At 27.2% G+C, this 72,089-nt stretch overlaps 3 protein-coding genes across 6 annotated transcripts in view; all 3 read right to left on the reverse strand.

Annotated features, from left to right (window-relative positions):
* LOC112692005 overlaps positions 1-28 on the reverse strand; it is a gene marked incomplete at its 3' end in the record, with an annotated part of 593 nt that extends 565 nt beyond the window's left edge. The window contains exon 1 of the mRNA XM_025566512.1: positions 1-28. This exon is cut by the window's left edge and continues 565 nt beyond it.
* A 1,270-nt stretch (positions 29-1,298) lies between these two features.
* Positions 1,299-2,294, reverse strand: LOC112692179 (zinc finger MYM-type protein 5-like). Its single transcript, XM_025566753.1, has 2 exons — positions 2,139-2,294; positions 1,299-1,751 (listed from the first exon to the last, which is right to left on the reverse strand). Exons 1-2 carry the CDS (start codon positions 2,292-2,294, stop codon positions 1,299-1,301), a joined length of 609 nt encoding a protein of 202 aa, XP_025422538.1.
* Positions 2,295-28,673: 26,379 nt separating this feature from the next.
* LOC112692467 lies at positions 28,674-34,939 on the reverse strand. 4 transcript variants are annotated; one of them, XM_025567153.1, is made up of 2 exons: positions 34,848-34,939; positions 28,674-29,508 (listed from the first exon to the last, which is right to left on the reverse strand). In XM_025567153.1, the coding sequence occupies exon 2, from the start codon at positions 29,493-29,495 to the stop codon at positions 28,710-28,712; it is 786 nt and encodes a 261-aa protein (XP_025422938.1). In that variant the 5' UTR covers positions 29,496-29,508; positions 34,848-34,939; the 3' UTR covers positions 28,674-28,709. The 4 variants fall into 4 exon arrangements, with proteins under 4 accessions (XP_025422938.1, XP_025422930.1, XP_025422939.1 ...); XM_025567145.1 differs by having other exon boundaries at positions 34,844-34,931; XM_025567154.1 differs by lacking the exon at positions 34,848-34,939 and adding an exon at positions 34,133-34,148.
* Between the last annotated feature and the right edge of the window lie 37,150 nt (positions 34,940-72,089).

Here is a 72,089-nt window from a genome sequence, read left to right on the forward strand (position 1 = left end):
AAACGAAATGATTTAAAATTAGCTTCAATGTCATTTTCTTCACAAATTTCTTTTGCTGTTACTATAAAGTTTTCAAACTCTATTTGTCTAAACAATCTTAAAAAAATTAAAAGACTTTCCAACATTTTATTATAAATGTCTATATCAATATTTCTACCTTGTAAACTTTTGCTAACAACATTCACTTCTATTAAAATACTATACCATATCACCAAACTGAGAACAAATTCAAATGTACTAATTTCATTAGCTAACGATTGAGCTTCACTCTTTGACATAGTATCACTTGCTTCTCTAGATACTTCTTCCAAAGCTTCTATGATATTTGGAAGTTGATAACGAAGGACTTTCACACTATTTACACGGCTCTCCCACCTTGTCTCTGACCACTTTTTTACTGTTAATAATTCACAATGCTTTTTAAAAATATGGCATCGACTTGTTGAAGCAGAAAATATTGTATAGACACGTTGAATAGTTCCAAAAAATGTCGAAGACTGAACTGAACTTTTCACAGAATCTCTAAGAACCAAATTCAAGTTGTGTGAAACACAAAGCGTGAAAAATGCTCTAGGATTTTGATTAATAATTCTAGTTTGAACTCCTTGATATTTCCCGACCATATTTGAACCATTATCATAGGCTTGACCTCTGCAATCCATAATATTAATATCCATCTTGTTCAAATTTTCTAAAAAAATATTAGAAAGATTTAATCCTGTAGTTGTGAAAACTGGAATAAAATCCAAAAAGTACTCTTCAATATCAGGAGATTTTGACTGATCATCATCATACATATTTACTACTCGGATCATGAGTGACAATTGTTCTGCAGGTGTGCAGTCCATGATTACTGTGTAATATTTAGCTTTTTTTATATAATCAACAATTTTTCTTCTGATATTATTTGACATTAAACTAATAAATTCATTCTGTATTTCATGACCTAAATAATGCACATGTGTTTCAAAATTTGTAATTCTTTTAACATGTTCTATAATGACGGGATCGAAATTGCTTAACATTTCAATTGCTCCTAAAAAATTCCCATTGTTTTTTGTAAATAATACATCTGATTGTCCTCTAAAGGCATTATTATTTTTTGCTAAGTAATGAATGACAGATACTATTCGTTTAATAACATCCCTCCAATGCATTTTTTTTCTCCATTAAAACCAAATTTGTTTTGTTGATAGTTGTATCAGTTGATATCCTTAATTTTAACTCGTTCCAGCGTTGTATAGATTTATAATGTATTATAGATCTTTCATGCGACTTCAATGTTTCCGAGAGGTGTTCTAATCATTAAAACCATTGTTTGCTAAACGGCAATCATAATTATTGTCATTAATAATTTCTTCACTAAAAAGCTTACAAGCAAAACAATTGACATAATATTTAGTCATAGAGTACACTAGCCATTGACGATCAACTACTTCATTATTGGGCAATTTACGGTAGTAATAATAAACACTGAACCTTCTTTTTGGATATCCTTCATTAGGTGGAAAGTCACAGTTTTTTATTTGCATAGGACCCAACTTAACAATTTCATATTTCATAATATGAGTTAATACATTAGGCCATGTAGAAAGATCACTCAAATCATAAACTTCGACGTTTTGACTATCATGATTTGTTGAAACAGAGTAATTTTCTTCTTCTATACTTGAAACTGAGAAAGTAGTTGGTCTATTATTGTCTGAACTTGTACTATTAGATTTGATTTGCATTTTAAGATTTTTTGTGATCTATAATAATTTAATGAAAGTACTAATATTTAATTATTTTTTATTTGATAATAATCATTACTTACTTAGACAAATGCTAATATATACTTCTAAATATTGAGAGTGATCTTATTTTTTTTTTTTACATCTTTATACAAATTATAGTATTTAAAAATAAGTTAAATGTATGTTAAATGTATTCTAATGTTTTTTTAACAAATAGCTTAATTTGATATGTATCTTTTTTTATGATTCAATAATTTTATTGTAACAAAATAATTCTCTTTTAATAATGAATTATTTAAATTGTTATATTAGTTATGCTTATGTGTATACATTATGTACACAAAATACTTAAATTTAGTAGGCACCTATATCTAGTATTTATAGTAGCACTAACATACTAACTTCATCATCATTTATATCAACCATAGGAGTATTTGATGAGTCAAAATATTTATTTAAAGATCCACGCTGTGTATTCAAAAATTCATCTTTTTTTTGTTTTTTGGCTCTTTTAAGATTACCAGACAAATATTTTCTGTACTTATCTTTGCTAGCCATTATGTATTAGTGATTCAAAATTGATAAAATTGAATATAAGTACTTATGTATTAATCACTTGAAGATTATTAAATATCTAAAACATAATTTGGAAATTAAAATTGTTATCCTATAAATAACTAAATGATTATTACTTCATTATATCATTATTCATTTATTAAAAAAATTATATTTACTTTTTTTGTTTAATTGTTATTTCCAAGTATATAAAAATGGATTCATTAATTCTTATGAAAAAAGAAAATTAAAAATCCCATCTAAATTGCAAGTAGGTTCGATAAGTCATATACCAACGTTAATAGAAAAAATTTTAATGAAGAATGATAAACAATCATTGATTTTATAGTACCTATGATATCAAACAAATAATATAAATATTTTTCAATAAATGCACGGTGGGAAGGAATAACGAGCTATGTAACACTTTTTCCGATTTCATATTTTTACGGAATCCCGTGGTGATGCTATGGAGCAACATCGATCTATTTTAAAAATCGTAAAATTCCTAAAATATTTTTATCATACACAATCACTGTGTACAAACTTCACTGTTTACAGTAAGTTGACACGACGCGTGACGTGCAGAAATCGCGATTGTGCAAAATACATTTGAAATAATTTTAACTTTCATTCATAAATGAATCAGTTCACAAATTAATATAATAACGGTCAAGTTATAAAAAAATGGTCCAATATGTAATAACGTGCTACATGCGTTCCAGATAACATTTAAATAAATTTGTACATACATTTTTCGTTTTTAGTCGTTCCTGTACAATTTATGAATTGCAACATAGCATCTTATTCACGCCCACCCTTCAAATAGTAATTAATCAAAACAAAATAATATAATAATTAGGTACCTCATAAATGCTTGAAGAACTTTTCGATTTTTTCTCTTTTGTTATCCCATACACGTCGATCAATATTCAATTTAACTATTATTGACAGCAGAATGCAGACTGCAAACATAAGTACTATGCACTATCACACGATTCACGAGCATAGTTTTAATGCACAACACGGAAAATATAATATATCAGCAATAACAATAATATCATGATAGATAACCATCACGACAATTTCGGGTTTATGTTTCTATTTTTAAACGTCAATGTACACAATATAGTATACCTATTATAGCCGATGACACGAAAATTTCCCTGACCACCATACCCGTGTACCATACCACTCACGGAAGCCATGGGTTCTCAAGCTAATTATTATTTATTACATTTTAGTTTTGATTGTTTTGTAAAAAAAATTAATTTTTTTTATTGTTGGTGTTTCTTTTTAAGCAGTATACATCCCGGGGTCCTACCAACCTCGGGGCCCCGGGCAAATGCCCGGAATGCCCCCCCCCCCTAGCGCCATCACTGGTTAGATGTTTAGATCAGATAGAAAGATCATTAGACTAGAAGCGATTTTAAAAGAGGAATATTAAACTTCAATTTTCATTAACAGATTTATATCAATCAAATCTTATTTAATTTACCATGACATTACAAAGTAAACCGTCCAGCACTGTCACTGAACTGCGTACGGTTTTTGATAATATGGTGTATGGATTTTAAAAAGTCATCAACAATGAAACCCCAACAGCCTTATTGTAAAAATAATATTATTTAGAAATGAATGTTAGACGGCGTTGTGTATAGGCAATCAAGAGACATAGGTACCGTTATAATTTTTATTTTATAACACACGTGCATGCGAAATGTGTATACACGCACCAACTTAAAATTCAATTTATATCTAATAAATATTTGTCGTTACTTCAAGGGAAATATAAAACGATTATTTGATTCTCACTCGTAATTACAAATATACCCCAAAATATATGACATTTTTATATGCATGCAATAACTGGTTTTAAATGAAAACATTTACGTTAACACTACAATGGAACCCAGTCGAAAATAATATTAATAAATTGTATATACTATAATATTATACACAGTTTCAAATATTTAAAAGTGTTGGTGAGCGCGTCCGATGTAGAACGCACAATCAAACATAATATGATAGAAACCAAATAACCAAGATGTCCTATAAAATAAGGGTGTTTATTATGGTGATAAACATAAGTACTTGCGCGAGTTACGTAAATTAATAAAATCGATACACAAAACACAATTGACAGAATTAATTGATTCTGGTGCACGGTCCATGGCGTGAGGTCATGGAAAATATAAAAAAAAATCAATATATTACATATTATATTCATTGAAATACCTTGAAGATAATCTGCAAACTCTAAAAAAAAAAGTTAAAAGGTGAATGCGATTAGATAAGATAAAGTTAAACGCAATATACAGACACAATAATATTGTACGGCGGTATTATTTCCTTACGATATATTAGTTTCACAATATTTTACCGACGATATTTTGTCAAAGTACCGTGAGTGAGTACCATTTTTTAGCCTATATTTTGGACCCTCGGTATATTGGTGCAAAATTAACCGAGGAGCAATTAGATAATACTATGAATTATGTAAGTGTGCACCATCAAGAAATTATGGCTGAAATCATCACTTTCCAAGCACAGGAATTTCCTTTTGAATCTTACCTGTTCAATGAAAATATTGTTTTAAAAATTAAACCACAAACATGGTGGACAGCATGGGAAACAACTTGACAAAGGAAATTAATGAAATGGTTAAGCAACTGTTCATATCATGTATTTCATCAGCTGGCATCGAGAGAATATTTTCAACTTATGGTATAGTTCAGTAGTGGCCAAACTTTTTTTTCCTCGGGCCATAAAAAACAACTTTTTTTTAATCGCGGGCCATAAAACAATTGAATTCTAAATTTTTTTTTACGTAAATGCAAAATATTACAGTTATACAAATAAGTACTGTAATATAGAAGATTTTCGCGGGCCAGATATTAAATGATGGCGGGCCGCAGTTGGCCCGCGGGCCGTAGTTTGGCCACCACTGGTATAGTTCATACAAATCTAAGAAACCAGTTAGGTATCGAGAAATCTTCTAAATTAGTCTCTGTATTTAAAAGTTTAAATATTTGTAACAAATAATTAATACTATTGTAATGTTTTAATATTATGTTACCTATCAAGTATATACCTATTAATTTATATGTTATTTATTCTTATGTAATTCTATACTGTTTACAAGATTTTTTATGAAATATTGTTTCAAGTGTAAATAATAATAAAATATATAAGACAGAATTGTCAATTCATCTGATATTTTTCTGTTTTTTTATGATGTTTAAATCATTTGTTTTAAATGTTTTAAAAAAAACCATGTTTGATTAATTTAGATGTTTTAAATTTATTTATTTATTTAATTTTGGTTTCATACAATGAAATACTAGGCCCCACTGAGAAGACTCGTGTGGGGGCCCAGGAGTTCTAATTTTATACATTATATATTTGAACAGTATAATATTACAATTATAAAATATACATTTAAACAGAAAATTGTATACAAATAAATAAGTATTATGTACAAACAGACATACCACTACAAAAATATACATAACTATAAATCATATCAAACTTATAATATTATAAATAATCATCTAAGTCTAATAACCAGTAAGAAATTCTTTTTTTAAATAGTTCAAAAGGAAGATTTAAAATTTCAGATGGTGTTTTATTTATTATTTTGGTACCAATTATTTGGAAATGCCTACCTGATGTTATTTTATTCGACCAAGTTATTGAAAAATTGTTATTAGTATATCTGGTATTAATGCCATGTGTTATGCAATTTAACATATTATTTTTTCTTAGCAATATAGCAATTGTCTTATAGTATAATTTTTTTTATGTTTAGTAATTTTAAATCTTTATTAAGAGTTTCAGAATGATATCTTAACGATTTATTAAAGGCTACTTTCAAAATTTATTTTGGCAGACTTGTATTTCCATTAAAACATTATTAAATGCATCACCCCGACCAACTATACCATAAGTAATAATCGACTATACTAAGGCTAAATATATGTGTCGTAGTTTAGTTGAATCTAATATATTCCGTAGATCTCTAAAAATGTAGATCATTTTTCTTATTTTTTTACTTAAAATATTTATTTGGTTTTTCCATTTCATATTATTACAAATTTCAATTCCTAAGTATTTAACCTATTTTAATATATTAATTGATTCACAAGAGCAAGTCAATGGTACATAGCAAGTTGTGTTATGTATTTTTATATTTTTTTTTTATTGGTAATGTATTTTCAGTTAAAGCGTGTAGGATAACAGAAGTTTTCTCAAAATTAAGGAATAGGTTATTTTCAAGTAACCATTGTTTTATTAATTGTAGGTCTCTATTAATTACTTTAAATATTTTTTCCCAAGAGTTATCATCTGCGTAACATATAATTTCACTTTGAAGGGGCAGTGAAAGTATTTCATTTATTTGTATGTTAAAAAAAATAAAAATAAATAACTGTACCTCGGGGGACACCACATTTAATTGTTTTTAAAGAGCTTATAGTTTTATTTATTTTAACACATTGTTTCCTATTTGACAAGTTACAAGTAAATAATTTTAAGTTATTACCAAAGATGCCTAATTGTTTTAATTTAATTATGAGAATGTCATGGTCAACAATATCAAAGGTTTTAGTAAGATCTAAGTATACTGTAGCACATTTTTTATTGTTATCTAGAGATTTGTATATAAATTGAGTTAAATTGGCTATAGCTTGATCTATTTTTTTGCCTTGGTGAAAACCGTATTGCGAATGGTGCAAAAGATTATTATATTCTAAGAATGAACTTAGTTGTTTTTTAATAATTTTTTCAACAATTTTTGCCAGATTAGAAATTACAGATATTGGTCGAAAGTTATTTATTAAATTTGAGTTTCCTTTTTTATGTATTGGTGTAACTATGAATATTTTAAATATATTAGGTATGATTGATTGAGAGAGAATTAAATTAAATATATATTTTAAAGGTAATACAAGAAATTATATATTTTTTTTTAATGTATTTACTGTAATATTATCAATTCCAGGAGAAGAGTCATTTTTTAATTTGAATACACAATCTATTATTTCTTGTTCATTAATACTATTAAGATTGTTGAAAATATGTTGTCTAGAAAAATTCATATTTTGTGTAACATGATTATTGTTTTTTTGTTTTTGGTTTTGACTAAGTTTTATTTGTTTTAATAAATCGGAAGCAATATTTATAAAATAGTCATTAAAATTATTAGAAATAATTTTACTATTTTCCTTTGGTATATAGTTTTATGTTATCTGACGTTATTAGATAATCAATTTTATTATTTTTTATATTTCTATTTGTAAATTCATTAATTACTTTCCAGCTAGTTTTCGGATTATTTTTATGTTTATCAAATTCTGTTTTATAGTATATGTTTTTCGCATCTTTGATAAGTTGGGTGACTATATTTCTAGTTTTTTTATAATATTGTTTTAAGTTATTATTATTATTATGTTTTTTTACTTGTAGATATAAGTGATTCCTATGCCTAATAGCTTTAATAAGATATGTGGTTGCTAAGGTTTAATTTTTTTTAGTGTGGATGATATTTTAATATCTGCAGAGGCTTTTGATATTAAGTTTTTTAGAATATTTATAAAGTTATCAGTTGCTTCATTCACATTTGTATTATCTATTACAGTTTTCCATGATTGGATGGCTATTAAGTTTGAAAGTTTAAGATTATTTATTTTTGATTTTGTTAGTGGATTTTGGAGATTGTTTCTGTTTGTTTTAAAGTTTCTGATGCCGAGAAATATTGAATAATGATCAGTTATTGTTATTGGAATAATAAAAGACTGAGAATTCAGTGGATTTACATTTTATAAATATATGATTTAGACATGTATTAGATGCATATCTAATCGTATTATTAATTATTTTGTAGTAGCCATATTCTGCCATTAGTGACAGATATTTGTTTTGATTTATTGTATCTGTTAACAGCTCTATATTTATATCTCCTATTATAGTTTTATAATCCGCTTTAAAAGTTTTTGCTTTAAGTAAAATAAGATTTTCTAGTTCATCAATAAATAAATCAATATTTCTATTTGGGGATCTATAAATTGCATAAATAATAAGCGTGGTATTCCATTTTTTTAATTTAATTTCTAAAGCAGTATGTGATTGAACGGGAATTTCTATACTAGAAGTTATGATTAATGAATTATGTATAAATATCATGACTCCATCGTTTTGGTTTTTGTTAATGTTAGAAAAATGAGAAAAAATTAGGGATTTGATAAGCATTTGCGTTTACGTTTTCATTGCCAAGCCAGGTTTCATATAATATTATTACATCAAATACTACTTCACTATTATCTAAAGTTATATATAATTCTTCAAAATGCTTTCTCACACTACAAATGTTAATTGCCATAATATTACAAGCATTATTTACGTATATTGAGGATTTTATTTTTCCTATAGGGCAAATATTTGTTTCAAATTCGTTAATATATTGTAAAATTGAATTTTCGTGTTCTATAATTGGCATCATTTTAAAAGGTATAAAGTTGATAAATTACAATACATAGATAAGAGTTATAGTTTGATAAAAGGTGGTACGTATATTTTAAATATCATCAATATAATTTCATTATTACTGATTAGAAGGTTATTAGATCTATTTGAGATAATGATGTAAAATATTTTATAATTTAAAATTAAAATACAGACTATACATTTTGGTAAGACTAACAATATATTATATATATAACAAATAAAATCTATATTAGTGGATGATAATTTATTAAGGTAATACATTTGTATAAAAAGGAATTAAGAGGGAAATTTATAAGAGACCATTTATTGTATAAATAGTAAAAATAATTAGTGAGTACTAATATTAATTTGAAGAGTTTAACGGATTACAGTTTACCTCTAGGTTTGAAATTATTTGTTCGTTTTCAACGAAAACAATTTTTGAAAATTCATTTTGTCTTAGAAATATGTTGCATTGGAAAACCAGACATATTTGTAGTTGAACTTTTTACGAAACTCCCGAGCCAGTTTGAATAAATTATTTCCATAAGATGTTAAGTTTTCGCGGATATAAATAGGTAAATCATCATTTCTGTTTAATTTTTTTGTTGAAAATGTTCTCATGACTTTTCTAGATTATAGAAAATCAATTTTTTCTTTGTGCCGAATAAATTTAACGATTATTCTTCTTGGAAATTTCTTATGATTTTTTGAGCCAAGTCGGTAACAATCATTTATAGAGTTTTCATTTAATTTAATATTGAGTCCAGAAGCAACTTTTTTCACTAATTCTGAAATATTTTCATTTTTTTCTTTGGGTATACCGTCTATTATTATTTCATTCAAAATTAATGTTTTTTCAAATTTTTCAAGTTTACTTTAAAGTAGACTTACTTCATTTTTAAGTAATGTATTTTCTAAGATAATTTCATCAAGATTATCTGATTTTTTATTTACTGTTTCTTTGAATTCAAAAAGATTAGACTTAAGTTTAATTATAAGAGTTTTGATATCATTTATATTTACTATATTTCCACTGTCATTATTATCCGAACATTTAATACAGTACCAAGACATATTTTGCTTATTTATGATATCAAATTCATCTTTTGAGATTTTTGCACATATAATATGATAAACTTTCAGGCAGTTGGAACAAGATATTGAAGGAGCCGATATTATTTTAGCTGAGCATAACACGCAGATAGACATTATAGATATTCGATTTATAAGTACTAAAAGACGATAACACAACTCACTAGACAACGTACTACGAATAACCGCACTGGACAAAGTCTAGATAAGAACTTTAAATAAGAGTTTAAAACAAAATGTTTAAAACATCTCAATTCTGGTATTTTTATAATAATTGCGTAATGCGATTAATCTATGACAAGGCTGTTTAAACTATTATATAGTCAATACACAATATTCTTAATTAATACAATCTATAAAAATATTTATATCATGTGATACTACATTATGAAATTACCTGTAATCACCGTGTTCATCATAAAAGGTCTAATTACATTGATTTGATATATTAAAAAATGATTCTTATAATGAAATATCACTGATATTTATAATGACTAGGGCCCGGATTTAAATGCAGTTGAAACCACACAATTACGGTCTAAAAATAGTCAAAAATTTCCTTAAAAATTCATTTTACCACAAAAATGACCTTAAAAATGAAAAAAATGACATATATTTTTTTTTTATTTTGGACACTATTTAATACATTAAAATCACAAACACAAATAATACGAGCAACGACTTGCGATGTACACGAACTGATTGGTTATTTGATATTTGACCGAACACTGGTGACATTCCACAGTCAATAATAAATTAATAAAATCCAATAAATCGACCTAAATATCAAAAAAATAATTTATCATTTGATTTTATATTGATTAGGCTAAATTTGTTAAATAGGGTTAGGAGGGGTAAGTGCGTTGATAAAAAAAAATTCAAATTATTTTATTTTTTCAAGCTTAACTTCTTGGTACATGATTTTGCTTTAAGTATCATATGTTTCTCAAGTTATAAGCTATCCATATTTTTTTATCAGAAATGCATTTGGTTTAATGTTAAATTTTTTAAATAATTTTTTTTTTTAATATTTCGAAAGACGCACTTTCCTCATATCTTTGGGTAAGTGCGTCATCTGGATATATTTCTTTAAATAAATGTATAGGAAAGTCTACAGGTTTAGGGCATCGAAATATAAAAAGCTCTGAATTTTTTTATTTTTTCAGAAGTAAAATAAATGTATTAATTTTCTCAAAATAAACATTTACATGCAAAAAAATGTAATGTAACTTTATAAAACAAATACAAAAATATGAAATGAATCAAAAATTAAATAGTTTTTCAAACAAAACTGCAAGATCACTTTTGATTACTAAAATTATTATTATTATTTACTAAACAGTTTACTTAACCTTATAAAACAAGTTTATCACCCATATATTTTTTATTATACCAAAAAATGTATGAGACTTTGATAGGGTATTTACATAAATTAGTTTAAAATTATGCAAAAAAGATTTTCTTAATGAAACTCATAAAGCTATTTAACAAAATTATTTAATTTTCATGAATATAAAAATTATAAAAAAAACATAGTACTATATCCTAGACCAGGGGTGGCGAAACTTTTTTGGTTTAATTGCCAAATTTTACAAATTAAGGATTTGAAAATCGTTCACGTGCCTAAAGAAAATGATATCTAAGAATAAAAATAAAATTACAGATATATTACATTATTTTTATTAAATTTTTCTCATTCCTAGTGAAACACAAGTAGCAATCGTTTCATTGGTCTAAAAATGTATTTCTTTCAATTTTATTTAATTCCTTATGGCTTTCACAAACATAAGTTGACGACAAATATGAAAACATAAGGAATATTGTCAATTTTAAAATATATAAAATATAATTAAATATATAAATAATATAAAAATATATATAATTTGTCTCTTTGAATTTCTTATAACCAACATTTTTTAAACAGTATAATTTTTTTTTTTTTTTTGTGTAAAACTTTTAATTTTTGTTCGTGCCATTGAAATTTGGTCAACGTGTCTAATAACATCGGTAGATCTAAAAGAATCGGTTTTCATTTCGACTCGCTTTACAGCTTTAATTAATGCAACAATAGGAATCGCCACCACTGCAATAGATGAAGCAAAATTAAAAGGCATTAAAAAGTTAGATGAACTAATAATTATCTTACAACATGGTCAGATAGATTCTACAAGTTCTTTTGGCTCTGTTTTTTCAAATTTAACCAACTTACCCAGCCACAAAAATATTGATCAACAACGTTTCCACTCTACAAAAAAAAAAAAAAAAACAGCAAACGTCTAATAGCAGGATATCAAAACCAACAAAACTGTAAAAAAATTTTATTATGAGTACAATGAATAATGAAGGGCAATCAAACGAAGTTATACATACCGACTTTGATCACGTTTATTATGATACCTCTTCGAAATCACAATAATGAGTGGCAACTAGAAGATTTATTTTATGTTTTATTTGTATTGTGTATTATTTATTATAAATACATTTGTAACACATTTTGCACCTATATACCTTTTCTAATAAACAACAACAATTTGCTTATGACTCGTATTAATAATTGATAAGATATTTAAAAATGATGCACGCCTGCGCGTGCGGAGCGTGAAATTAGTTGCAGTGATCCGCTCGTGCCCGAAGCATTGTTGTAGGGTTAACAAAGATATTCCTACGCTGAAAATAGAACTGAGTGTCAAACGTCAGAATGATCAAAAACAGAAAGAACAGTTTACATTTTATTTTTCAGAAAAATCCCTTAGAAAATCTATAAAATCCTTAAAGTCTTGAAAGTGAAGATTTATTTTTATTTTATTTTATTTTTTAGATAGAATTTTATAGTTTTTTTTTTTTTTTTTGAATAAATATTTTTGCTTGATTTTAAAATTTTTAAATGCTTATTTTATTGCTTATAATTATGTTTTTAAGCGCTTATTTTAATGATTTTAAGTGCTATAAGTCCCGAGCACTGGTTATATATATATAGCTGGTCGTTATGATGCAGTTTTTGCGCTTAAAATTAGATTTGTTGAAACTCAAAAAGCTTTAACAAAATGTATACTTTGCAGCTCGAAGTTAGATGAACGAAATGAAGCTGAAGGGATTAAAAAACAAATTGAAAATTATAATTTTACTTGCACTTTAGTTTTCAATGTAAAGTTTTTAAAATTATAAAAATAATATTACACTAAACATGTTTTTAATCGTTTGTAACTTTAAAGGGCAGAATTTTGTAAGTTGTTATTTTTTGTAGGCAATTCATCATAACTCTTTTTACCAAATTTGTAAAACTAAGGGCCTGTTGGATTATTTAGCCACGGGCATTAAAAGTTCTGGTTACGCCACTGAATGTCTGTTAAAATATATTTATCTGTTATTATATAAATTAAAATAACGCAGTTACCCCAATGACGCACTAACCACAACTAACTCTATATTGAACAAATATGCATTGAAAACCAAAAAAATGACTCAATAATACTAAAAATACTCTAAAAAGGAAAAAACGTAGAAATATGAAAAAAAAAAAATGCAAAATAAAATTTGTAGTTTTGAAACTCTCGTTACATGAAACGAATTCTGTTCTTAGAAAGCATTATGTATAATCATCTAAAAAAATATGCACTTTGCATTAAAATCCGGGCCGTAATAATGACTTTATACATTAGCGTTGTTTATTTCTGGAACATCATTATCGTGTTCTTGTATTTTCACACGTAAATTGGTTAAATTGTGTTTAACTTTTTTTGCTATAAAAAAAATTTAGGGCGTTTTTTGTTGCTGAAACGCCAAATACTCATTTTTGACGCAAAATACAAACATTTAAATCGAGTTTTTTTGATCAACATTCACTGATGGAATTACGTATTCAACATGTACACTGAATAGTAAGTTTTACTATCGAATTATACGTAACAAACCGAGCAAATCAAATATTTCGCGCCTTTTCCACAATTAATTTTATAATGATATAAAATGTATCTATCATAAAAATATATGTTATATACTAAATTTATCATCTAATCATTCATACCCATATTAAACCAGCTATTAAAGTTTATATCAATCGTAGTATTGATTGCTTAATTGATTTTAAATCGCCGCGCCCGGTGCCTACGATCTTTAGAAATCCGCAACTCACATACTCGCAGTAACAAGTCAATCGATTACAATGAAAAATGTTTTAATTTTACGCAGGCTATGAAAGAAGTCTAAAAAGAGGAAAAAAAGTTCATCTAGTAACAAAGGACGTATTTAAATTTTGAAAACGTATTTGAATTCCTTATTCTTTTATATAGGTTATGTAGGACATTAATCATCGATTTGATGTATCGATTATTTATTATAGTATCAAATAAATTTTTTATTTTTTTCAAAATGTATTTATACTGTAGGGTTATAAAAAACGAATAAATAAATACAATTATTTCCTATACACAAGAAAATAAAAAATTCAAATATGTATTTCAAAAATAAAATTGGGTTTTCATTACAAGGTAAATTTTTCTTCTAATTTTTGATCTAAATGCGCGAAAAAACAACCAGTTTTCAACAGCCTTAACTATATTATAATAATGAAAATGGTACATGCCATCTAACGGACGGCTTGACCGTAAATACTTTCAACTTCAATAACTGATGATAGATGGCGAACTCATACCGTTTTATTCGTAAACCTTATGATAGCAGCTAGGCCCGCATTTAAAAATTTGGCGCCCCCGGGCATTAATTTATGCCCCGCTCCAAATAAATAATAATAATATAACACTTATTATTTCGTCCATAATCGAGATTAAAATATAACTTATAAATGAAAATCATTAATACTTTTTATAATTAACAAATTATAATATAATAAAAATACAATTTTTTTTTTTTAACTTACAGATTATAACATAATAAAAAATACTATTTAATTTTTTTATTTTTTTTTTCATCAAGTACATCATTTTTAAAATTAATTTTGCTAAAACATTTTGCCACCCCTGAGACTTGACTTCCACAGGCAAGCGCCTACCCGTGCCCCCCCCCCCCATAAATACGAGCCTGATAGCAGTTCGAATATATAACATTTTATAATACTTAAAATCGTAGGCTACTACAACGGTCGGAATGTACTATTCGTATTGTCAAAAATGACACACTAAAACAAATTCATTATTAAAAATTACCTGTGCAATAAAAAAAAAAGAACGATATTGATTCAATTGTTGCACAACGTCGTATTAATACAAGTGCTTAAAATACATTAAATTTAATGTAATAATTTATGGCATATACAAAATTTTGAAATAAAAAAAATAATAATGATACGTAATAATTCTTTTTGTAAAATAAATAAAACTGCAAAAAATACCGTTTAATGTAAATTAATAATTCAAAATATTATAGGCAATTAATAAATAGACTATAAGTATTATTTATATATGTAGCAACCACATTTAGTGAAAACGATATTTTTATAAACATATTTTAAAAATCATACGGATTGCGTATTAGAATGAAATAAATGATTTGATTCTTGAGTTTCTGAGGTTTACAATTACAACATAAACTTAGTGTTTATTTAAAAGCGTAGTGATATAAATATATTTCAAAATTTGTTAAATTTTTCAATAAATATCTGCAAATTCAATAATTCTCGAGTCCACCTAATAAGTAATAAATGTAATAAAAGTAATAAAAGTAAAATAATAAAAAAAATGATGCTTATATAGTAATAATTTAGAAAGCAATAATAATAATACCAACCTAACCATTAAATTATAGTAACTTATGACAAGGATGTAATAACAATCAAACAAATAAAAAGAAATTGATCAATAATGGTGATAATTCTTCAGCCCTTTTGCTTTTGCTTTAATCTGCATGATATATTAAGTTATTTACTATTCAGTATAATTGTTAAATATTCTTATGCTAATCTTACTTTTAACAAATATCATGACATTCAATTACTATTATAGTACCTATTTGCTGGAAATAATAATTTATATTATGTAAAATTAATTTAAATAATGAAAAAACATATTTAAATTATAATTCTTAAATAAGAAGTATTTTAAATATACCTTTAATATTTATTTTATTTTTATTACTCTATTGCTTAAGCATTAACTACAATTTAAGATAGTACTTTCTTATTACTGAAGCTAATGTAAACATGTAACTAAATGCAGTTATTTTTAATGTTTTATGCCACAAATAAAGTTAATTTTTCTTTTTTCTTTTGATGTACTTATGCTATTTCAATTTACTGTAATGCTGAATTTTGCTTATTTTAATTAGATTAACCAAAATTGCGAAGTAAGTAATACTTCAGCTTTATCTGAAGTTACTGAACCTATTTCTTCAGTACTAAATTCTTCAAGTAATTTGTGCTTATTAGTTATTTAAATATACTAAATTTATGATTACAATTCAACATAAAATAAGTTATGATATTTATATTCTAGAATAGATATAAGTATGCTATCACTACAAAAAGATATATCACAATCGATAAATTCCAAATATGATATTGGTTTTTACGTGAATTATGTTGGTTCACTAACAAATGAAGCAAAGGTTTCAATTTTAAATAATGTATGGACACCTGATCCTAAATTCATTTTTCCAACTCAAAGTTGTACTAAATTTAAAAGACGATTTCGAATGAAATGGTTTAATACTTTTAACATTAGCATATTCTAAATGTAAAGAAGGCTCCCTTTTGTAAGTACTGAGTTCTATTTCTCAATAAAAGTTGAAAAAGGTTTTTATGAGTTTTTAAGTGGATTAGTTACCAGACCTTATACAAATCTAAAAATAGCATTGGAAACATTTATATGTCACGCTAATTATAGTTATCACCGTATTGCTGTATTAAATTCCGATAATATTATTGCAATTTTAAACTAAAAACAAGATACAGTTTTGGTTCAGTTAAATAATCAACTTAAAGCGGATATTTTACAAAACCGTAGCATACATAAACCTATCATTCAGACTATACGATTGTGTGGTAGACAACAATTTACTTTAAAGGGGCATGAAGATTCTGGTCGAATATTAATGAAAGAACCGATTGAAAATGACGGTAATTTTCGTTATCTTTTGAGACACCACACACAACATGGACATTATACACTAAAAAAATAATTAGAAACTAGAAGTTCCAATGCTATGTACACAAGTCCACTTATTTAGAATGAAATTATTAACATTTTTGGAGAACTTATTCAATCAGACATAATTAAAAAAATTTCAAAGTCAGAGTATTTTTTTCTGTTCTTGCAGACGAAAAGATAGATATTGCATAAATAGAACAATTTTCAATTTGTATACGGTATGTAGACGAAGAGTTGATAGTTATTCAAGAGAATTTTCTTACTTTTGTACCAATTTATGATGTAACTGGTCTTGGTTTGACAACCGTTTTACAAAATACATTGAAAGAACTTGGTTTGGACTTGGATACATTACGAGGACCAGGATACGACGGAGCTGCTACTATGTCTAGTAACTTTCATTGTGTTCAGGCAATTGTGAAAAAAAGTTATTCAAAAGATTTATACACTCACTGTATTTATCATTCCCTGAATCTGCAAAACACAAGCCATTCGTAATTAATTTAGTATTATTTCTGATAGCTGTGCTTTTTTTCCATTCCTTGGCAAAGAGAACAATTTAAAAAAATTAAATTAAAAAAATACTACCTAACGCTCAATCGTTGAAATTAAAGTCTTTATGCGAAACTCAGTGGATTTTACACCATGTAGCTGTAATACAGTTTAAGGAATCTTTAGAAACTATTTTAACTGGGCTTGAACAAATATAATGTGATTATTCAAACGGAACAACTAGTTTAATAAATAGTGTCTGTAATTTTGACTTTTTAGTTTTTGCTTGCGTATAATCTAAATTAATAAGTTTTACTTTTCATTTTTTCAGAATACTTGCAAAGTAAAAATATTGATTTGATTAATGCCCTTTATAGAGTAAATCAAGTAACAATATAATAAACAATTTTAAGAAATAATGCAACTGAAAAAATGTAATGATATTTATGAAGAAGTCAATTGCTTAGGAGGTGTATTAAATAAGGAAGAAAATATGCCTCAAATTTGTATTACTTAAAAGAATCACCAAAATGTTCCATGTCAAAGTACTCAAGAATTTTATAGGAGAATAGTTTTATACCTAATTAGATTATATATTTTCATCATTAAATTAACGTTTTTTTATCGTATCATTACATAATAAATTCTCTGTAATATGTTATACCAAACATGTTTGTTGATAAACCATATTCAAATCTTGAAATAGCAATCAAGTTTAAACAGGATAATTTAAAAAGGTATAATGCCAATATAGAAGCGGAATATCAATTATGACTTTCAAAATAAAACTTGGTTGAATCTCGACCATTGATGGCTATCAAAGAACTACAGGAATAAGATCTACTAATAAAAAAATGTTTATCTTTTTTTTATCCAGATAAATATTCTTTTATCTTTTATTTTTATCTGGATAAATTTTTTGTTAATTTTGCGCAACACTGTCTATTACAAACTATTAGTTTAGATATATGTATAGTATTTTTTAGACACTGACGATATCATCAAAAGTAATCACGACACTGATACCTAGTGAAGATGAAGTTATGGCAAATATGATTAGACCTTATTATTGTTGAAAATATTGATCTCCCATCATATGTTGGAAAAGATAGATATATTTGACATGCACCCACTAATGATTTGCATGGTCCGGTCTTAATACATTTTCATGCAAATGATAACGATACGACCACACCGCCGACCGTCGCCGCAACAGTGTGACGCACCGTTACGTCGCACGAAAATAATAACATAAAATAATACCATTAATTTTTACCGCGCAAACATGTATACATGTATATTAACAATTTACAACAGATCTTATTTAGCATTAACGATAATGAAAACGCAGAAAAATCCTATTAGACTCTAATCAGAGTAGAAAAATATACATTTCTTTTTTGGGATTGTTTTAAAACATTCAAATGTCAAATATATGGTAATTTATGTATCGTTTGTTTATATTCATTTTTCATACAAATCACATATGATAAATATACCAAATTTAAAAAAAGTATTCTTTTTAATGTTCAATAACAGTATGAAAACTGAAAATAATCACGGCAGCTGAAAGTGTAACAATAAAATTATACAGACCATAAATGTATACAGTTTGTACAAAAAATTAAAATAAACAAGGTTTTGCACCCAAATAATTTTTTCGGGTTTCGGGTGTTGAATATATTCAAGTGTTCAAACACCGCAATACAACATTTAAACAAACGTTTGGGTGTTAATAACTGTTATTATTTGGGTTAATATTGGTTAATACGGATGTTAAGTAGTCAAGGAAAAATATTATTTTTCATTGGTGGAGGGTGGTGGGAAGGCTAAGCCCCCCTCCACTAATGAAATATTTATATTTTTTGTTACCTACCTATGTAATAAAATATCATTTTTTTATACAACTGTGCAATAGTTTTTTAGACCAAACTGTCATTATGTTAATTTCAAACAATGGTGTAACTAAGATTTATGTTCGGGGAAGAGGGGGTTATATTAAATATGTATGAAGCTTATAAATTATAATATTTATTAAAATTAAAAATACTAACACTATGTCCTATCACCTAGTTAATGCGAGTGTATCGCATGCAACAAAAAACAAACTATTTTGTATTTTTCGTTAGTGTTTGAGGCATAAGCGGAAATCGAGGGGGGGGGCTTGAGGGAACTAAGCCCCCAGAAATATAAAGTACAGGTCTTAGCCTTCCTAGCCCTAAAAATTGTTAAGTGACTAAAAATACAATAATTATTGTAATTGTAAAATGCATTTTTAATAACTAAATTAAAAAAAAATATTCTGTGATAAAAATTAAATCAAATTCATAAGATTTTACAAACTTCTTGTCATGACATGGAACGATCGCAATTAATGTAATATTAATAATATGTAATAATACCCGTATAGGTTGTTTAATTTAATTAATTAATAATTTCTGTTTAGAACACCTACTCCAAAAATGTTTAAGATAAGGAACTAATTGTTTTTTTGTTTAAATTATTGATTAAAAATATCAAATAATCAAACTTCGTAAATTGCCTTGTTGAAATAAATAATTGCGCATAGTGGTATCTATAGGTGTAATAAGCAAATAATGCTCAGCCGACTCCCTCACAAATTTCCGCCTATGGTTTGTGGCGCGTGCACACTAGGGTGGTCCTTAGATTAGGAGTTCAAAAATGTTTTTATCTCACTCCCAAAAACAGTGTATATATGCACAATAATTAACCATACAGATATGGGTTCAGTCGGATAAACTTATTTGAACTTTTAAAATTTTTCGACATTTTCAAGATATTTGTTCTTGTGTCCTAAATCGTAAGTCAAATTGAAATTTATTATTGAAACTAAATTAAATTAAACTACATTTATGACATTTTTTGTTCTATAATTGTTTTAATATCTTCAACGGTTGGCGAGATTTATTAACTTTAGTGTTAAGAAACCGTATTTTCGTTATTTTTCAATATTATAACGTATATGTATATTACAATTTGTATTTTTTACTTATTTATAACTTTGTCTTTAATTTTTTATATCTCCAAAAGCTATTTTTATAAATCAAAACAACTTATATGGGTATTATTTATATCAGTTCTTTTCGTATTGCTGATAGTTGTCGTAAATAATAACATTAATTCTCTAGTCTAGATATTAGTTTGTGATCAGCCGTCAGACATCACTCGTTTTTAATAGTGTTTTTATTGAATTGTTTTTCCCTGAAATATTGTCGTGAATTTATAATATGATATATTCAAAAATAAGAAATAGGCAAAAGTGAAATAGCAAATTAGGTAAATTACATTTATTATTCGATAAGATATTTATATATAGATATTATATTTTCGTTCAATGTTTATAATAAAGATTCTAGTACACAGAACGCGGTATTCACTTTAAGGCACATTTAAAAAGTTTACAAAAGGAATAAAATTGTACCTAAAAGTGTTCAATGTATGTTAGCATTTATAAAAGAGAATAGTTTAGTTGAAGTATATCCTTGTATTGATATTTGTCTAAGGATGCTACTATGAATGTATACCTTCAAGTAATTGTTCAACGGAAAAATAATTTTCCACATTAAAAAGGGTCAAAACTTATTTAACATCAACAACGTGAGAAAATCGTCTTAATTAATTAACAACCCTCAACATTAAAGCTGATTTAACGAAAATTATTAATTTTAATGATATTATTAAACATTTTTCTTCTCAAAAGTCAAGAAAAAAATTATAAGCTATCGATTATTTTATTATATATAATTAATAATAAATATAATATATTTAATCTAATAAAAAACCATGTATTGTTAATCATTGTGCATATAATAAGTGTTAATTCCGTTTTCTATATTTAATATATATATATATATATTTTTAAGAAAGGAATATTCGCTTTGAAAAAAAAAATTAGGTTAACGTAAGGATATGTATTACTATAAAATTATCTAATACAATATCGTAAATCAACTGAATTATAATTTGTTTCATAAAATTAATTTTTTTATTGCTTAGCTTTGAATTTATTTATATATATATATATTTTTTTTTTTTTTTTTTTGTAAGGGGGAAGGGCGGAAAAATTATTTTGTCCCGGGGCGCGTATATTATAAATGCGCCACTGGGTACGGCAGGAAGAGGAGTAAAGATCATTGTTCAAATACATATTGATTAAATACAACAGTATTTTAACGAAAGACGAAGAACAGAAACAATATTTACTTCAAATTGTCAAAGATTATAAAATTAAGTATCCTGACAGTAACAAATCAACACTGCAGTAATATTTTGTTATTAAATATTATAATTATAAAAATTTATTTTATCAGTTAAAGCTTCATTATACAATTTTTATATACTACATTTTATTTTAGGTAACTATAATATTACATTTACATTTTTAATTTTTAAAATATTCACGGAAATGTCAAAAAAAAAAAATTATATCAAGTGTGGGATTTAAGTAATAAAAATCACTCACAATTTGGTTTAATTAAAATAGACACTATATTATATAAATATGTATGTACAAATATCGATACGCGTTACAATTGCGGAGGAATTGCCGAATATATCGCGGAGTGTAATTCACGGTGTGTCGCGGATTGTACTCACGGACTGACTGAATGAGCATCTGACCAGCCGGTATATATATATCAGCGTCGATTGTCTAGAACATTCTCGAAATTACCTTAACGAGATAATCATCGCATATTCTAGAACATAGGATTTCCCCTTATCCACTGACAATATTGTAAACAACTTGGACGATTCGCTGTGCGTTGTTTACGTCATCACATCACTCACCTACCAGTGACGGAGTCACGCATAACCTACTTGGAGACGGTCTGAAAAACGAACTCTTCTTCCGGAACGTGTTCTTTGATCCTCCTTTGTAATGGTATTCGGTGTAGATGTCTGAATTTCTCTCGAAATATCTTCCTTAGAATGGTCGTCTATTATGGTGTAGGCCGGTTTAAGTCTATCAATAGTTACTCTAACTTTTTTCTTCTTTATATAAATGACAAAAGTATTTTTATTTCGACTCATGAATCTATAGGGACCATCATAGGGCATTTGTAAGTTTTATATAGAAATAAAAAAGTAAGTTAAATTTTTATATAAACCAATCTTTCTAAGAGTTTTGTTTATCTAAGAAGTATTATTGTAATATGTAGATAATAGTGGTGTGAAATAAACCTGGATTGTCTGAAAATCCGAAAAATCCTGATTTCGGATTTTGAAATCCGAAATTTCGGGTTATAAAATTCCAATCAGAGTATTACATTTTTTTTTTTTTTTTTTATATAAGACCTAAACTATTTCATTTCCAAGTCTTACACAAACTACGCCTTTTATCTTTATATTTTTATCTTACTATATTAAGATTACACATGTACACATCGTCACCAGAGGCGTACTGGAATAAAAATGCCCGGGGTGCAAAAACATTCTTAAGGCCGTATTAATATTTTATAAAATAAAAAATGAATGCACTTTTTAAGTTATAATATAAAATTATTGTACAAATGCAATAATATTAATATTACCTATACTTGTTTATTGTAATAATGAATATAAGTGACGCAAAACGATTATCGGTGTTTATCGTGCATTACACCGAAAATGAAAAGAATATCGGTTGGCCACAAGTACTGCCGGAAACAATGGGTAAATGAACCAAAAGCAAATATCAACAACATTCTTAGCGAATAATAGTTGTTAGTTTTCCCGCGGGCACGCGATATGTGGTGCGGACAAGGATTACGGTGGTTGGGGCCCAGTCGGGAGTTGGAGTACGTGCTGGTCGTGCCGCCCGAGCGGGCCGCGACGCTCAAGGACGAGCTGTTGCGCTCGGGTGTGCCGGACGGCCAGATCAGGACGACGGAACCGCCGGGAGACCGGCCTTCGGTGGTGGACAAAACGGGCCGCGGCGGCCGTCCATCGCGCCGCGTCCGGTTCATGCCCGACCGAATCAGGCTGGATTCGTTCGCGGGTGGCTTGTACGACGTGTCGATGCGCAAGCGGACGGCGCCGGGATGTCGGGAAAGCGTGTGGATAACGATGGCCGCGGACCGCGTGACGCGCAAGAACCGACCGGCGGAGACGACGGACGACGGCAGCGGTGCCGGCGGTAAAACGGACGACGGTGTCTGCGGCACGTTGACGATACGGCGATGCGGCTGCAACGTTGCCGGGTGCAGCGATCGCATGAACGCCGTGCGCGAATGTCTTGCCGAAAAGGGCGACCCGGCCGCGTGCGTTTACCAGCGTATATCCGACGTGCTTTCCGCGCGTCACGGTCCGGTAGACGGGGCCTTGAGCAGCGAGAAGTGCACCGAACCAACCGGCGACGATGCGTCCGACAACGACAGCGTCCTTGACCGGATATCCGTCGGATCCGACCGAGAAACGTCGCCAATACCGTCGTCACCACCTGAAATCCTGCCTTTGGCGGATATAGCTGTGACCGCCGATACGTCCGATCTCGAACGAACACCGTCCGACGACCAACCCCCGACCGTGGTCCCATCTCCGGATCGTCCCGAGCGGCAGGTTTTGCCTAAACACGACCAACAAGTACAAATGCCGTTCGATAACCGTCCGTTTACGGTAAACGTTGCCGTGTGGACGGCGGACGCGACTCAAGGAGGCGACGGTGACCGCATGACTCGCGACACAGTTGCGGCTGGTGGTGGCCATCTTCTCGATGGTAACGTTCCGCTGCTGGTGACGGGATCCGCGAGACCGCCAACCCCTCGAGGAACGATGAAAATTAACAGGTTCGGCAGACTTAAGTTTTGGAGAAAAAACAGAACCCCGAAACCGCCTGCCGTTCAAAAACTACTAGGCCACACGTCCACTGAATTAGGTGATCCGGATCTTAAGGAAAGTTAACGATCGCCTTCAATGATAATATTTTATTCTTGCTTTACGTAAATTAATAAATGTTATATTATATAATTAATAAGAATTAGTTTATTAATCAATTGATAAATGTCGCATTGAAAGAATGCAAACGGTAGGTCTTGATAACATTTCACGTTTTCATTCAACTATTTAGTGAAATGTTTATACAAGAGGCAAAGATATACTCGAATTCACGAATTCCCTACTTACGGAATTATTTGTAGATATTAGATGTGTAGATGTTAGATTGTTTGTAGATTGTAAATTACCAGAATGAATTGTAATTTATTAGTAAAACATTATTTTATAATATTAAATTTTTTTTCTATATCTTTTTTCTTGGTATGTGTTGTGATAACTTCAAATGATAATCTCTGTATAAATTACATATATATTTTTAACTGGGTTTTCATGATTTTTGCTTTGGGAAAGGACAGTAGAAAAAATGTATAATACCTGTTCCAGTTCTTACAAGGAGGGAACATGGGTACATGTTGCGTTATATTACACAGATTATTTTACCAAATATAAAAAAGTTATCGAGAGACTGGCAATGGATGATACGCAAAGTTTTAGAAAAGTTCTCGATATAATTGAAAATAGTACTGTTGTCAATCGTTTATCATTTATATTCATTATTTTGATATTTTTAATGATAGTAATAAAAAAACTGGAAACTCAAAATATGAAGTTACATGAAAGCTTTTCAATAATTTATGTAACGAAAGAAAAAATTATTTATATTCCTGGATCGAAAGTTGCAACACCTACATCAAACGAGCTTTCCAATAAAAATAAAGGCCTGGAAGTTTTACGAAAAATGAATGTAGTACTCTTGGGTGAAAATGTTCAGCTTGAAGATATTTATTAAGACTTGATAATACTAAGTTGCTTCAAATATGTCCCAAAAATTACGGTTGACGTCGATCGTTCGTTCTCAGTCTTTAAAAATATGCTAACCGATAAACGTCACAACTTCACTGAAGAAAAACTCGAACTACATATGATTATTTATTTTAATAATAAATAATATTTTAAAAATACATTGAGTTATTTAATTCGTAAATTTTAAACAAATAAAAATAAAGTTCTTGTATATTTGTTGCATATTTTCGTGATTTTTATTGCATATTATATGTCATATTTCGATACTTTTTGTGTGCATAAAAATCCGTATTCTACCTATTTTATAATATAATTTTAATAAATAACAACTAGAAATTTAACATTATTTCTGTGAAACCGAAACCATTGGTTTTCCGATAGTGACTGCCGCCAAACGGTGAGCACACACAAATGATTACATGTTAATAATAATAATATAGATAAAAACATACACTGGTACATAGTGTTTACGCCGTAACAATATGCAACAAGAAATTCATCATCAAATGAAGACATATTACACTAAAGCCGTGGTTTCCTACAATCACGCATCCGTGATTGCGTGATGCATGATCACGCAAAAGTTGAAACCATGAAAAATAGTATTGATGTTTATTAATAATTCACGTGCGCGATTGTCGAATCACGCACGTCAATCGCGCACCAGTCGCCACGAGGACAACTTTTACGTGAAACGTAGTGCGGGGTTAAATTATTTTATACATTATCAAAATATTTTTCTACATATTATTTATATTTTATTATATGTTTTATTTAATTTTTATTACTAATTGAAGTACTGAAACATCCCTCCCTGCTCCGTTGACTAAACATTTCATGATTTTCATTACGGAAATTATTCGCATATTCGCAAGTAGCAATAGTTCTTCATCTGCTTCATACTCCAAAATTGTATAAAGCATAACCACGTCCATTTTGATGTACTACTAAACATCAACTGACTAAAATTTTCTACTCCAAACCACGCATCGTAACAAAACACTTCCATTACGCATCGCGCATCACACAATCACGGATGCGTGGTTGTAGAAAACCACGGCTTAACTACACGACTATTGAGATGGACTGAGCGAGAGCGAGACTGAACAACATTAGAAAAAATCAGTTGCTTCAATGAGAACACTGCTCGCAACGGAATTTAAATTCGATTGCAACCTAAAGAATTGCACGATCAAGTTGCGGTTGCAAATTGCGTCGGTGAGAACAAGCGTTTGAAATGTGCAAGTGACTAATTAAATAGAACAAAATATTAATAATAAAAGCAGAAGTACCTTAATTTTTTTTTTTGGAATAATAAAAATCAATTATTTTTTAATCTTTATCAAAACACATAAATATAATATCAATATTAAAAATTGTAGTTCTTATCCTCCGAGCCATATAAATAATATAATTTCATTATCTTCATTATATTAAAAGATACATAGTGAGTATATCTTTGTATATTCCTATATGTGACTCAAGTTTATATAAATATATTTTGTTATTTGCCAGTAGTTAATTGACTAAAAGTTTAAAAAAAGTCAAAGGAGACCCAAAAATCCTACTTTTGAAATCACTCATCTACACAATAGACTTATAATAATTCCAGTAATTTCAACAAATATTATTGATATTCATTCTATGTATATATTTATTTTTCATTATTTTTTGTTTTCATTTAGTATTTTATGTAAAAAAAAAAATAATAAAACATCACAATATTGAAGACAAGTATTCCAAAATATTTATTAGTAACAAGATATATTTAAATAATTAATAAATACAAACTAAATAGCTTTTAATTTAGAGAAAGTATAACAAAATAATTAAATATACACGTACAAAATTATCTTACATTAATTAAATAACTTTTATGGATTACTAGAATTCAATTTTACTTAACATAACAAGAAAATAATTAAATAATCAAATTAAATAACAAATTTAATTTAATAACAAAATAAATTTAATTATTAAAACAGAATAATATTAGAATGATTTTATTTATAATATTAATCATTCATCATAATATTAAATATAAATTTAAATAAATGATACAAAATCATTTACAACATCTAAATAAATTTTTTTAATAAATAAATTAAATAATTATTGTGTAGAAAAATTAATATTATTGATACAAAAATAAACAAAATATTGTACATGGTGAAAACATTATACAAAATGGTTTTTTAATGTGAAAGCCTCATAATATAATTACAATAGCAAGTGTTTATGTTGTTTTATCGTTACATTCAATAATTCTTCATATATTATCAACAAGTATTGAACATTTTCAATATTAATACCTGTTATTTATATAAATAATATTATATAAGCCAGTCTTCCAAGATTCTTTTGAGATAAAAATTGTTCCAGAAAATCAAAAATGTGATTTATGATGTTGGTTCCCATATTACTAATTTATTATTACATAAATATGATATAATATATAAATATGATATAATACATGTATAAAATTCCTAAAACAAAATCAAAAATAATTTTATTACTAAAATATTAATTTAACTGTTAAAGACATTTAATAATTGATTCAATAAAAATAGTGTAACGGAGAATGATTTATGAATGTCTAATTTTTAACCACTCATTAAATTTGATCAAATATTTTTAAATATATTACAGCATAAAAATGATTGAAACATTTTGTTTGAAGAGCTTATTAGCACTATATTTTGTTTTATATTCTACATGGAGTTACAGTTAAATCTAATCTACAGAACATATTTTTAATGTAACGCATTGTAACTAATATTTTCTTTCTATATAAAAAAATTAATAAAAAGGAAATGCTTAGCCTGGGGTATAATATTATATTTTTAATGTACTACCGGTTTTAAATTAAAAATTCATCATCAGGTATATACAAAGTTAATAAAATCAGAACTCATTTCATTTTTTCTAATATTTTTTTTTTTATATTAATTTTATAGTCACGTTTTTATTGACTGTATATACCTGATGATGAAATTTTAATTCGAATCCGGTTATATATTACTAATATAATAATACTTCAGCCTAAGCATTTATTTATTTCTAAATACAAAATATTTATAAATTAATTTATGAGATAACCATTTACTAGTTTGTTTTTTCTGCAATGCTAAATTTTCAAATTAAATTTTAATCAAATAATAAGTTTTATTTAAATTAATTTAAAACCATTAAAGTTATTTATTTACTACTTAAGTATTTATAAATTTAATTTGTGAAAATTAAATCAATTATATATGAACGAGTGGTTTCCAATACGATTTTAAACTTTAAGTAGTAAGTATAGTCTTGAACTATTTAGTATAATCAAATGAAATGTCATATATTTTAATTTACGATTTTGATAGTAAATTTATTATTATAATATTGTTGCTATATATTTATATACTAACCTTGCTATATAATATATGTTATTATATATGATGTAACTATTTTAATAAATTGGTTCTCCATTTACTCTTGATGGAGGCTGTACAATATTACCAATATCAGCCAAAATTCTTCTATTTGAACGAGATGAATGTAATATTTTAAAATATCCAATGTTTTCTTTAACTGATTCCATGTATTTTAAATAAGATTCTTTTTTTTTTTTTGCTAATGGAGAATATTTTACTACATTATACCAAACCTTAGATACCGAAGAAATTTTTACAATATCTTTCCCATACAAAAATGAAAATATTTTTTCCGTCACAGGAAAAAAATGATGACGTTTTGCTAAATAATACATGAAATCAACTTTCTTCTGACCTTCGAGATTAATACGTTTATGGTAAACCATTTTTTGTAAATTTGAGTTCTTACTTTTTAAATGTTGGTGTGCATTATTTTTTAGGCTTGTATTTATTCGAGAAATTTGCATTTGTAAATGGGAATGTAAATCAGAAATTTTTTTACTTTTTTTTTGAGATTCTTGAAATGTGCATGGTAATGAAGTTAATACAATTGAATCTTCTGAAGTAGTAGTATCATTTAGTTTACCAGTTGTATAATCAAAGGTTAAGCTATTAGTAGTTGAAAATAATTGTAGAACACCAAGATCTAATGATTGATCAAATGAAATAGTTTCACCTGATGATAGATTATTAGAAGTGGAATGATAAATTAAAGTATTATTGTAGAAACTGTCATTTTTGGTCTTGCAAGATGTTGAAGTGGTAAAAAATGACTCATAATTACCAACACAAAAAGATTTTCTGTAAGTGTTATCAGCCATTATTTAAATGTATCTAAAAATTATAAAAATATATAAAATTACTAAAAACATAATTAAGTCATTTAATTACAGATTTGACTTAATATAAAATAAAAAAATAAAACAATTGATGAATCAGTTAGAAAATTAATTTCTTTTAAATAATAGATAATTTTTAAGTTTTTTCATTTTTTTAAGTAGATATTATTTGTTTTACAATATTTTTATATTTTTAATTTTGCAAATTTTTTTCGATTAATAAACTTAATTTATACTAAAATTGTTGTGACATATTCAATAAAGGAGCATTATTACGTAAGCATACTTGGTGGGAAGGGTTCGATAAATTTGACAGTACCTTACACGAGTGGAGGAGGGGAGGGCTAAATCTCAAATCCGATGTGAGCATCATATTTTTTAAAATTCGAAATTACGTGCGAAAAATACAAGTCGATGAACTACTGACAGCATCAAATATGTCTCATCTTATCATTATTATAAATATTTTTATTTTGACAGTCAAAAATATTAATTTTAAGATTAAGAATAAAAGAATTTAGAGATTTATGAAAAACGTTGACGTAAGATAGTAGGGGGTAGTCACTGCCGGACAAACACTGACATGGAGGAAGGGGATGACCAAAAATGTTAAAAAAATGTAGTGACATAATATTTGAAAGCTCCCTAAATAGTAAATTATAATCACATATTTTTCAATAATAAAAAAAAAAATAAGCACTTAAATAATATGTTATAATTATTTAAGCAATTATTAAAGACTAGAAGAATTATTTTAAAATTCTTCTTTTCTTTAAGTAGAAATGTAAAGCAACAGAAAGAGCAATTATTATTAAGAATTCGACTGAATTAAAAATAATTTTACCAACATTCATATTTAATTATATATTAATTACATGAGTGTAATTTATTGACGGTGCCTGAATAAAATTAATGGAAAGACTTTTGTGTATAACTAGGTACTAAATGAACTTTTTGAATTTTAATCTTTTAGAAGATAGTTAATTTAAATTACTAAGAAAATGTATAGTTTTTTATACAATATTACATGTACCATAATAAAAATTTTTAATCGAAAATGCGATAAATTTACAAGGCACCGCGCAAATATTGGTAATGAATAATTAATATATACGTGTTGCCTGGTCAGTTGCGTATACCAGATTTATGGTTTTCGCTATAGGTTGAACAGAGACCGATGGGGGCTTCACCCCCCCCCACCCCCTGCTTTATAGCTGAACTAGATAATATAACCAAATCTGGAGGGGTTAAAACCCTAGAACTCTACTCCTGTGTACACCATTGCACCTGACACTCTAAGGGGACTATAGTCTCCTGTATTCCCTAAGTACCCATTATCGTGATGATTCCCCCAAACTTCTTTTTTACCTTCTATTAATAAGAATTGAGACAGTGGTTCAGTTGTCTCAGACTAGGTTCACATGGACGCGCATCAGTGTTAATCGCGCGTATTTAGATATACAGGTTTCTCATACATCGTTTACGCGCGTCGATTGCGATTATGTTTGTACACGCGCGTCACCACGAATTGTAGTACTGTTATTACGATACGGATCGTTCAAGAGACACGCACATTACATTGTAGTTAGTTTACTTTACAGTCTATAATTTTTTGAAAAAAAAACATAGTCTATATAAATATAGAAATAAACATAATTTTAAGATTTAATAAATAAAAATAATTACCCTGGTGGCAATATTAAAATTAGGTTTAGGGGTGGCACAATATTGAAATCGTCAAAAACGTAAAATTCATTTGTAGCTCATTTTACCTAATGAGCATAATATAAAAATATAGTATAAAATACAATAAGATATAATAAGTATAATAAAAAATAACTATAATAATATAATTACACCAAAATAGATTTTGAAAGTACCTAATAAAGTTTTTATTCGTTATCAACTATAAAATGCTCCGGGCATATTTATGTTGTAAGCATATGATTCGTATTTAGTTCTACGATTCGTAAACTATGGAACATACATACTAAAAATAGAAAATATACAGTAATGGTATTAACATGATATAAGGAGCAAAATGAAAAAATTAGAAACAGCATACATGACAGTATTTTAAAGATATATTTTACTTACATTTAAAAATCTGTTGATATTGATATAAGCACAGTAGTTAGTTTGTACAATTCATTAATTGTTCAAACTTTACGATCAATGTTTGATGATTATGAAAAGTTGGCAAAAGCTATGTTTAAAAATGATGGCATAGTTCCTGATTATGAACACAAAAATAGAAAATATAAGAAACATAATAATGAATCTATTGAACCAGATTCTATTTTCAACGGAATCCAAAATTTCAAAATTAAAATCATTTATATTATTTGTGATAATTTAATAGAAGAACTAAAAAAAAGAAAAATTTCTTACGATGATATTATATTTAAATACTTATTTTTTTTTTTTTAAATATTAGTGAACAAAAAACCTCAGAAGTTTCTGATGGTGTAAAAAAATTATGAAAAAAATTCAAGAATTTGGATGAAACATTTGAAAACGAGTGTTGCTTGAAAAAATCAAAAACTTTCCAAGAAATATTATTAATATGTGTAAATTTATTAAAGAAAAAAACATAGAAGCTATTTTCCTTATGTTCATATTACTCTTCGAATGTTTCTATGTACTCCTGCTTCTAACTGTTCAACGGAAAGATAATTTTCCACTCTACGAAGAATTAAAACATATTTAAGATCAACCATGTCATCGGAAAGATTCGACACTTTAGCCATATTAAACATAGTCATCTATAACTAAAACGATTGATTACGATGATATTATTAAATCATTTGCATCAAAACAGTCTCGCAAAAAAAATGTAAGAAAAGTTATGAAGTTATAAATTAATTGAACATTTATATTTTTCAAGTTGTTTTATCATTTTAAAAATTGTTTTAAATAATATATTGGTTATTACTGAATTTTATTTTATATTAATGTAACTATTTACTACTAAAATTTTGTAATATCAATAGAAATATATTTTTATTTTTTTTTTGTGGGGGGGCGGCAAATTGTGTGTTGCCCCTGGTGGCAATATTTGTAAATATGGGCCTAAGCACCAACAAATAATTTCAATAATGTTATAAATAAAATTTTAAATATTTTCGAAAACAACTATGAAAACTATTTAAATAAAAAAAATTGATTTCAAGTAACTGAGCTTGTAAAAAATAATAAAACAATTATAAAATGGTTAGATGAATCGACGAAAAACTGTATAATGCATAAAATGTATATAATTGATCAAATTTTAATTTGTAAAATATTTAATAAAACAAAAATGTTTTCAACCCGATCAAAATTAGCTAAACTTTCAAAATTAAAAGTATTTAGTCACATTTGAATAATAATATTTCAAAATATAATTTATAATAAATATAATTTTAGTCGCCGAATACTACTATGCCATGAGCTGTTTATTCTATAATCAATGGTAATACCTAGTTCTATTAAATTACGTCAACAATATTTCAAGATTAAGATAATAATAACTTAATTTTGATGGAAACATTTTAGTCATTTCGACGACGGTCGCCGTTTCAGTGAAACTAACGTCTGACAGGTTCAATCGTAACACATAATGGTTTGGCTTGTTGGATGGAAGGGACCGGGAAGAATAATCCACGTATTATAGAATTGAATTAGTTTATATAAAAATTTACGATTAAATTAAGTTAAAAATATTAACTAAATATTAAATTAAGTATTAAGTATAATTAATTTTCCAATAAAAGGGATGTTCTTGTTGGTTGTTGTATGGAGTTTATGTTAATTAATTTAAGTCACCCCAGAATATTTACTACGAGCGGCTACTACTCCAATATACATCGGCGCGTGTAAATAGAACCACGCTTAAGCGCCATGTCCAACGTAAATCCGTCACGTCCGAATTAAGAAACAAACCGGCAAACATGACTTGTCCAATCTGGATGGTGTTTACGTCTGCACAGCGATCACTACACGTCCGACATCGTATCGGACGCATTCGTTGCACGATTTGAAAAACAAATATTTATTTTTTTCGACGCATCGGATGCAAAAACGGACGGACGTTAAATTTTAATTTATTTAATAATACATTTTTGATTAAATATGAATTATTAATTAGATTAAAAAGTTCATCTTCTTGTGGTGAAAATGCCGACGCGAGCAACGAGTCCTACCCTACACTGCTTTTCCAGCGGTATTGTCGCGCATTGAACACCATACCTTATTGTGCGTGTACGCGCATCCATGCGGAACTAACTTCGTCCGTTTCTCGACCATTATGACGTGATTTGTAATATTTCTAGTATTGCTATCGCGGCGTCCGTTTCGATTGCCAATTCCAAGAATAGCTCAGAACGTATGTTATATAATTAATACGTACATCGATTTGTTTGTACGAACATATGCATGCGCACAATGTTATTTGGACAAAAATATAGAAAAAATGTATTAAACGAGTCATGGTTCAAAATAATTTTTTTAAAAATTAAAACAAATTTTTATTTTGCCCTGTTAAAATTATTGGGAGACGCTATCTCAACATTTCCCCTGACGCACCGCGTCTGGTGTAGGTAGTTAAATATATTAATTATTACTTATTATATACTTACTTATAATCGACGTTAGTATATTCATTAATTATTAAATGATATTATAAAATATAATATATTATACTTATTAGAAGTAACGAAACGTCTACGAATAACGAAATATTAAAGAGATTATGTTATCTCTTATCACTTTATAATTAGGAATCAATCGTTTTTGTATGAATAACTAATTGGTATGGATTATTGAAAGCGGGGATATCCGATCTGTGTCTATCGAACGCGCAATGTTGGAGTTTAGATTTTTTTGTTTGCAATTTCGGTAGAATTCAGAATGTTTTTTTGGTACCATATAGCCGCTTTTAGAACCCTTCGAATTGGATGATATTAGATAACAAATTTATTGTTGACGAGAAAAACGGTGTTTTAGAAAAAAAAGAAAACCCACAGCAGACCGTGAACCAACAATTACTGTTCGCTATCACGGTGTCGGTTCATGCGTGTTTAAAAGTCTACGGTGATTGGTATTCATCATCCGTCTCTCTGTGCCCCGGCATCGCTTTCGGACGAAAATGCGTTTCCCCGTCGCAGTGGTCAGCCCATCGTCGCCTTGGCCCGAACTGCGACGTTTCGTCATCGTCAATGGCCGTTATTCGCGCGCACATTGTGTACATTCTACACGACGAACGTGTACGATCAGTGATAAAGGTTGGCGAAATGTGTCGCGCGCGCAGCCAATCGCAACCGACAAAATCGAACACAACATTTACATACCTACCGAACGCTTCGACCCAGTGATCGCGTCTTGCATAAACGTCTACGAGTGCCACGAACCGTCCGACTACCAACTAACGCAAACGGAAACACCGCGGCGATGCTAAATAGGGGCCCATAGATGATAAATCAATTAAATCGCAGATTACGTCAACGTTAGATTTTTTTATAAAAAAAACGTGATTTTCCGCGGGGCTGCGGTCTGTTTCGCGAAATATTGATGTTTATAGGAAACCACGATACAGGACCTTTTTCAATCGCACGTAAACTATCTAATAGATACCGCTGTTTCGATTAGATTCTAATTTTCAATTATTAGGTATGCCTCTGGGTTCCGATTTACATTATTTTATTAATAATGATTTCAGTTTCTCTTACTCGTCGAAATTCGTAATTATAAATATTATAAATATCTACTCTACTCTAACTAATCATGTACGAACACAACTTTTTTGTAGTTTACTCAAAATCATTTCTTAATATTTTTGAACATTTAGAAGTTATCACTACATTTGTGATAGGTTTTGATGTCCTATCATAGACATTTTATTAAAAAAAAAAAGTAAAAGGTCTATGTGTTTTATCTGTGCAGCTTGTACTATTAATATTGTTACCTATTTCATTTTTTTTAAATTCATTTTGTAACATTTTTACAATACGATAAATTATAATTTGTTAGTTGAATTTACTTTATAATCGTGTAGCCGATTATTTAAATATATCTATATTTAAGACTTAAATATATCTATTAAATTTTAAATTATATATCCCTCATTAAAATTTATAATTTGTAAATAGTTTTCAGATTTATTCCAGACAAAAGTATATTTTCAGTTTAAAAAATAATAACAGATTGATTACCTAATTATAATGTGCGATTTGATTAATAAAAAAAAAACTATTACTAAAAATTATTACTAATATTGTACAAAAAATTATAAACATATGGAAGGGGGTAGAGGAGGGCTCTGTATCATATAATTGTACATTAAAAAATGTATAGTACGAATTTTTATGAAAAGTAGGGGCTGTTTATATGTATGTAACTTATTAGTCCTACATTCATTCACATAAATTTAATTATTAAATTGTTAAAAAAATAAAATTGCAATTGACTTAAATTACTTTTGAAATATTAGTGCATACAACATAAAATTTGCTAATCCACCAATCGATTTAATTGTTTATATTAAATATGTTCATAAATATGTGAGCCAAGAGATACCCACCCTCTAGGTAGATTTCTTGGACTAAGCTACTGCATTAGGTAAATATCATTCACCATACCACTGGTGGTGGTAATTAATTTATATATCAACTTCGCTCCACCAAATAAAATACAAGTCTGTGCCACCGTATTTAGTTTTTAAAGTTCTTCCCACTTTATTCATCTTGAGGAACTAAAAATTGAATTTGAAATTAAATAGAGATTCCATACTTAGTAAAAATTGGACTTTTCAATTATTTGATTAAAACAAAGTTTGCAAATATAGGTATTACAAATAAAAAACAAATATATTTAAATTAAAATAATAATTGAATGTTGTTCATGAATTATACCTAAACAATTGACATAAGTCATATTATTGAGAGAAACTAGTAATAATTATTATACCAAAAATGTACCATTTAAATAAAAAAGTATAGGTACAACTTTTTTATTTAATTAGTAAAACTTATAGAATTGGTGTATAATACTATAATGACATTTATAAGAAGCGATAAGACATGAGTTACTTAAATTGAAGTTAATTTATGTTTACACAGTTTTCATAAATAACAAAAATGAAAAATATAATTATCTTATAATAACCCAATATAATATTTATCATATAAATTACATTTTTCAATCTTATATTTTCTTTCTACTTTTTAATGAATTAATGGTTAAAAACGTAAATTTAATTACTTAAATATTAAGTATAATCACAAAAAAATAAGAACAATTAATTTGACTTGCTTAAGGTTGGTTAATGTTAAAATCAAGAAATTTCTATGTTAGTGGTACTTTTGAACCAAATTTTAGATAAAATACTGGTAATACTATGGATAATATTGATGAAAAAATAGGGCAGGGGTTTTGAAACTATATACAAAATGGAAAAATTTGTTATATATTATTGAAAATGTTAATGTAACAATTAAAATGATTGAAATAAATTTCAAAATAATTAAAATGAAAACTACAATGTCTTCAAACTCTAATAATTAATAAAAAAAATTTAATTTATTTTGAATAATCTCCATATTATAAATGTATTGTGGCTTACAAAGTCTGTCAAGTCTTCAAAAATTAAAGTTCTCAATTCATATTCAAGTAGTTGAGACCAATGAATTTGGCTATTGTGGTATTAGAGTCCTTGAAAAGTAACTGCAGAGTTCTTAAACTTTTTCATTTTAAATCACTTAAATCATATACCTACTGTTTAAACACAAATAAATACAATGTAATTTTTTAATAAATAAATACAATGTAATTTTTAATAAATAAATGCTTAGTCTGGAGTATTATTATATTTGTAAAGTAATAATTATTAATAATAATTTTGTTTTATTAAATTTGAATGTAAAATAATTTTTACTATATTTTATACAGAATATGAAAAGTGAAGAGTATAAGTGAAAGTTTAAAGCTCACCTATTAAATACAAAAAAAATTAACCATGAAATAAAATACATAAAGCCAGAAAGAAGTTGTTTAAATACTGAAGGACTTGTTCAAGAATGGGTAGTTTTTGAACAAGAAACTAAAGAAAACAAGTGTTTTCTTTCTAACTACAAAGATATGTAAAGAAGGGTATGGGAAGGGATACTATATTATTGATGATTTATATGAAATTTTACAAGTTTATTTTTAATGGTTTAGAAGCTATAAAAAGTAATTATTTGATAAACATAATGTAGCAACACTAACTATCTATAAAGCAGATATTATTGAAATTATTTTCAAATATTTATTAATATAGTTTAATAATTTGAAAAATATTTTTTAGTCCACCAAGTATTCATTGTATACACATTTCTATGATTCAATATATTTAATTCAAATTTCAAGTTTCAACTCTGAAAAAAAATCAATGTTTAAAATATGGTTTTTTTCCTAGTTAATTTGTCAATATACCACTTAATATTTTACTAATTACACATTCATTACATTAATATTTATACTCAAATTTGATAGGTAACTGATGAGTACCTACCAAATTCAGTTGTTAGTGTATTTTCCAATATATTCAATCAAATAACCATGATGCTTGATTCATCACAATTCCATTTATATTTTATCAAACATAATGGAATATATATTATATAATTTAAATATCCTTAATTTCTTTGCAGAACGAATCGATTGATAAATTAATATTAAAATATAGTTAAATTTGTTAAGAATTTTGATATTTTATTATTAGAATATCAATTAAAAAAAAAAAATTAGTAAAATTGTTCAATGTAAAATAAAAAATACATATTTACAATGCATTAAAAAGTTTAAAATTAAAATTAAGTCAATATTGACTTAAGTAAATTATTTGTTATTATATTTTGGAACTAACTTTTAATTTAATAAATTAATTTTTTAATGTATACAACGTGTTAACTTCAAGTTAATTTTATACAGAATTAAAAAAATTAATTTTAATAAAATAAAAAAAAATTAAAATAAATAAAAATCAATTTTTATTTAAACCAATTATTCAAATATATTTTTTTTTTGTTTTATTGAACCTTCATTATAAATTTTTAGAAATTAAATATAAACAAAAGATTTAATTTAGGATAGAACATAGTTGTACACTTGTAAGTTAATTATATAATTATACTATACATACATTTATAAATAAATTATAGTTAGAAAATAATATATTTTAGTGTAGGTTTAAAAACTATAGGTCTCTAATTTAATATATTTTGTATAATAAATCGTGACTATAAACTAGAAAATACCTACTGAGTATTACTGTGTAACAAAATTAAGTACAATAATTTGGATAATAAAATATGATAAGATAATTGAAATAAAAATAATTAATTTGGGTATTTACTAAAGATTTTGGATTTATTTAATGAAAATTATTCTTAAATTATTCATAAAAACATTAGGTAGTGGGATTAAATAAATTTACTATGGATATATAATATACATATATATGATACGGTAAATCACGAAATTTAACAATTCACGTAATTTACCAATGAATATCGTAAATATCAATTTTTAATTTAAATGAGTAGATTTTTACATAAATTTCCGGGAATTTAATAATAATAATAATAATTATATATATTTATTTATTATATATAATATATTTATTTAGAAAATAAACAAACAAAAGATTTAAAACAAGTTTGCAAACTCATCCAATAAGCATAGATATGCTAGATGACGGATGAGCTGGGTTCGTGTTTTGAGTAAATATGTTTACAAAGAAAAATGTATACATTTAGAGTACTTAAAAAATTATCGTAAACAAAGTAGTGAAATTTACGTCTAGGTTACAATAAGGTTAATATGTATCTTATACTTGTTAAAATTATCAATTATAGTTAAATTAATATTATATTTACGAAGTAAATGAATTTCTTTCATTATTGGACTCTGTGTTCCAAAATTAGTTATTATGAGGTACAATTAAATAACAGTTGTTTGTTATTCTTGTATTATAACAATGCAATGGCTGAAATTTATTTATAATTTGTTATTATTTATTATTTTATTTATTTATTAAATAGGCGAGTTCAATTACAATGAAAATGTGGAACATATAGTATATATACATAAATAATGGTTGTTGTAGAAGTACAATATTATGTTAAGTGATTAAATTACTAAATTATTCAGATAAAATTTAAAAGAAGAAACTGAATTACAAATAAAAACATCAATATTAAATGTATTTACATGTTGCATGAATCTAATTATAGGGGCATTTTTGCTATGTACAGTACGTTGGAATGGCACATAATAAGTATCAGTCTGATTAGTCGTATGATCAGGAACTATAAAAAAAAAAATTTGACAATAGATCTGGACAGTAAATATAACCATTTAAAAGTTTATATAAAAAACAAATGTCATGTTTTACCCTTCTGATTTGAAGAGTATCAATGTTTAAGTATAATAATAATAGTTCATAGGAAGTGTGAGGCAACCGTTGAATATTACATTTAATACTTATAAGTCTCAAAAAACGATTTTGAATCACCTCTAGAGAGTGAATTTGACCAGATGTATAAGGAGACCAAATTATTGAATTATAATCTAAAATTGAACTAGCAAAAGCGCAGTATAGTGATTTAAGGGCCAGAGGATTATCAAAATTATTACAGTTTCGCATTATAAACCCTAGCATTGAAGACGCTCTATTTTGAATATGTATATAATGGTCATTGAATGAAAGGGAAAAGTCCAGATATACACCCAAAGTTTTCACAATTTTTTATATTTACTTTATACATATATAATAAAATCCCTTGTTTATAAACTTGAATAATAGTTTTAACTTTTAATTCTGAGTCAATTGAACAAATTGGATACAATTTTGGTTTAATCAAGTTTAATTTTAATCAATACCTAAGTTAATAGTATTAGATATGGCATTAATGTGTGTGGAATATGTACACCTCCATATTGAAATACCGTACGAGAAAACTGCTCAAGAGCTAAATAGATAACTCTAAGAGTTCTAATATCTCACATATTTTTGAGCAAATGAAACTTATATAATAACTTTCTAAGATTATTTATGTAATAAATATGTTCAATAAACTTTAATCTATGGTCAAATTTTATTCCAAGATATTTAATACAATAAACTCTATCCTAAGGTAAACACTCACAAAGATTGTTTATAATATATGAACTATTCGTGATATTAAAGACGATATATTTCGATTTAGATGAATTTATCTGTAAGTTATAACGGTCTGGTTGTGCACATTCGGACTGGGTCCGTGAAAAAGGTGTTCCTGGCTCTCTGCAACTACTCCTGACTGCTGGTGACTGATGATGACTGCCTCTTGTCTTCGCGCCCCTCGATATTTATGGCATGTTTCTAGGTCATCCTTCTTTGACATGGGACTGTCCCGGACATCACGTATCTCCTGTTGTCCTTGATTTCATATTTTATAATTCGACAATTCGTATTCCCGAGAGTAATATCTCGGAGTTTGACAATACTTTATATATTATTATTAATTCAAAAGACAACTTATCCTTCAGTTATTTGCTTTGGCATTATACACTTTTAAGACTAAGGTTACATTATTATACAAGCGTGACACTCTCTATAACTTTTGGTAAAGGCACGTCTTGTAACATCGTTAATTCAAATTTTTATATTTTATTTAATAATAAAAATAAATAATGCAAAAAATAATTTTTGCGGTAACCATCACTTAGACTTGAAATATTTTCAGTGTCTTCATCGCTGTTTTGAGTTTGTTGTAGGATTGATTCAATATCCTTATCAGTACACAAAGTTTCATTTTCATTTTTCGGAATACCAATCCCTATAAAATAAAAATCAATCATAATAATGTAGTTAATATTAAAAAACTAAAAATTAAAGATACCATAAATTGAAAATATAATACAGAAAATTAAAACAAATAAGAAATAAAATAAAAATATAAATACTGAATGAATAGCGTGATTATTTTAAATTGAATACATTTCAAAACATTTGGCCGGTCGTTTGTTTTATTTTGTGCTATCCAAGGGGCAAGCATATCTTCTATGTATTTGTATGCTCTTTTTATAGAACCTTTACTTTTGACCATTGATTAAAGAATTAATTCTATTTTATAATCAATGCTTTGACTATACCATAGACCTTTTACTCCTTTTACTTTTTAGTAAAATGTCTATAGACATGGAAAACTTCAGTATAGTCCATATACAGAGCCGGATTATAGTTTTTAGGGCCGTAAGCACATTCATATAAATGGCCTACACATAATTTTCATACACTTAAAAAAATTAATTTTATTTTCAATTATTTATTAGGTATCACAAATAAAATTAAAATAATTATAATTTACATTTGAATTTACATTTAAATTTTGAATTCTTATATTAATTTTCTTTATTGTTACATTATTTAATTATTAATTCTATATATATATATATTAAATATCATCATTATTATAATTTTGTTTATTTAATATTATTTTTAGGAAAAACCCGAGTCGCAATAGTATTAAACTAATAAACTTCTGAGTACTGATCATATCATAAAGGTAAATTAATATGTCACACATTTGTGTCCATCGGATATATAAAGGGGTCCCGAACAGGCCATTTGAGAGATGTGTTTTAGTCTTGTTAACACATGTACCTTCACGCCAGTTTGTTTTATAAATTAATTATTTGGACTTAAAAATATTTCAATAAAGTTAATATTTTAAAAGTCTTAAGTTATTTATTTAAATACTATCATTATTCTACATTGACTACGAAGCTGTACAGTTGAGTGTGATCATCTCTTGTTGCACTGTCCGGCAGTGGCGTAGCCAAGGGGGGAGGGGGGCTAAGGGGGCTATAGCCTCCCTCTATGAGCCGTGTTTATATGTATAGTGTATCTATGTACTAAACTAGTATACTACTATTTTTATTTAAGTATTTTAAACCTTTGGTATTGACTAAATGTTGACGATTAATGAATAAAAGGTATTTGTCTTTGGCGTAGATATTACAGATTACTAATACTTTTAGTTTCTACCATGATTATCACTATCTTTTTGATGGTTATCATGCAAGGTTGTGGCGAGTCACTATCAAATATTTAATGACGTTGTCAACATGGGAAAAAAGTGTTAATATTGAAATAAAAATGCCACGAGTATGTAACAGACAAACTCAAAGAGAAAACTTTATTTCTTAAAATACAGAAATATATTTTAAATGTTCTACTTTTATTCCTTTTCTTGACTATTTAATAGAATCAATGGATGCTCGTTTTAATCAAAGGCTTATTGATGTTATGCCACTTGAAGAACTTATTCCGGCCAATTTAAATATGTATGACGATGAAAATACTAAAAAAAGATGCTAAAATATATGCCCAAGATCTCCATGATAATACCTCATCTACAATCAGAGCTGAGCTGTTCATACGGAAGCAACAATGGAGTCAAAATACTATTCCAAAACCGAATTCTGCTGTAGATTCACTTACTCATTGCACCAATCTTCAACCTAACATTAAAATACTTTTACAATTATTCGCCACGTTACCAATTACCTTTTCCACTCCGGAAAGAACGTTTTCTGCACTTAATAGCTTAAAAAATTATTTAAGAAGCACCATGTCGGAAAACAGACTGAATGGATTAGCTATGGCTAATACAAATAAAAAAAGCAATTCGATGAAAGTGAAATAATAACTGAATTTGCCAGAAATTCGCCTAAGAGGATACAGCTATCAGAATAGAGTAAGTGACTGAACACTGAAACCAAAATTATTATTATTATAAATTATATATTAATAAATATTTTTAAAACTATACTAAAATGCTTGAATAAAATTTAAAAACTTGGTGGTAGATGGTGGGGAGGTTAAGGGTGAATTCTCATATCCTATCTTACTTTACTTATCCAAAAAAGTGATTAGCCCCTCCCATTTAAAAATTCTGGCTACGCCACTGCTGTCCGGTACCCATATACCGGCACATAACATATTCATCAAAAATAAAAACGTGCTTATAACGCAAAAACAAAAAGGTATTATATATAACCGAATTTTAATAATATACATAATATTTACCTACCAATTTATTAGGTAAAAATCGAAATTATCCAGTTAATTACGTGATTTCCATTTCATACGTCTAAATGTGGGCATAATTCCGAGCTCAAAATAATATTAAAATTTATATAATTTGTAGAAATACTATTTTTTACTATCGATGAGAAATTTTAATTGTTTTTAATCATTCATTTTTAATTTAAAAACATATATTAATTACATTTTAACTTAACTTAAATTTTCTTAAAATAACATAATAACTTTTGTGTCAAAAAATATGATTGGATACTCGTCAATTAGGTATCTACTTTAAATTACGACACTTATAATGGAAATTTCCTCCACTTTATTCCTCAAATAATAAATTCCAAAGAATATAATAAGTTTTCTAGAAATATTATTTTGGAAAAACGTTAATGGAATTTTGAAAGGTTGAACCAAGTTTTAAGTTGAACAATGTTAGGTAAACAGCTCTGTGTAGATTTATTTTTTGTATCCAATGATTCATTTTCACTTTGAAAAACCAAGATATTTAATCATTTTTAACTACTCTTAAACACTTATGTCATGCATCAGGATAGGTGTTTTGAGAAGGATATCGGCAATGTCACAAATACTTTAAGTATTATTTTAATCCTTCACATTAATGTTGGTAGTGCTGATAAATTAAAATATTTATCGAAGAAACAATATTATTATTATTATGTTGGCTATGCTACGTCATTGTTTACTGAAGTAAAACGATCAATGAAAGGGCGGCGACTATTAAGTATAGGTATAGCGATCGATGAACGACCACTAGAAGTGTAATAACTCTACAGAAAACTACATCAAGTGACATTTTAATCGAAATACTTTAAATTTTCCTTCAGTAAATAAATTTTATCATTATTATTATTGTTTTATAATAAAAAACAGTATCAAGGTACGTATTGTTTATTAGTTTTTTTTATCCTGTATCAGTAGAATAATTATAAAAAGATATATACCTAACCAATTATATTTATTGTCTAGTTGCATTTGGTAAGTGATCAATATATGATAAAACATGATTTAGTAAAGATTATTTTTAGCAATCACTTTATTTTTACATAGAGATCTACTTAAGTCAATGTGGATACCAAAAGATATTTAGTTTAAACTAAAAATGTTTGTGTTATTAAATATAATATATTTTAAAGTAAATGATAATAATTAAATTGAATAATAAAATATAATTCATAATTCCTATAATATTATAATTATCAATTAAAGAAAGTTTAGTACCTAGATCAAATGTATTATAATAAAAATGATTAGAATTTTAAATTACCACAATATTTTCATATTAAATTCGGTTATTATTATTTTATCCACACAAGATATGTGTTGACTTATCGTGAAATAATAATTTATAAGTATAAACTCCGATTTAATTAGGATTAGACTAATTTATAAAAAATAGGTAACACACGTGATCAGAGTACTAAATGTGTATACCTATATATTTAAGTAAATAGGTAATAAAAAGATTTTTTGGTTACTGCAGTATTTTTAATACACTTTCTGATTTAAGTTAGAGTTAAGAACAATTATTTTGGAGTTATTATTGGCAAATAGTTATTAGATTAATTGTTTTAATGTTCATTTGTAATAAAATATTTTTTAATTGTAGGATAAATGATTAAAATATTTCTAGTTCACAAAATGGAATATAAATTTATTTGTGCATAAGGACAATAATTAATTGCATACAAACTGCAAAATGAATTCTATATCTGCTATATTTTACAACTTAATCTAATAACAATTTTACTTTTTTTATTATTTATATTCTTCTTAAACTATTAATAATACATAATAATATCCAATAATTAATATAGAACCAATAAAAAACAACTAATATCAATAAACTATCAAATATTTATCAATAATTTTTAATATTTATTAATATACTATTATTATATTATTAATATTTTTAATTTTGTTTACTATCTATTTTATTTTATTAGGAAGTTAAAACAATGGCTAATAAGGCCTGCAAAGAAATCATTTGTGATGATCCTGATAATTTGCCTATAACCTCAACACCATCCAGAAATAATAATGACCATGATACTTCAAGTACCATTTCAATGAATGCACCTAATTGCAATCCAACAGCAGAACAAATTTTCTCCTTCGATAAACAGTTATCTAATATAAATTTATTACAAAATTCAGATTCAATGATTAATAATCCTACTATTGATACTATTGGTAAATCGAGCGAACAATATTCTGACGATATTAATAACAAATCATTAATAGCTTCAACCTCCTCTAAAATTATAAATCATCGTGGTGACAATAAAAAGAAAACTATTTTAACACTTTTATCTTGCCGTAATAAGAAGCCTGAATATTTTCTTGCCTTTGATGATGAGTCGTCTAGTATTGACAATGGTTTTCAGTCATCTACTAAAATTCTTCAAAATTATACTTTAAAACAAAATATTGACATAACAACTGGCCATAGTGTTTTTTCATACTCAAACATTACAAGAAAAAAACTCAAATCAACAAGTAAATGTTAATCGTACACATGTGTCAATGGAAGGTCAGGAAAAAATTGATTTTTTGAATCAATTTTCAAAAAATAAGAATATTAAAAATATTCAGGAAGAAATATTCTTATATTTATCTTATAAAGACATTATATCGATGATTTCCGTATCAAACATTTGGCAAAATGCAATTATCAATTCTACAGTAGCACAAAAAAAATTGGAAACTATATTTGTACAAGCTATATTATATTTTTGCCATGCTAAAGTAGATATATCTGATGAATTTAAGTGTTTAATACAAAATATTTTATTTGATTTGAAAAAACATCTGGAATTCATCGAACAAGACCCTTTACCTAATGATATTTAAGAAAATAAATATTTTTTTTTAATATAAGGTAGTATATTATATAATTTATTTAATCATAGATCAATGTCTTAGCCTGGCAAATTCAAAAATATATAAATATATGGTAAATTGGACTATTCTTTACCATTAAAATACCCATTAGGGGAATTATTCAACCATACAAACATATTGTAACATAAAGGTCTACTGTAACTATAATATTAATTAATTAATTTGTGTCTTTTATTATATAAGTATCCTATTTAATAATCTTACTACAATAAGAATTATAATTTATAGAACTCCGTATACCAGATCCGAGCTTAGCTCAGCTATGGTTAATGTATTCTTAATGAAATCATTTACTTTTGGTTATCATGTAATTGTAATTAACTTTTTGGCTGAAATAAAATAAATAAAATAAAAAAGAATTCCAAAAAAGTACTCTAGTATAAATAATCGTTTTTAAAAACATAATCCTCTTTTATAGATATTTTTTAATTAAATAGATTATAGTTGTTTTGATATGTTATATTATTTAAATACAATAAAAATAAATTATTTTTAATTTTACATTATATACCATTTATGTGTGTTAGTAATTTTCTATCATTGTATTGTTATATTTAGTCCATAGGCGCAATTAGGGGGGGCTGGAGAAGCTAAACATTGTCAAAAACATTCAAAGTCCCCCCCCCCCCCAAAAAAAAAACCATGCAGAACTTTATATTATTATATTGATAAATAAAATATATATATATGTAATTACTACTGAAAAAATGAAATATTTTTTTATTTTTAAGTTTTACTTGCCTTCCAATAAGCACATATTTCATAGAGGATGAAGGGTTGAAAAAAGATTTCTGAGAGGCAGTGATTGAAAAATATATGTCTAATTGCGCCTATAATTTAGTCTATAATTTGTGTAAATGATTATTTTTAATTGTTCACTCATATTATAAGCTACAAAGTAGGAAATACATAGAGTTGAGTACTTTGATAAGATTTTTGTTAAATATGTTATTGTTTTTTTTCTGTAAACATTAAAATAATAATAATAATTGTAGTAACTTAAAATTAAATGTTAACTAACAATTTTATAATTATTATTTATATTTATGAGTCAAAGACTTGAATGTAAAGAAATGTTTTTTTTTTTACTACTTGTTTATATGTAAAATACCTCAAATATCTAATAGAATAATTATTACAAGAGGTTAACTGATTATACATAAATATTTTTATGTACAATAGGACACCATTACTTTTAAATTAAAACATACCAACTTTAAATATCATACTTAACTCCCATATTTTAAAAATGTTGTTCATAAATATTAAACATATTATTTAAATAAATGTAATCAAATATCTAATATTATTTTTTTTCTGTTATAAAACAAAGTATTATACTCATATCTTATATTGAATTTGTGAAGTTACTCAAATATTTATTTGTGTATTTTGTTAAGTTTTCTTTTAATTTATTAAGTTTTTTTTAAATTAAATTAAATTAATTAAATTAATTTTAAAATTTTAATAATTTTTTTCAATATTTAAATAAATAAACAAATAATTTATACAGAAAAATCAATAAATAAATGCTTATATTAATTATTATATTTGTAATGTATGACCAGTTTTGAATTAAAAATTCATCATTAGGTATGTACAGTCAATTAAACGCGACTCTAGTCTACAGATTAAGCATTTGATTATTTATTTCTAAATATAAACTATTTGTTTATTTATTTATATATTAATTTATAAGTATTAACTATTAAATAATTTTTAATTATTTTTTTTATTATTTTCGTCACTGTACATTAAAAAAAAAAATTAAATTAAAACCATTAGTAATGAGATAGGAACCTCAAGTTGTATTAATTGTCGTGGAGTATAATTTAAATCAATTTTTTTACAAATCATAACATAGCATTTTTGAAATATCAAAAATAGTATAATATTAATGATTATAACACTCAAGAGAGTGAAATTCTGTATCAAATTTATATATTTATAATTTGTAATACAAAATTGAGTCAACAGTATATTGAAATAAATATGTTTTTTTCAGCGAGAAACAAGAACAACCTCAAGATTTGCTAGTTAATAAAATATAATGATATTTTATTAAAAAGCAAATAGTACCTAATTGTAATGGTTTATTTAATATACAGTATAAAATAACTTTACATAGTTTAGAATATAAATAAAAATATTTTTAAAAATTAAATCAGTTTTTTTTTTTTTAACCAATTAAATTGTATTTATTCAAATATCAAGTTAGAATTTTGTGGATTATACTATATTATACATGAATACTATATTAATATTATTTAGTGTTAATAAACTCTTCACATAAAATAAAATAATCTAAGAGCACTGGTAGTAGAAGATTGGAAAGATGTTATCCAGAATAGGAGAAGATGGAAGGCGTTGATGGTGGCGGCAAAGACTCTTGAAGAATTATAAAGCCAATAAGAAGATTAAAATAAAATGTTTATAATTCCAATGAAATATGAATGTTATTAATTTTAATATAATAAATATAATACTAATCAATAATATCAATATCTAATATTATTTTGATTAATAAAATATGTTTAAATTATACTTATTTATAATGATGTAATAAAAACGTAATAGTATATAATGAGTAACTGCATGATAATTTTTAAATTAAATTAATAAATAAAAAAATTTTATTGTTGATGAATATTCATTAAAAAATTGTTCTTCACTTATGAACAGCACAATACATTTCAAATTAATATACTTTATATACATTTATTTTTAGGAAATTTAAAAGGTGTATATCACTGTTCCATAATCAATGTAAGATTTCCTGTTAATACTAGTTAGGTTAAAATGAATATTTGAAAACAATTATTTGTTAGGAATAACATGGTAGTACAAAATATACTTAATATAACGGTAATAAGTTGTCACTGAAACTAACTTGAAAAAAATACACTGGTAAAAAAATATATAAAAAAAAATATATAGGCAAAAAAAATTATTCTTCTCCTTCGCCTTTCTTCCAACTATTTGGGGTTGGCCACCTTTGTCCTCTACTCATCTTGATTTTCTACATACCCTACACAACCAGCCGTTGGTGAAAGCCGTTCTCATATCATTCGTAATTGTATCCAACCATTTCTTTTTTGGTCTTCCTCTTCCTCTTTTCCCTTCAACATTCATTTTTATAACATTTCATACTGCATTTGTTTCCTCTCGTCTCATCACATGCCCAAACCATCTCAGTCTACTTTCTTTCATCTTGTCTACTATAAACACTACATCATTACTACTTTTAACATATTTGTTCCTTATTCTATCTTCTCTTATCGCTCCACTTATTCATCTAAGCATTCTCATTTCCACAACACTCATACTCTGTTCTATTCTCCAGTCAACCGCCCAACATTCTGAACCATATAGCATAGTTCATCTCGCTACACTTCTGTAAAATTTACCCTTCATCATCATTGAAATTATTATTAATATTAATTATACATTCATTAATCAATTTCACTAAACAACTACCTACTCTTTGAATATTTGTATGATACATCATTGGTATTTAACAATAATATGTAAGTATGTAAATAATCTATAATTATCAAATCAAATATTAATTTATATCTATCGATTTCATTCTTTAAAATGTCTTCACTCATTATATAATCGAATATTTAGAGTAATTTAATTAATGGTGCGATTTTAGCATTAACTTTTTAAAATATATAAGATCTATAAACATATTGACCTATTGACTACTATGAATTTGAGGTGAGATATTATTTATTATAATATTATCCGTTTTGAAGAGCAAAATGTAAGTTTTCGTAATTTCGTACTCACTTCGATACTATAGTTTTCAGAGTTTTATGATTTCTTTTAACGTAGCGGTATTCAAAGTTTAAATAAAAACAATATTTTAGATTTGTTAATTGCTGGTTTTTACATAATTTTAATATATACTTATCTATACGATTGTAATAACTATTTAATAAATTTAACGTATTCATAAATAGTAACGACTTATAATATGGTTTTCTATAAACATTTCACAATACGTTATTTTATCTCAATTCTATGCTTATCGGTAATTACTAATGATAATAATTAAGGAACGATAAGCATGATATTTAATGATACTTTCATGCATGAGCACTAGAGTGCTGTAGTGTAAATACTTTTGTACTCCCCATGAGTTTTGCGGCATTCGCCGAGTGATGGCCGTAAAGAACGACCATCAGTGCTGCCAAATGGTATGATCTAAATAAGGTAATACTATATTTTAGACAATAACGATCTCCTTCCAAACCCTTGATTAATACGACATTTTTAAAATAATTAAAAGTAGTATAATTATAATTTTTTTAAAAATTGTTCGGCATAGATAATAATAACCATGGACGACGGACAACATGAGTCTTGGATCAATTTAATAGTTAATATTATTATAAACAAATATCATATCATAGATCTATTATCACAGGTCCATATCTCGTTGTATACAATATATTATGTATAATACCACAAATTATTAAGTTCACAGTCGCTGTTAGCATATGAAATAATTTTGACGAGGTATATGTTTATGTTGTCAGACACGAATTTTTAGGTGTTTAATAGTTCAGTCCCTTCAAATCTCAAACGCTGTTACTTTATATTAAGGGTATATTTATTTTTTTGTACGATTTTTTTGATAAAAAAAAAATAAAAGGAATTTTCATCCGTTTTTCAGATTACCAAGTTTAGTAGCACTGAGAACGACCGACAACGTATACAGAGAACACATTGTCAATTACCAATGCTCGTTGAGCCGACGCACCGGTCAGGTGGCATTTTTCCATTCTCGTAACACAAAAGTTTTGTAAACTATTACGTCCATTACCCATCAGCCGAGTGACGGATCACGATCAATACGGTACGGATTAATAGTTTCAAATTTTCAGTTACAATATGGTAGTATTAATGGCGTATCTAGGATTTTGATGTCCCGATAATAAGGTGAGTCTGGGACCTTATTACCATTTAAGTATTCATAGTATATTATTTATTTATTTTTAATAGTGACTACTTACTATTTATTTATCATTAAACGCGCTACTCAACTTTATCGCGCTAAAAATACCCTCCAAGTTTACGTCTACGATTGTGCCTTCATTGAGTCTTAGGACTCCGATGTTAGACATCGCCATCCAACCGGATTGTTGCACTACTGGGTAGTATACACCCGCGACACTACGTCCTAATTTATCCGATTTCTGAATTTATATAATCTCCGCGAAAGAAGAATATATCTCGTCGCCCAGGCGGCAACCAATTCCTTATCTTAATTAGGCGTTGTCAGTATTGAATGCATATCAGTTACTGAGAAGTAACTTACTTATGCAATGTTATGCATGTTTATACCGATGAACAACAAAGTGTCTACAACACGGTGTATTCATAGGCGCAACTTGAGTCCAAATATTGGGGTTGCTGAAATTGCTGAAAATAAAATTAAATGGTATTTAACATACTATTTATTTAATTATAATTAAAAATTATAATTTAATAATGTATTAAATAATTTATTATATATTATATTTAAAAAAAAACTTATTAATAAATGTTGAAGTTCAATGATAATACTTGTACATACCTAGATTTTTCTATTTAAATTAAATTATTTAATAAAGTTATTTTATTATAAGAATAAATATAATATACAATTGTTATTAGTTTATTAGAAATATAAAATAGGAAATCTCACTTTAATATTGGGTTAATCTTGATCATAAAACAATTATTATTAATTTCATCAATGTTGATGCCTGGGCAAATAAATACAGTTGATGGCTTTACAAAATTATATTTAATCACAACTCTTACCAAAATGTAATATTTAACAGGCTTGAACATAAAAAATATAAAATAAAAATAATATTAAGAACAAATTGTATTGTTCATTAGGTAATACATATTAATAATATATTTACAATTGTCATTTTTATCATAGACCAATAATCAAATATTTTTCTTGAGAATTATTTTCTAATAATTAATATACAGTCATACTTATTGAGTTGTAACCTACTATCAATATTTAACAAAGTTAAAAATATAAAATTAGTTGTAAATAATTACAAAAATTATACCCTCTAAAATTTCACACTCTGGGATTAATCCTCATCTTCCACCCCCTAGTTCTGCCCCAAACTACGGTAAAATAGCTCTCCCGACGGCAATCAACCATTTATATGTTTCTGCGACGTCTGTCGTTCTTACCGATTTCACGACAAAATATTTACCTAATTTGACTTATAATTTACATTGAACGTAAAAATATTAATTTTTCATGTGTCTCCCATTATCTCGTTACGAAAGTGGAAGTCTGAAACGGTCGCAAACGATCGATGTGTACAGAAGGCGACGACCGTCGATTTTTCAGCACAACTCTTCGTTACCACTCTAATTTTTTGCCTATACATTTATTTTTGGGAACATTTTTAATATTAATAATATTATTATTTATTTATTTCGCTCACGGCTCTGCCGTTGGTTTTAAACGTTCGTTTGTATGCCTATGCGTTCGATTTTAGGTGTTGTTTTTGCCTGTGCTGTGAATTGCAATTAATATTTTTCGTTTAATCTCATACCAGTTATACCCTGTCCCGCTATATATATATATATATATACTATATTTGTATATACTGTCCCATCGTCAGATTTGTATAAGAGTAATAAATAAATAATTTAAGCCATTAAAAAGTTAATATGATAAGCTTTTCTTTAACATTTTAGGTAACAGGTATGTGGGGAAGACACTATTCCCCTTCACAATGATAGGGTTTGATTCAAAATTATTATACATTTGAATATTTCCATACGTATTCAAACGAACCGATAGTTATAGACTGTACAACGGGGTTATATTTGATGATACTAGTAAACAGTACCTAATTGATATGAAAAATTAGTGTGACAAGTTGAACTACAACTATTTTATAAACTTTATTTTTATATTTATCAATACGATAGAAGAATAATAATGCTATCGAACAAATATCAACTGAAAAAATATAATCGTATAACTCTCCACTAGAAACAATTATTTCTATTGAAAAGCAACAATATGATTTTTATCTGATCACATTACAACTGTGCACTCAATGTTGTCTATACAATTTCTTCTAAGGATGAAGTATAAAATTTGATATTGCATACATCAGTACAATATTATGTACATAACATAAACAATCGTTTTTTTTGTCTAAACATTCGTTATTTGGCGGTTATTATTTTTGTTATTTATTGAATTATTATTTATATCGCATTACTGTTGCACAACAAAGGTATTGATTTTATTGTGTTATTTTTCACTGACGTTGGTTATGGTAAATTTATATTATATAATGAAAATAACTCCTTACAAAACAAGTAGAAAATGATGTCTTGAATTAAATATAATATATGTTGATATTATTTTAAATTATATTGTTCAATTGTATAAAGTTTGTATAAATTAATTTTTCCATTTAATTCGAATATATTCCCAGTACCTAACACATACGCATGGAAAAAATGTGTTTCGAATTCGTCAATGTGCTAAAAAGTATTATCAAATATTTCGTTGAAAACACGAATATGTCATACTGTGACTTTGGAGTCGACGCAGGTATTGGTGGTAGGTGGCAACGACAAGTTAAAAAAAAAAAAATTTTTTCACGTACGTATTACAACCGAACGGCCGTGTTCGAAAAACATGGTGGATGGACCGAATTCGATGGTGATGAATCGTAAGAAGGGAAGTATTATATTGTTTTCAAATATCGTCACGTTGGTACGACCCGTTCCATAAAAAACGGCCAGAGGGATGCCGTGAGAACACTAATCGATAACAACAGCAGTTGACAGCTGGGGTTGAGACAGGGAGGCGAGGTGCGGCGACGATTTACCCGGGACAGCTCAGGTCGCCTGGGGATTTCGTTGCAAGACGCGAGTTTATGCCGCCGCCGTTGGCGCCTGTGCGTTGCGAGATTCAACGTTACCTTCAACCCCTCCTCTACCCATGATCGTGTCGTCGTCGTAAAATGATTGTTGCTGTCACCATCGACGCCCTCCCGTACATGCTTCGTTCAGATTCATAGCGTCCAGCTATAATTGGCCGAGCCGCTAGCGGCGTCCAATCGCCGCCCACCGTATCAACGGCAACGGCTACCGCTGGAGAATTCCGTCGTCATGATTGTTTTCGATCGAAACTGTAAATTTACGGGACGGTAAAAATTATAATTGAATCGTCGGCGATTCCGTAGCGCGTGTATAAGGACTTCTCTATCACTCTCTCTCTCTCTCACTCACTCTCTCACTCTCTCACTCTCTCTCTCTCTCAGTCTCTCTCTCTCAGTCTCTCTCTCTTTCTCTCTCCAACTCGACCGTTGAACATCTGAACATTGAGTAACGGTTAGCACACGCGCATGATATTACAAATATTTTTTACGACGCAGCACAGAGTTCAACAATTAATTTTGAATAGTCTATTAATCAACTGCACTACGGTTAATAATGATGATGAATAATAATGAATCGACATTGCCATTACTGTAATACAATAATTGTGAAATAGATTTAATTGATGCATAATGGTGATATTTACGATGGTATTGGTAATTCAACATGTGGTGATACAGAATATAGAATACAAAATCAAGGTCGAATTTGCTTTTTAAATAGTACACACGACATGAAATAACGTGTGATCGTTGTAATAATCATAGTATGGTGTAGCTAGTGAATTGTATATTATGCGACGGAAACTACGAGATTGTAAAATAAAAAAAATTTCAAATAAAATTATGTTTTCCCCATATATATATATATATATAAAAAATATTTAATAGTTAAAAATATATTTTTATTTTACTGTCCAATAAATTAATTAATAAGTAATAACCATACAGACCAAATTTTTGATTTTTAATTGTTTTATTGATATGAACATTCAATTAAAGGAGATTAAGACTTTTAAGTGGCTCATCAATTTAAATTTTAAGGCTAATAAATTTAGATCCTGGTTAAATTAAATAGCTATATCCGCCAATGGATACAATAAAGTTTTGTAGAGTCATATAGCTTGTCTAAACATATTTCAAAATAAAATGTATGTTACATTCTTATTATAAAGTATTACATAGTTTACAGCTTTAAATTTGTGTTCACTAATGACGACATTATATTTTAACTCCTATAATTAGTGTTAAATTACATAATTCGCTTATCAAGTAATGGTATGATTCGCGTCGAGTTTTCGGTGTAAAAAGAGCGCATCAATTTAGTCTGATACGTTTTTGTACGACGTATTGCAATTTTATGCAATACCCGAAAAGATAATTCAGATAAAATACCCAATTACACGATTAAACAAATCTAAATAAAATCTAATTAACTATGTTTTAAATTTTTTTAAAATTGATAAAATACGTGAGATTATTTTTATCTTTAACTTATATTAGTTGCAGTCTACATTCATTATTATCAATAATTATTATTGCGGTCTGTATTTCTAAATGTTATAAATGTTTTAACGTTTATGTATTATTTGAAAAAACAGAAGACATCCTTTTAACAAGATAATTCATCACATCTTTCATATCAATCATGGCATATTTTTTTCTCTTTCATTATATTTACATATTGTTCGACTGTGCGTACTTGCAATAAATTATGTAAGTAAAAAGTTTTAATCGAAAAAAAAAATAAATGGGATAAATAATTAAGATTTGTAAGAGCTACACAAAATATCTTGCTTGCTTATCGTTAGTTTCGACCTTTAACTCCAAGTGTCTCACAGTTTTACCGAAATCCAGTTTAATAGGAAATATTTTTTATTTTCGAGCGGTCGATTTCTAAAGTACAGAGATGCGATACTGGGGGGGGAGACCTGACGAAAAACATAATGCCATTCAAAAAATTCGAGACCAATAAATGTCAACCAGTCACCGTACAATAATTTAAGTGTAATTTAAAACTTATAATATAATAAAACTATTAAAATAAAAAATAAAAAAAAATGTTTGTTAACCTAACGAAATGTTTCCGTTAAATTATTGTACAAAAATTAAGCGACGGGTTCTGGGTTTCTGAACGCAGCCAATAGTCGTCGTCATGAAATACAAAAGAAAAAAATCAATATCGTCCGCAGCTGCTCGTCTGGATAACCGGTATTCGCCGACAACACCCGAAAACGTTGAGGGGGCCGCAGGAAAGACGGTGACGACGAGCGGTCGGGTCGTTGCTATGGCGGTGTGGTAGAATCCAGGGTATCGGTTGGGTCTGAGGAGGAGAGCAGTGTACCGCGAACACCGCTCTACCTATATGCGCGTCCGTAACGTCGTCCAATGTGCACACAATCGTCGGCGGCAGATGTGCTGTGGGTAGTCGTGTTAGCGGGCTAGTTGGGGTCATGGTAGGAGAACCACCGCGCCCGTTACCCTCTCAAGCGTTGCACGCTGTTCGTTCCATCGATTCCACAACCATTTCGGTTTAAACATTAAATACATTTGAAATTCAGCGCTATTACGTACGTATAATGTTCATACGTAAAGTATTCGTTTATGTTATCAACGATGACCTGACGTGGTAAAAAAAGAAAATAAAATCATTTGTTAACACGTATACGCGCAAATGCACGGGTAACACGTACGGCTTGGGATTTAACATTATAATTCCTAGTGTCCCGTGAATTTCGAACGCGATTTTTAAAAACGTTTTGACAACGAATCGCACTCGAATCGATTCATCGAAGAATTGTATCCGTTGATCACTAATGTTTCGCAGGTTTTAAAATATTTAAAATGAAAACGAAATAATAAAAATGGAATATATTAAAAATAGGACTAACACACGAGCAGGAAAAATTTAATTTTTTTAAGGTAGCCACACATTACCGTTTAATATGTCCATGTACGGTGTATGATGTAGTTCGAACATCGTCACCGATAGTTTTTTGTGCAATAAAACTGATGAAAAACACCGTACACCAGTGGCGTATACAAGTATAGGTTTTCATTTCGGAGAGGGCTGATTATGTATTTGATTTTTGGGTGGAAGGAAAGGAGAAAGCACATTATTACGAAAAAAATTGCTTTAACACTATAAGACTTCTCGACTATCTTTACACCATCAGAGAAATAAGAAACTCAATTTTTTTAATGATTTATTATTTTTTAAAAGTATAAAAACTACATTGTAATAAACAAATTTTTTATTAGAGTCACTCAAAATTCACCACATATTTTCTTAAAAGAACAAACATATTTTATAAATATACAATTTTAAATTATCGCATAAGCAACATTCTCAGTGTCGCAACAAATTTTCGGAAAACCCAACATTAAGACATATCCATGTTAAAAATCTTAACAATCTTTAACAATGGTGTTTTTAATTTCGGAGGGGGCTCGGGCCGTGTTGTTCGAACACCGTACAACGATTCAAAATGAATAATAGTCTCGTTCAATGGTATACGAGCTGCACTGTACACTGTACATGGACAAATAAAACCGTACAGGGTCACCTTTATACTAGATTTATTAGATCAATTTAACCTATTAACTATATACAACTTAATTCAAACAGAAACTACCGACATTTAATTTGTTTGCACTATCGGCTGTAGTGCAATCACGAATTTCAACAAATATAATAATATTTTAGGTATGAAAATATTTATTGAATTGTCTAACTCGCATTTATTTACACTAATATAGGCTAACGAAATTGAAAAAAAAAAAATTTAATGTGGCAATTATGTACAAATATAAAGTCTTTACATAATGATTTTTTGCCAATTAAGAGTATAAAATACTTACATTGAATTAATAACATTATCCATTTGTCATTTACATCTAAGCGACGTAACATCCACTAATAAAAATAGGAACGGGGAGATGGTCGTAATGTCATGTAGTGTACACTTACCAGTAATAATTTTATCACTAATTAAAGATATCAATTCTTATACAACAATAAACATTTTCAACTTAACACTTAACATTTGCATAATATAAAGTAGTTCTGAAGTTGTATATAATTATTTGATTATATTAATATTTAATAACTACAAAATATTTTAATATTTATGTTACTGTGTAATGACATTATTATGAAGTTACTTCAAATACCATTTTCCCGTCATAGTAAAAATAACAAACGTGAGATACTAAACAATGGTCGACTTGTAATTGCATTAGATAATTTAAATATTAAATATTCAAATACAAAAGTATATTCTCGTTCTTTTAAGGAATTTTGGTATGATTTTTACAAGTGAGATTTTATATACATTTTGAATATATTTGCTTCACCCCTGATTCGGTCGACAAGCCGCCACTGGTCTATACACGGCGTTTTCCGTCACGCTTAGTACGCTGCATTTTCCATGTTCGTCAATTACAATGATTTCAATTAAAGTAGATACGATTAGTACATACAGCAGTTAAAATCCGTCACGTTTTTATCCGTGATAGAAAACGTTGGCCAGCTTCTAAATGTTTTAATTTTGAGTAGATAATTTCTAGAGCAATAGCATATTTTTGTGTTTATTATCGTTTCAAGATAAATTAATCTACTACATACCATACGGGACGTGACAAACTGAACACATTATATAATATAAAAATAAATATTAACATTTCAAATACGTTTATTCAGAACAAATTTCGAAAAAATGTAACTTAATGTAACTTAAAAACAAAAAAAAAATTACCTAAAGTACCCTAAATAAGCATTAATATAAAAAAACGCAAAAAAAAGCAAAAAAAGTTGTCGTGTATTTTATTCTAAATTGAATAAATGAAATTTGGAGCTTCGTTTTAGAGCAATAGGAAAAAAAAGCAAATGTCTTCAAAATCCGTACTATAATTATAATATACTTGTAGACAGTACGACATACGTGTCGTGTCCCAAAGTATTTCATGCATTCGAATAGGAACCGTCATTTGAGATTAATGTCGATGTTTTCGTGAAAGAAATACGTTCTGAAAAGACGTCACACTAGTTGTTTCTATTTTTTCCTATACTGTACATATAATATATATTATTTGTATAATATTTTACGTTCAGCACGGTAATAAAATGTACAGGCGTCGAATCGACGAAGCAACACAATGATTCCGTCAAAAGAGGGAGTTATGGATTGTAGGACGGAGATACTAAATAATAGTAATAACTTTAACTGAGGAATTTTACCACCCACGATGGTAGTTTTTTGTTCAATATTTTGTTGTGTACACATCCATTCCCCGGGCGCACATGCGCGCTACGGGCGCAATAGGTATATGCGTAACGTATACGCAGCAAGATGCGCTAAATTACGTACACCGGCATAGGACGTGCGAGGAATCGATCCGATTTCTATCCCGCCCCGCTACTGCGACGCGCCCACACAATACTCGAAGATTACATATTATTATTACTGCTATACGAATAAATGATAAAAAAAAACCGAAAAATGTGCGCAGCGCGCAATATATTTATCATGGTTCGGATATTGTGGAACGAAGACGTACTGAAACATACGGTATTTATAATATAATATATTATATGCTCTAAAAACATGAAAAGATACCGTAAAATTATTGTTTCTGTGTATTTTTTCGTATAACAGTTTGAAAAAAAAAAATAAATACATTTATTTGTTATCATTGTATTTAATACATTTTAGAAAATTGAAATTCTATTCATATGCAGTGTAAAATTTTGAATTTGAAATCTTTGTTTACATGAAACAAATGTACGACTTACTCTACTAATTTTATCAGTATTCTGTCTAGGCGCGAATACAAAGAGGTGCCATTAAAGCGATGCCCCCCCCCCCAAAAATGTCACGAAACAAAATGAAAAAAAATTATAATATTATTAGTCAACTGTGCTCGACATGGCAAAATGAAAAAAGGGAAACTTTATTTACTTAAAAAAAAAAACGTTCCCAAAACTTGGTAAGCGTTATAATCATAACGTAATAATGGTAGGGGGTCTTTAAAATTTCTGAAAATCAGTTGAGGTGTTCCATCTCCCTGCGTCCCCCCCTCAAATCGAGCACTGTAGGTATGTCAAGCAATGATAAGAATTATATATTTTCCGTAGCAACGATGTATTGACATGTTTTCAAAAACTAAAAGAAAATTAGATTTCGCTCTACAATTTTTAATTTAATTTTATGTTTGATGTTTATTTTTTTATTATTCTAACCTACCCACTTTTTTTTTTTTTTAATTTTAGTCGAAAGTTTATTCCTTTAGACAGTGTACAAGAAATATTTATGGTAAACGGTAATCAAAGCCGTAACTGGGGGGTCCAGGGGTCCTGACCCCCCCCCCCCCCCCGAAATTTTCAAAAGTAGAAACATTTAGCGGTGAATATAGTTTATTAACTATAAATTATATTAAATAATAACGTTAGACCTCCCCCCCTCCTGAAATTTTTTTCCAGTTACGACCATGACGGTAATACTTATAATTATATAGAATTATTAAATTTTATATATTATATATTATGTGCGCAATATAAAATAACTGCCCCCCCTAATAATTACTCTGGATCCGTGCCGGATTGTCAGTATATGCTATACAATCCGAGCTCTAATTTCATAACAGTACAAATGGCATCCCTATTGTTCTGCAGTGGTGGACTTATCGATTCGGTCCGTAAGACAGCGATAGACAACGTAGTCCCATCACGTTGAGAACCCTTGGCGCGATTAATATATGTGAGACGGCAGGGATCGGCCGCCGGCGTTCGATTTCTGTGCACTCTCGAACGTATAGACCGCGCTCCGCTGCGTCGAGTGTTTGCGGGGAAGTAAGCGGGGGCTACAGCGGTGGGTTAGCAAGTAAAAGTGGCAGTTTGAACACGGACGGTCTTACGATTTTGATGCTACAGGTCTACAGGGTTTTGAACATTTTACTGCCGATTTTCATTACACGAGTGCGCGTCGCGCCTGCGTGATGATAATCGTGGGGGAGCGTACAGCGCAGTGTTGGTAACGGTGGTAGAACGTTAGCACCGAATTTTTTGATAACGCTATTAGCGCACCGTAAACGGCAGTCTAAATACTATTGTTTTCAAACATATCGGATCAATCGGATTCATGAAGATTGAAGGTAAGTGTCAGTCACGATTTGCACATGCGTTGTGCTGATCGTATATTTTTAAATTGGAGGTCATATGATACGTTCAATCATTACTCCTAAACTTAATACACATAATTTACATTATTGCAAAGGGGAAATTATAAGAAACTGTTACATTGTTATATTACGTCTATCTTTACTATTAGACACTATTTATTCGTTGATAGTCGTACAGACATATAGTCAGTTATTATTATTGGTACTTAAGTATTCTACATGAAAAGTCTGTTTATCCATCTTTTGATTACCAACATACAGTTACGATTGTTGATACAAAGGTATTAAATTATATTCATACTAGCCGATATTAATAAACATACAATATGGTTGTTTAATATTGAGCCATATTGTTAATATAAAAAATAGATGCCAAAATTTAAGCATTTTATTTACATATTTATTTATGTTTTACATTTTTTAAGCATTAAGAATTTACTGAATAGCTCTTATGACACTTTAGTTAATTGTTTAAAATAAGTACCTTTAGAAACTGAAAATTTGACACACTTGAAAAGGCTTACCTTAAATGCTTATACGCTAGTTACTTTATTTGCTAAACAGTATATACTAGATAATCCTATGTAGTTATTAATTTAAATAATTATATATATTATATTATATTATATTAATTATGTATTTTAGTTGTTATTGTTGCATGAAAAACAGCAGTTAGTTATTTAAACTCGTAGACTTTATACTTAGTATAAAGTCTATGTTTAAACATTATATTCTATAAGTGAAAAAGTAAATTTTTATCTTACTAAAATTGTTATTGTTGATACCAAGAACACAAAATATTTATAAATATTATAATCAACAGCCCTCCACAATGATTACAATGATGGAATGTCAAAAAAAGGGATTGTTCTGAACACCCCTAAAATAAAGATGCAGATAACAATTCCCCTTGGTTAGATTTTATGTCAATAAATCATAGAATTTTCTCTTCTTTGTTTTGTGTCATGTTAAAAAAAAAACTCATTAATATTGCACTTATTCTTAAGTTAAAGTTTTTTAAAAGTAGATAAACTTTTAAATTGATTATTAAATAAATGTTTTTATTGTAGTTTCATATGTATACTTTTATCTGTAGGAAATTAGATGGAGTCATTCCAATGACTACTAAGAATACTTGTAACTAGAGTAACTTGAATAATAATGTTAACCTTTTGTAGATCACGGACTCCTGTTGAAAGATTTTTAGAAATTGTGACCCCTTGGCAATTTTTTTTTTTAATACATTTTTTTTTTTTAACAAAACATCTCATGTTATTAAAATCAAAATTATAATAATTATTTTTGTTATACTTAATTTTTCAGTTAATTTAAATTTAATTATTTTAGTTTTCATTTTTTTTAATATTCTTTAAATTTAATTTTTATTAACTTAATGCCATGGTTGGTTTTATACTTGAGACACAAGTTTTTGAACATCATATAAAGAGATATGATCTATCTATTACATAATAAAAATATATGAAAAAAGAATAATAATAATAATCCAACAGTATTGTAATAATGCACTCATGTCGCATATTGATGTATGTTATGTGTTAAAGCTGCGTATTACCAAACCGACTAGAACCTCCACTAAATGCTTCAATCAAAATTGTATGAACTCATAATTATGCCGTTAACTCATGTGATGCTTTAACATTTTTAAGAACAATAAGTGAAGTAAGAATGTTTTATAATTTATAAATGTTTTTTACTCAAGACTGAAGTTGTTTTATTTATATCTTATTTTATATTGTTTAAAAAAGTTGGGTAAAATCAAATGTTTGTTATCGGTTCTCATACTTACTACAGAATATGAAAAAGTATAACACATTACTATATTTTCATGTTTATTAATTACAACTTTTTTCACTTTTGTATAATTGTTGACTGTTGAGCTTAATAGTTCAGATAGGTATCAGAAGCTAATAAAAAAATTACTACTCATTAATTAACTTAGGTATTTTAAATGGGCGACTGTTTTAGTTAATTAATAGTTAGAATTGAAAATAAAATCAAATAACAAATACAATTTTTTTTTAAATTTAATTTGATCTATACAGTTATTAATTGACATTAATTAACAATTACAATTACAATTATTAAGTATTGGACAAAATGTATTTAGTGATTTTTTCTATTCTAAAGCATTCAATTGGTTTTTAGCTGTATAGTAGTTAAGTTTATGAGGTCTATTTTGATTTGTATTTAAGCTTTGATTATTTGGTCTTTTACCAGACTTTATTCTTCTAGAGCCTCTACTAATGCTTTTCTTTCAGCAACTTATAGATGTAGGTTGTACTTTGATTTGACGACTTCTTTTGTTGATGTTAGATGATTTAATACTCAATGAATACATAAAACTAGCAAATTAAGAAGGATTTGTAATATTTTTTAATCTGTAACCTTATTTGTCCAGTATCGATTCTGGTAGTGTAGGAACCATATTTTGCATTCTTGACTATTCTGATCAAACAACTGAAATATTGGAATTTATAGTATTATCAAAATGTATAATTTGAGTATAAGTGTCTATATTTAGAGGTACATTTGATATTTCAGTTATACATTCAGTTATACATTCATTATTTTCACAATATTCTGAATTATTTATTGTTTAGTTAAACATTTCACTGATAATTTCTGAACTGTTAGGTAAAATTTTCTTTAAACCAAAAAAAAAAGGTGGTTTAAGGCATTTGTCAATTCCTAAAGCTAACACAGCAAGTTTTTGCCGTTCTTCCAATGCAGTGCTAGTAGCGACTCACTTTTCTTTTTTTCATTTGCTTTTATTTACTTTTTTCATAATTATGGTATTTTTTCTCACTTTTTTGACATTTTTAACTACAGTGATCTGTGCTACAACATTCTTAACATGAATAATGTTTGTTCTTATCACTTAATAAGATTAATTTTGTAATGATAAACACCATAGACATAAAATGTCTATATTATATATATAAACGTTTGTCTAAAAATAATAAGTTTTAGATATCTGATAAGATAGGAAATCGAAAAAGTACAACCAATTGTACTTTTACTGTGACCCTACCTGGGATGGTGTTGCATAGAAAATCGAGGGATATTTCGTTTTTAATTGTCCGTGTGAATTACCCTACCATAAATGTTGGCGCGGCTAAACAAAGCAAAGTGAAAATTAGTAATGGCTATTGTTCGTAGAATACAGATTAAATCATTTTTATTATTATTAATATTATTATTTTTAGATTATTATTTATTCGTTATTTAACATGTATCGTTAAATTAGGACAATTTTTTTTTTGGAGTTTTTAATACAAATATTGAAATTCAGTATATATTATACGTTGGGCAAATGTTCTGTTCGTGATGATTGGTTTTTGAACCGAATGACAGGATTTTTTTCTTTTTTTTTTGTCAAATTTTGATTAAATTTTAAATAAATGTGGAAGTTTATATTTTAAAAGTGTAAATTATGACAGTAAAATATCTTATTTCAAGTCACTTTTTTTTAATTTTCCAAGGATTTTTGTCTCTTATATCACTTTTTTCCGAGTGTTTATTACTATCAGCACTGCCAATGTGATAGCAAGTGAATTTGAGAGTTGTGCTTTAATGTGCTTTAATTGATTCAAGCTTGGTGTTTGTAAAATAATTCTGCATGTCTCATTTTGCAAGTACAAGCAACATTTTCAATATCAATAAAATACGTCACATTTTTAGTAGTCATACCTGGATGGCATAAATTGATTCATGATTGCATTTCTGTATTATTTCTATTAATTATACCATTACAATGCATTGGTATAATTGGAATAATTTAACATAAACTTTTAGTTAAAATCTTGACCTATAATCTTCTAAATCATTAAATATAATTTTTTCCATAAAATTAAGAGATCTTTTAGTTTACGATGTATAAGGTAGCTTTATAAATGTTTATATTATATCCGTGAGCTTTTAATATGTATATTAATTTTATTAAAATTTGTCTAATGTAATTTTTTGGATTGTATATAATTTATTAATATATGTTCTTTATGCCCCTGCAGAATATTATGCCGTATAACAGAATTAATTTACACAATATCACATTTATAACATTAAAAGGTAGATATTTTGAAAATTAAAATGGTTTTTAATTTATATGTAGTATAATTTTTTAAATAGACTTTCCAAGTATTGAAATTCGAATTCAGTGCCTAAAATAAAGTACTTTGAAATGTATTTTAAATATATTTATTTCAAGATTTCTAAGTTTGATTATTTTCTAAATTTGTGATATTTAAAATATTTTATTAGTTTATATTTCTTGTTTTAATTAAAAAATTGTTTTACGAGTATTTTATTTTTTAAATGATTTAATTAAATTAATTTAGTTTTTGTTATTTGTTGTTAATGTACGCTCAACAAAGATATGCTGGTTTTTGAGCTTCAGCAATATAATTAATAATTATTAAATGTTACACATTTATGAATTTATTTATTTTAGTTTTTCAAAGAAAAACAATCATTATTAGAGCAAAACTTTCATATAATGAAGTCTCATAAAAAACAGAAAATTCGTAGTATAGAGGAATTCATAAAATATAATTACTCGATGATAAACAGTTTTGGTTATGGTTCTAAAAAATAATTCGTCAAACATAAAATTTAGTAAATTGGAAATATGTTATACGGAACTTTCACTGTTTATTTTGTATTATTTTACCATTATGAAAAATAACAATATAAATTTTATATTATAGAATATTTGAAAATATTAATAAAATGAAAAGCATAATTGCATTTTATTTATTATTGGAAATTATATTTTAGAAAATAATATTTATAACTCCATTTGTATGCCATATTTTATGTTTAAAAGTTTTAATTACTTATAAATGTCAATAATATTTCTTTACTATAACCATGTAATATTTGAGAATGCTTATAATTGTTATTAAATAATAAAACATAAAAATGTGACAAAAATTAAGAAAATTACAAAATTAATAATTAGTTTAGATGGGTTTTTTGTAATTTTTTTAATGGATTAAAATGAAAAATGTATAAAATCTATATTAGCTTTCTACAATAATAATTAGAAAAAATAAGATTTATTTTCAAAATCATATTTTGACTTTTAATTATTTATAATTTTTAAAATTTTGTTTATATTTTCTTGTTAATATCTCTTATTTGATTTTTTTAGATAAGTCAAGAACGGTTAACTGTTAATCAAAAACATGGTTCTCAGAGATGAAACTTCAGATTTATTTCGCCTCTGCAATTTTTTAACAAAAACATCATGAACATTTAAAGCAAGACATTTTGTAAATTAATTATTATGGTTATTATGGTTTTTTAAGAGTTGTGAAATACTTAATGAAGATTTTTGCAATACTGTTACTATAAACTTGATTAATTTGAAAAAGAAACTTCAGATATAAAAATCAATTAAAGAAAGTAAGTTAAATAATACCAAAAATACTTTAATTAACACAATACATTAGTTTAATTTACCATAAATATAACTGTGTCTTAAATTTTTTGAACTTAGTATTTACAATTATCTCCTCTGAAAGACAGCAATAATTACGAATTAACTTAGTTATTTTATTTTTCTTATTTCTTCATCTTAACTTCGAAAAAAACAATATGATCATAATATGAATGTATAAATCTTAATATAATATTATTATAATGTATTATTTCTCCACGTATAAAATGGTCGAATTTTATAATATTATTGTTGGATTTTATTTTTTTTAACTTTTTTTTTTTTTTTTTAAAAACCATTTATTATAGAAATTAACACATTTTAAAAATTTAACAATAACAAAATATGGTTTACCATCCTCCTGTAAGCACTATGGCTTGTGTTGAAGGATGAGAGTTAGTATTTATATATGTGGAAAAGTTTAGATTATATAATATAATGCAATTTAAACACTAGTTAAATGAAACAATTATAAATAAATAAAACATTTTGAGAATAAATACAAATATAAAATAAAAACAATTAAGTACACATAGCTCATTACTCACATAATAGTATTTTATTAAGATATATATTTATATTTTTTGTAGAATTAATTCTTAGATATTTTTTGTCGCTAAGATTTAATGAATTGAATGCTTTAGGTCCTAGATAATCCATAAATTTCTGGCCTATACTTTTTTTTAGCATATTTTATTTTAATATCATAGGCAATAGTTTCTCGTTTATAGGTAATATTTTTCAATGGTGATAGTTTTTTTAAGATAAAGGAAATTGTAAATTTCTTGTATAGTTGGCTTATTGGTAGAACACTAAGTTCTAGGTAATTTTGTTTGTAGATCCGATTTTATTACATTTATTTAAACATATACGAATGACTTTATTTTGCTGTGTGATTAGAGGTCTTAGTATATTCTCAGTAGCTCCCCCCCCAAACTATTATTCCATATTGGCAAATCGATTGATATAGAGACATGTATACTATTCTCATGATATCTTTAGAGATAAAATTTCGTATATTATAAAGTTTGAAAATGATTGTCCTTAACCGTGTTGTAATGTTTTGTATATGTACATGCCACCTCATATTAAAATCAAAAGTTAAACCTAAATATCTTACTTTAGTGACTCTATTTATTTTGGAGTATGTTGTGTTATCAGTATTATTATCATTATTACATACTATTAATTCTTGAAAAGTGAAGTTGGAGTAACTGTATATAGAGAAGGCCATACAAGTTGTTTTTTTGGTAGTTTATAGTTAGTTTTATAGAGTTTAATTTCTGGATTATACGGTTTGTTTCTATAACTGATTTATTATGAACTAGGTCCCATGAGTTATCAGAAAAAACTAAACAAGTATCGTCCGCATATGTAGTTATAGACCCATCAATTTGCATATTGCATATACTATTAATGTACATTATGAATAGAACTGGACCAAGCACACTCCCTTGAGTTACTCCACAATTTAGTGTTGCCTTTTTTCCTATATTATCATTTATTTTAACCATCTGAGTTCTATCTTTTAGATAGCTTGCAAACCATTTATAACTATTTTTCATGATACCAAAACTAGGCATGATTTTTAATAGTTCATTATGATCTACCGTATCAAATGCTTTTGAAAAGTCTAGAAATATTGCAATAGTTTTTTTGCTGTTATCTAGTGCATCATAAATTAGTTTTTTTACCTTATATAAGGCATCAGTTGTGCCTATTCCTAGTCTAAAACCAAATTGGTTTTTTTTGAGAGCAATTTATTACTTTTTAAAAATGTAATTAGTCTTGATTTTACTATTTTTTCAAGAATTTTTGCGAAATTTGTAATTAATGATATTGGCCTATAGTTATTTAAGACTTTTTTATCTCCATTTTTAAAAATTGGTTTCACAATAGATATTTTAAACTGCGATGGAACTATACCTTCATTTATGCTTTTATTATATATGTAAATTAATGGATCTATTATTTGTTTTGCTATATGTTTTAATAGTTTAACTGTTATGTTATCATGACCTGTAGCTGTGTCATCCTTTAAATTATTTATTAAATTCATGACTTCAGTTTTATTAACAGGTTGGTTGAAGACAGTGTCGAAATTTGTTTTAAAAGGGTATTGTATTTCTGTATTTTCAGCATTATTAAATTTTTCGGATAATTTCAAACCAATTGTAGAAAAAAAGTCGTTAAATGTGTTACACGCTAAAGTGAGTTCATTTTGAACGTCAACTATTTTATCATCAATTTTTAAATATTTAATATTATCTTTAATCATTGAACTCTTTGAAGTAATTTCGTTTATTAATTTCCATGTAGCTTTTAGGTTATGTGACAAAGACATAGAGTTAAATTTATTTTTATAAAAATTTGTTTTTGCCTCCTTGATCAAAGAGTTTAATTTATTTCTATAAGTTTTATAATATTTCAATAATGAGTAATTTGTAGGGTGTTTTTTTAATTTCTTCGAAAGTTGGTTTTTTATCCGCATTGAGCTCAATAGCCCTGCAGTCATCCAATCTTTTAATATTTTGTTTTTAGACGTAATTTTTTTTTTCTTGTGTGCAAGATTCAACAATGTCTAATATTTTATCATGAAAGTTCTTAACTGCATTCTCAAAATTACATTCATTATAAACACATTCCCAGTTCACCTTATCTAGATTGGCTTTAATTAGGTCGTAATTAATAATTTTAATGGTTTTATTATTTTGATGTTTAAATTTTAGCAATGGAATAGATGAAATAATTGGGCAATGGTCTGTTATGTCAATTTGGATAACACCTGCTTGAGTATTATTTGTAATCATTTCATCACTACACTTTATAAAAATATGATCTATACACGAATGTGTTTTGTTTATCGGAAGCCTAGTGTGTACATTAATAAGAGAGTAAAATCAATTTGAAGATAACATATCTAAATATTCATTATTTTCACTACCAATTATATTGATATTCATATCTCCTATCAGGAGTGTGCGGTCGCATAGTGAATTATCATTATTTAAAATATCATTTAAACAAACTAGAAATTTATTAATATTTATTGATGGTAACCTGTATATACACAAAACGTTAAAAGGCTCATTAAATGATTTATCAGTGATTGATAATTTAATTATATTAGCTTCTTCCTTATAAAACTCAGTAAAATCTGCAGATAAACTATTTTTAACAAAGAGAATTATACCATCATTTTGGTTTCTTTTTATATTGGTATAAAACATTTTGAAATTTGCTAAATTATATGAGCAATTATTTACATCATGCCACGTCTCTGTTAGAACAATTATATCTACTAAATAAAATTTAATATCATTTTCAAAAAATAGTAAGAGTTCATCAAAGTTAGCATTAATGCTCCTTATATTAACAGAAAATACATTTAAATATTTACTTTCACATAAATTATATTCGATAATAAATTCAGAAATACCGTTAAAATATTTAGTTTTATAATTTAAATATGAGTTTATTGATTGAATAACGTTCATTTTTTTTTATTATTTATTTATTCATTTATTTTTTTTTTATTATGTGATAAATGATAATTAAATAAAAAGAAATTTAAGCTATTTTTAGAAGAGAATTTTCGTCCTCAATAATAATTACATTAGAAGTTTCATTTTTTTTTAACAAAAATTTTTGCATCTTTAAACCATGTAAATTTGTAACCAACCTCTCGAGCCTTTGATCTGGTTTTGTAGAAGAGATTTCTATTTGATTGAGTTAGTTGTTCGTTGATATAGATATTTTCGTTTGCCCATTCTTTATATACTTGATTCGCCTTTAACTTCAGTTTTCTTGCTTCAGTCATTAAGTTTTTTTTATTTTCTTTGGATTTTATAGTAGCCACAATTTTTCTAGGTTTATTGTTGCCCGAGTAAGCTCTATAAACTTGTTGTACCGATAGTTGAACTTGTAACCTCGATGCTATTTGTTTTATTATATCTACACAATTTTCGTGTTAAGCTTCTGGGACGCCAACAATTTCTATGTTATTTTCAAGCATTTTCTGTTCTAGAATATTTAATCTTTTGTTTAGAAGTGATACATCCTCTGTTAGTTTAATATTTTGTTGCTTGATACTTTTACTTTCGGTCTGCAAATTACTCAAAGCTGATAAAAAATCTTTCATTTGAACTTTGAAACTGTCGAACTGCTTACTCATAAAATCTACAGATTTTACTAGATTTTCTATAGTAGTATCAGAAAATGAGCTGGTTTTCTCTTTATTTTTACTGTTTTTACATATAGAACATGACCAATTTTCTTTTGCCACATTTGTCAATTTTCGAAAGACAGGTTCTCTAAAACTTGCACATCCAAAGTGCAAAAATTCAATGCATTTGTAGCACTTAATCTTATCTTCTTTGTGTATTTCTTCGCTGCAGATTACGCATAGCATTTTAAAAAACACACTTTTACGGTATTTTATAATTATGAGTTATTATCAGTTTCAACGAAAATAAACACTATATATAATAACAAATAACAGAGAAGACTGATTAATGGCAATTAAGACACAACCGTTCTCGACGAACGCTAACTGCTAACTTTATTTGTATTTATTAAAAAACGTTATATTTATAGTATATAATATATTTCTATTTTGTTACATAATCATGAAAAAGGTGGTGTTACAAAATTTGTGATTAAAATAAAACCCACTATTGTGAAAATGTATTAAGCTCTAACCCACTTAGGTATAGTTCAATTTGTACACTACCTATATCATTTAAATGATACCAAGTGTTAAATAGGTATGTTTATTCCTATATTTTGTTTTGTTTTAAATTTGAATAATATAATTCAGATTTGTTTATCCTGTTTAGTGTTTTATAATTATACCTAGTATCCTAAAGTAGAAGTTATACATATTATAATCTAAACAAATATTACAAGCTCTATTACTTAGATATTTTATACTTAATACATACAACTCTCCTTTTAGTACATCAAATTAACATAAT

The sequence above is a fragment of the Sipha flava genome, unplaced genomic scaffold (assembly GCF_003268045.1).
Source record: "Sipha flava isolate LNK unplaced genomic scaffold, YSA_version1 116_pilon_pilon, whole genome shotgun sequence".
In the NCBI taxonomy this organism is placed as follows: Eukaryota; Metazoa; Arthropoda; class Insecta; order Hemiptera; family Aphididae; genus Sipha; species Sipha flava.

Bases quoted from the DNA above. Each gene is read 5' to 3' on its own strand.
- LOC112692179 (XM_025566753.1), bottom strand. From the start codon at position 2,294: ATGGCTAGCAAAGATAAGTACAGAAAATATTTGTCTGGTAATCTTAAA. The intron at 1,752-2,138 runs GTTAGTATGTTA...AAATTATTATAG, and splicing joins TTGATATAAATGATGATGAA to ATCACAAAAAATCTTAAAAT.
- LOC112692467 (XM_025567153.1), bottom strand. From the start codon at position 29,495: ATGGCTGATAACACTTACAGAAAATCTTTTTGTGTTGGTAATTATGAG.